The sequence below is a fragment of the Cydia strobilella genome, chromosome 3 (genome assembly GCF_947568885.1).
Source record: "Cydia strobilella chromosome 3, ilCydStro3.1, whole genome shotgun sequence".
Classification (NCBI taxonomy): Eukaryota; Metazoa; Arthropoda; class Insecta; order Lepidoptera; family Tortricidae; genus Cydia; species Cydia strobilella.
In genome coordinates this window covers 12965718-13037806 of record NC_086043.1, presented here as the reverse complement: position 1 = coordinate 13037806, position 72089 = coordinate 12965718, and the positions used below count along the sequence as shown (strand labels likewise).

At 36.6% G+C, this 72089-nt stretch overlaps 3 protein-coding genes and 1 non-coding gene across 4 annotated transcripts; 3 read left to right on the top strand and 1 right to left on the bottom strand.

Moving 5' to 3' along the window:
* The first annotated feature begins 35225 nt into the window (after positions 1-35225).
* On the top strand, positions 35226-35307 carry Trnas-gcu (transfer RNA serine (anticodon GCU)). The gene has a single exon. It is a non-coding gene; the product is annotated as a tRNA-Ser (tRNA).
* A 678-nt stretch (positions 35308-35985) lies between these two features.
* LOC134755898 (uncharacterized) lies at positions 35986-43835 on the top strand. Its single transcript, XM_063692556.1, has 13 exons — positions 35986-36111; positions 37536-37768; positions 38498-38675; positions 38887-39041; positions 39189-39487; positions 39644-39900; positions 40151-40349; positions 40787-41062; positions 41135-41329; positions 41649-41801; positions 42079-42307; positions 42639-42829; positions 43328-43835. The coding sequence occupies exons 2-13, from the start codon at positions 37542-37544 to the stop codon at positions 43468-43470; spliced, it is 2502 nt and encodes an 833-aa protein (XP_063548626.1). The 5' UTR covers positions 35986-36111; positions 37536-37541; the 3' UTR covers positions 43471-43835.
* Positions 43836-44706: 871 nt separating this feature from the next.
* On the top strand, positions 44707-53842 carry LOC134755882 (uncharacterized). The gene is made up of 12 exons (XM_063692519.1): positions 44707-45006; positions 45354-45522; positions 46297-46448; positions 46892-47121; positions 47648-47898; positions 48104-48308; positions 48382-48636; positions 48737-48931; positions 52139-52288; positions 52594-52813; positions 53104-53282; positions 53697-53842. Exons 1-12 carry the CDS (start codon positions 44765-44767, stop codon positions 53834-53836), a joined length of 2388 nt encoding a protein of 795 aa, XP_063548589.1. The 5' UTR covers positions 44707-44764; the 3' UTR covers positions 53837-53842.
* A 209-nt stretch (positions 53843-54051) lies between these two features.
* LOC134755907 (facilitated trehalose transporter Tret1-2 homolog) lies at positions 54052-70260 on the bottom strand. The gene is made up of 3 exons (XM_063692586.1): positions 69947-70260; positions 59344-59463; positions 54052-58657 (listed from the first exon to the last, which is right to left on the bottom strand). Exons 1-3 carry the CDS (start codon positions 70028-70030, stop codon positions 57389-57391), a joined length of 1473 nt encoding a protein of 490 aa, XP_063548656.1. The 5' UTR covers positions 70031-70260; the 3' UTR covers positions 54052-57388.
* Between the last annotated feature and the right edge of the window lie 1829 nt (positions 70261-72089).

Sequence of the window (72089 nt, the reverse complement as noted above, 5' to 3'; positions counted from 1 at the left end):
ATCGTTACCTTTAGGCCTCGACCACATCAAATATTGACATGAAATTGAACCCTATCCTTGGTGCATAAGCTCTAAAGTACTTAGGTGTTACGGTGTATTATTTATGCAATTATTGGAAATGTTATTAAATACATATTTATTTACATATAAGATAGGGATTGGCAGAAGCTAGTGTGTGCAGAAAGTTAAAGCAAAGATATATCTAACTCCGTATAAGTAAAGTCTAAGGAAAAAACGTGCCTCGGAATATCAAGGAAAAGTTATGCTCGAATAGATGGCGCCACACCTTTGTAGTCGGGTAGATGGCGTTGGCGACACCGTTTGATATTTAACAATTTTAACATATGAGTGAAAGAACATGGGTCAACGTCATATGGCATTCTAAAAATAATAATAATAAAAAAAACATGTATCTACATATGTACATGTATGTATGTATGTATATGTATATATATATATATATATATATATATATATATATATATATATATATATATATATATATATACATATACAGACTACATACATACACACATACATACTAGTTACATATATATCCGTTTATACTGACCAACCGCTTATATATATAAAAATATCATTTATTATATACAGATTTTGATATTTTTATACATTTGCATTTTTAGTCCTAATGTAGTGTCGATAGATGGCAGTAAATTTACTGTGACAATGACCCTCTATACCTACTATCTATTCTCTTTGGTTAAAGAGTATATACCTACACGATACCAATAAAATAAAAAAATACACAGTGAGCCCTTAATTATTATTATTTTATGAAACATGCTGCTAACACAAACTATTTAGAAGTATATTTTTTTATTAAAAATGCAATAAATAGTTGTGTCTGTATTTAACAGCCCCGTAGGTCAGCCATCTCAACTAACAACCACGCTTCGGGCACATTATTGGCACACGTAATAAAAACCACTGAACTCAATTTTATAAAACCTCCATACCATGCCAAAAATTAAATTCGATGAATTAAGCACTTTTTTTGTATCCAGTGAGATGAGAATAATCTGACACGGAACACTGACTCAGGCCAAACAGTGTTGAACCCTTTGTTCCCTTGCATCCGCTTTGTCTTCAGCGGGGTGTCAAACCCCAGCAAGTGCGAGTTATGGGCTCCAACAACGCTAACCAGTTTAAGTGCGGAATAAATACCATATACAAAAAGGAAAAAATTACAAAGGCCTCCAGTGCCCGGGGCTGGAAACACAAATTACTTACTTAATTAATTACTTGTAAAAACACAAATTAAAATATTTTTATAAGAAAGTAATTTAATTTGTTCTTAGAGTTTAAGTGCACTCTACGATTAGAGTTGCTGTTGGAGAATTCAGTTTTTTAGATCGAACCTTTTTTTACCGTTTTTAAATCTTTTAAAGGTTAGGGTAGGCTAGTCTATTCCGTAGAATACTTCTTCTCAAATGATCTATAAGTTCGGCTCAAAAATATTGCCATTTAAGCGCAGTCTTGCAAAATTGGCTCAAGTTTTTCTGATTAAGATTAATAAGAATCAAGTTACTACCGTCTCCAATTACCTACACAATAGTAGTAGGGCAGTTAATACTGGATGGCAGAAATATTCCATCTACCCGCGTTCGCGACACCTATGAGAACGCGTAGCCAGCTCGACCAAGAGGATTTTGTGGGCATTACGTACTAGGGCATGACTAGGGCACTAAATTCGTTTTAAAGCCTTTGTCGGTCTGTGTCTTTCAGGGCATTGTACTATCTATCTCTGAGAGCGACAAATTAAGTTCTAACATTTAAGAATTTGAAGACCGATATTACGATACAATATGTTTTATCGTATCGTACCTATATTATATATCGTTTTCTGTGTTACAACACAAGCCTTCTTGAGATTACTGTAAGGCTTAGTCAATTTGTGTATAAGAATGTCCAAACAACCCTCCATTTGCCCTCACTCTGTCGCATCGGCCGGTCGACTGTAATTCGGAATTAAAGAGCTACTGACGATGATAAGATATATTATAAGTTAGATCTCTTATAGGTATTGTAAGCCTTGTTTCCGTTCTTCGTATGGAATGTCCTAAATAAATTACCTAAAATTTATAAGGTATCTTAATAAAACAGTTACATGTATCTAACCAGATTTTCTAATCTAATCGAAACTCCTAAGAAAAATAATGTAATAAATCTAGACTAGATATTTGTAAAATTAACGTTGTAATGGGGCCGCAAAATAATAATATGAATTATGCTACAATTTAAAACGCCATCTGTTTAATGAATAAAAATTAGTCCGATTGCAAAATGGCGCATCCTCTGATGAGATTTATTTTCAATTAGACCCGCCGGGTCGATCACAGCGCCTCTAATGACATGATTTACATCCTGCCTTATTTACCCTCGCGCCGCGTAAATCTATTGGTTGGCGAGACGAGACGTCGGCCGAACTACTGTTACATGAGCCTGACGTTATTTATATATTTTTATTTATTTATAAGGTTCCTCAGCACTCACTCACTCATTATATATTTTACGATTTCCGGGGCCCACTAAGAATTACGAAGATCACTGGCATTTGAAGTTTTTAATGGAGAGTGCGCTTTCTTAGGATTAGATTGGTTTCCCCATGTCGTTTTCTTCCACAAACGAGAAATGTGTTTTTCTGTCCGTCTGCAATGTAAAGTAATAACGTTCGTTATAATGCTATTATAATTTATCTATTTAAACATTATTCTCTACCAGTCAACCATCAGCCCAATCAGAAATAGTCGTGGACGCAGGCATTAAACAAAACAACAACAGAAAAGATAATGAAAGCCTTATTATGCTGGGTTACCTAAGTATCGCCCTGTGATTATATTTGATTCTGTCCATATACTAGTCTATCCTGGTCTTCGAATCGCTCGCTACAGTCCGGGATTAGAATATCCCCCCCTGTCACTGGTAAACGCAGCGGAAATTGCTGTAAATAAAATATACGTATCAGTATAGTTTGGCAGCTTACGCACCGGTGCCATTTAATTACTATCGGAGGCGTTACAGGCTCGGCCTCCGTGCGGCACGTTTGTTTGGTAACTCACGTTCAGGCCGATTCCGTTTTAAAAAAAAATGGGTATAATCATATTTCGTTTCGATACGACCTTGACAGTGAGCACCTAACGCTGATTGATGCCGATGTAATGCAATCAGGAATCTTCTGATTGGGCATCTCGCTTGCACTTATTGGTGCGCGTGAGATGCCTGTTTGTCACTACTCAAGGTCGTATCAAAAGAGATGAAAACTATATCAAATTATTTAAACATAATTGGCCTCCGTTTGTGCCCTATCGGTGTTCGCTTTATTCAACCGCTTTGCTTGTTGGTCACTGTTTTCCTGTGCGCGTATTGGGTTTTGTAATCTGCTGTACTCAGACGCTTTGCAAAGTTTAGCAAGCTTCAACTGCTGGCGTGTAAAACAATTGCCTTAGCTGGTTAAACAGGAGGATGTTGGTTTATTATGGCTTGAGATCTCGCGACGTATGGTTTTGTGGATAATGTAATTGTTTAAATTTAATAACTACAGGACCATTCCGCGAGAACATCACTTACGAAATGCTTTTGCCTTGTAAGGCAGCTACCTCAATCAAATGCGTAAAGCTCGAGAATATACTACCAATTTGTTAGTAAGTAGTAGCCAAGTATAAAGCGTATAAAGGCTTGCGTATCACGCCGTTCATCGTAGCTTATAGTCTGTCTTAGTTAATAGATCATTTCGAATTTATTTCCATGCATAATAAGTTATAATGTCAATGAAAAATCGACGTTATTTACTTCAAGAGTATTTAGGCCGGTCGTTTCTTTGCACATGTGACAAGTTACCTCCATCGATTATTTTGCGTCAACCATCTAACTTGGTTATAAACATTATCGAATCGTTCGTCTATGATAAAGTGAAATAATCTGAAATTGAAATATGTATTAGATTATTCTGTGTGAAGGATCAACAACATGTTTCCGGCAATTTACAGGGCGCAGATATGTGGGCAATATTTCTGCGCTATCTGGCCCTGCATAACGAACGCATACCGAGTATAGGCTAGCATTTGTCAAAAGAAATCGTTAATAAGGCTTTAATTTGAATAATTAACTTTAACAGCCAGTTCATGTTCGTCACAAGACGAGAGAGAGACTGACGTTCGCGTATAAGATAAATTATCGAGAGCTCGGAATTGCATTTGTAGAGGTTGTTCAGGTTGTACCGTTCGCACGAAAAGGAAAATAATTTAAGTTTTAAATCTAACCTAACCTAATCTAAACAAGTGGAAGTATACCCTTTCAGTTAAAATCAATAACTACAAAACGAAAATTTAGTGTCTAAAACAACTAATTAGTTTTATATTCTATGACTGAGATTCGCAAAAAATATTATTATCTGATATCACACTTATGATGGTTTATAATAAGCGAATGTTTGCCTATGCTCTGTAAGTGATGCTAATAATAGCCCTACGGAGGGCTGAGATTGCATTATTATGGAGATTTTATTATGAGTAAACATTCCTAGGAGGAAGGCGCTCTCCTATCCATTTTATGCTCGTTTTAGTGCAGTCTGTTGTACCGAAAGCTAAATCAAGCAGTACTTAAATATAAACTTTTATTGCCATTTCTACGAAAAAAGGCGTTGACCTTTGAAATGTTAAATAAAATCACTCTCTGCTAAGTAACAACTCAGTAGAATGCTAACCAAGGATCATCAGCGTTCAGCTACTTTGGTCATATTGGTTGCGGAATTTTGACGACTTGTAGTGGATAACGTGAAGACAAAGTTTGTCATTTGAGTGACCAAGTAATTAAAATCAATGGACTTTTCGTTTCAACTTTCGTTTCGTTTCGTTTCGTTTGAACAAAGTCAAAGCAAAAATTACAAAATTGCATAAAAACATTTTAGAACATTACCTTAAGAAATAAAAGAACTGCCTCAACTGATGATTGTGGAAAAAAGTCTGGTCAAACATTTATTAAACAATTATGACGAAGTTCCTGGAACACAAGATATTTTCTCATTTCGTATGCATGCAGTTAAAATGAATGGAATGAATAAAACATGCATATTGCATTTTAATACTGTTTTCTCACTAGTTTTTGCATTTCAATGTTTCTGCAGCATTTCGGTAAGAATAAGAATGGTGAGGATTTTGCATTAAATTATATATGTATTCGATTATATTTCGTTTCTCCATTTTGGATTTCAACGGGCCTATAAATCCCGGTCTTAGGCCCGGATAGGCTTGCGTGCGGATATAGATCCAACACGTAATGTAATGTAGAATGTCATGTAGAACGCCTGCTAGAAGACTTTTTAGCGAAATATTCAAAATTATTCTTAACGAAAAGACAGAGTTCAAGTACATAAATACCCGTAAGAATGAGTATCCGTTTGTCCGTAAAGAATGTTAATCTCACGGAATTTATCGACATTATGCAGATCCAGGTATTATCGACTTACTCCAGATATTGCCGGCAGCACTTGAATTTTTCATGAGTTTTCAAAGGCCGGAGGCTACCTCTAGTCGCGCCGTAGATTGTCAAGCCTGCAGTGAAGAGCGGGGAAAAAATTGTACTTACAACTCTCGTATCATGCCTTCAATTTTATTTTTATTTTTATTATTAAGATAAAGTTCTCATTTAAATTTAATGTTTTTACGATACTCGGATTAGTAAAAGATTTCCACCGAATTGTCTCTGTTTTATGACTATTGTCACCGTTCTCACCCCTCGGGGGGTGCGTAGACGTTCTCGTACTAGGAAATGTTTACGCGCCTGCGAATGTTAACCATGATATTTATATCTGTGTACAATATACGAGGTCGATGAACGGGGAATGCCGGCTTTCACGTTACGAGTATATTATAATTTAATGATATTTAAACGTGTTCACGTCACTTCAAAAGTCTTATATTAATGAAGTTAGGCTAGGTTAGTGAATTTTTTGATGATCGCGCATTTATGAAGTGCCTAATTAAAGCGCATTTGAGCTCTTCTCTAAACGGGCCGAACCGAACGATATGTTGTGTTATGTGCATATGTACTCTGACGTAGTTATGTACATCATTTTTCTGCCTAATTACTTATCTGCTATATATCTGCCTATTCTTAGTATTGTTGACGAAATATAACTGCATTACTGCACTGATCTTTTGAATAAATTGTAATTGCGAACGTTGTCTTATGACAATTAAATAGTACCTATATAAGTAGGTAGTGGTGCTGCTACTGATATTGTAAGTTGTTTGATATGGATGATCTCAGAAAATTAAATCGACCTTTTACATAAAGGAAAGTAAACTAAATGGAATTCGGAAAGGATTTTTAGAAAACAATAAACTGAATTCAAAAGCATACCTATCTAATTATATCCATTTTTCAATATCGTCGAAACATGAAACGATTTAATCTATTGCTGTAGTAAACTTGATACTCACACATACGATATTCATGGAGCCCCATTCTGATTTAAATTTCTTGTTCTCAAACAGTGACATTTTATTTACTTTTTTTTCCTATCTGGCTTTTACTCCCTGCAATTTTTCACAGGGTGAATTTGCCAATGTCGGTTTTGACTTTCTCACGTGAGGAAACACTGACATTTCTGGTCCAGAAATGCCAATTTGGACAGCTGACAGGTCAAATTCGAAAATCTAAAAATTGTGTTATCTGCTTCTCTATCGCTCGAATATGCAAGAGTGATGTTAGGTGCAGTTTCAGAACAAGAAATTAAAATCAGAATCGTGCACAAGGGAACACAAAAGATATATTTTCCTAAATCCACGATATAATCTGGGTCGGTTAGCCACTGAAATAATCTAGGTCGGTTAGCCACTGATATAATCTGGGTCGGTTAGTCACTAATATTACTTCCGGTCGGTGCTGAAGTTTTATCCCATTATTGAGGTTGAAGTTTACTAGGAATTTATAGAGGAGGTTTGTAAAGTTATACTAAATAATAAAGTTTATTTTAAACCGAATGAAAATAGCCCTTTTTGCCCTCCTTGCAAAATTTGCCATTGCAGGTGTTTAACTAAAATAAACTATAGCGTCTGTGGATAATATTGTTACTTTTGGACACTTAGCATGCTTGCAATTAGTATTGTTTGACATTTACTCTTATTAACAAAACTATGTGTTGTCGTGAGACTTAAAAAAACCGGTGAAATGAGAGTTCGTTTAACTCGCGCACCGAGGGTTCCGTACAAACTTTCAGTTTTCAATGTAAATAAAATCACGAAAGACTTTTGACCAGAAGTATACTATGCGTAATTGTGTACAGCGCCGTCTATCGGCAAATTGGCTAACTAATTTGCTCGACCTGTATGTATGGTGGATTTTCAGGGATAATTCCCTATCATGTGAACCGATTTCAACAATTTTTGTTATATTTGAAAGAAGGTGTTTTTAGTGTAAGGTTATAGATAATTCAAGTATAACAAACACCTGGAAATGGGCTTAAATTGCCAATTAAATTAGAAAATGATTTATGATAATAAAAAAAAAGTTTTAGTCATTTATTTATTGCAACCATAGTGTAGTACAGGTCTTAATAACTAGGTACATTCAGAGTCATATGGGCCCTGGCAGGGCATTGCAATGTCATACATATTTTAATTTACAATAATCGCAATCATTTACTATTCTATTCTTATTTTTATTTATTCTTATTTTTTATTCTAAAAAAATATTATGCATGCATAATATTTTTTTAAATCCATATGTAATAGTCCTATTTTTATACATTATATCACATTTGTTATTTATATTTTTACAACCATTGCACTTACATTATTACAGTCACTTACGTCATCATATTTCATGTGAAGTTTTTCTGTATAAAATTTCAAGTATCAATTCCAAAAATAATACAAAAGGAAATAAATTCAATCAATTAATTGATTAAAACAATTATAAGAAAATAAATTAAAATAGAAAATTAAATTACCATGTCAAGTTATTATCATTTAAAAAGTCATCAATAGTGTAATACGCTTTTTCTGTAAGCAAGTTCTTTAATTTACGTTTAAATATGTGGTGTTTGTCCTCGGCTTTTATACTTTCAGGGATTTTATTATATAGTATTATAAACCTAACATATGGGCTGTTTCTGTGTATCATTAAATTTGATTTCGGCAGCCCTAGTCTGTTTTCATGACGAGTTGCTATTCTTCGACTTGGGGCATCTTTTATTTGGCGGAAAAAGTGCATGTGCTCCCTGACGAACATGCCATCCAAAATATAAATTGATGGAAGAGTGAGGAATTTATACTCTTTGAAATAACGTTTACATGGTTCTGCATGACGCATATATAAGAGAATACGCAAGCACTTCTTTTGCAATATAAACAGGTCGTCAGCATCCGTACTAGCTCCCCACAAAATTACTTCGTACCGAAACCAGGCATATGCGTGCGCATAATATGCTGAAAATGCCGTTTCATAACTAGTATTAGTTTTTAAAACACCGAGTGCATAGGTAAATCTTGTCAATTTTGTTTTTGTTTGTGTAATGTGCATTTTCCAATTTAGGTTTGTGTCTATTGTGATGCCTAATAGAGTAAAATGTTCTACTTCTTCTATTTGACCGTTACTTTATGTTAAGTTAAGATCTAGAGGACTTTTTTGGTATGGTCGAAATTGAATAATTTTAGTTTTTTTGAAATTAATTTCTAAATTGTGATCCACAAGCCAATTGTCTACTGTCAGGAGAGTGTTTGATGGAGGTGTGATTATATTTTTCCTGTAATATTTATGATAATGTTATTATTTTGTAAAATTTTCATAATTTTTCTATGGTAAACTTCGGAGATAAGGGGGGGGGGAGGGATGGTAATTTTTTTCACATTTTCCATCATGGCAACTTTTTTTACTATGAAAAACAAATAAAAAATTGTTTTGTCATGTTTAATTCTAGCTCTTTCGAATGATATCCTACTCGACCTAGTAACTAGACTTTGAAATTTTGCCCCCTCTTTATATTGGGCATTTTCAATAATTAATAAAAATAAAACAGAATAATTACACATGAAATAAAACTATGAAAACGGATTATATCGCATATATTGAATTTATAATACATCCCGACGTTTCGAACTCTTTACAGCGTTCGTAGTCAACGGGTGACTGAGGAAAAATTACAAAGTGCAAAAATACCCACATACTAAAAATAATGAACCATCATAGACTATAAACTTTAAGGCTGGTTGTACATGCAAAATCGGTTCATAAGGCTAGTTATACACTACACGTCGCGTATATATATCTTTACTTGAAATTTTTTTGTAGTGTATAACTAGCCTAATGAACCGATTTTGCATGTACAACCAGCCTTAAAGTTTATAGTCTATGATGGTTCATTATTTTTAATATTTGGGTATTTTTGTACTTTGTAATTTTTCCTCAGTCACCCGTTGACCACAAACGCTGTAAAGAGTTCGAAACGTCGGGATGTATTATAAATTCAATATACGCGATATAATCCGTTTTCATAGTTTTATTTCATGAGTAACTATCGCGGTAACCGAAGACAATAAAATAATTACACTTCCAATGTGTTTGCGGTACTTTGGGTTAGCGTTATTCATAACCATTCTAAATTTCAAATCGTTAGCTTCAGTAGTTCTCGAGATATTTAGCAATGTGACAGACAGACGGACAGAGTCCCACCATAAGGGTTCCTTTTGTACCTTTTTGGTACGGAACCCTAAAAACAGGGTTAAATCAACTTACGTTCTCCGGTGATGAAACTAGGTGATTTGGCAACACGTAACCTACCTACGCAACCTTGTGAGACACTAATTTGGTTGGTGGTGTGCAAATGTGGCGCGGTCGGTCCCCGGAGCAGCTAGGGCATTCGCAAAGCAATTACTTGACGAGCAATCTTCTCAATCGAAGTTACTAGTCAAATGATATTGGAGCCCGTGGATGGATTCGAACAGTTTAAATACTCAAAATCTTTTAACAGTTATTGGTGGCACCTTGCGTTAATTGAATTGTACGTCACACGAACCTAGCCGCCACCATGCCGCGGCCTGTTAAGTAGCCGCCGCCATACAATCGAAGTTAACACAACAAAACTGAAACATTCAAAACTGAAATATAATGAACTGAATAGTTGGATGAACATTCAAGTAACACTAGTACCAGACATAGATAAATGTTACGTATATATTCATGCCAAGTTCCGCGCAATTGAAATAAGCTTGTCGTTTATAATATAATCTTTGCTTCGGGGAAGCCTTCACGAGCACGTGCTTGGTAAGCGATTGCAATAACAACTAGGTCGGTCTCAGGTCGTCCGTCGCCGGTCGCCGGGTCGTCGCTCTGGACTCGGAGCAATGTCGGAACGAGGTGATAGAATTCTAGCAGGTCGCTTACCTTTCATCTTAATTATGTCTGGATTTGCCTATGTTTCAATATTTTCATAGAAATTTACAATCTGAGTACCTATTAGATAATATTAAGATATTGCGACATGACTAAGCATTTATTTGTTAACTAATGAGGCGGGTTGGCACGGGTAAACTTTAACAAATTATACACTTAAGCCTTCCTTAAGAATCACTCTATCTATTGATAAGTAAAAACCGCATGAAAATCCTTTCAGTAGTTTATGAGTTTATCGCGAACATACGGACAGACAGCCGCGGTGGGGGACGTTGTTTTATAAGATGTTAGTGAAGTGATATACTTACCTATATAATAATTTTCAACCCGATTTTGATGGTAAAAAGCTATCGTTCTCGGCTCCTGCCTCTATTAGTATTAAGTGGCAGCGTCAATTTTACGTGTTCTTCATTTTCAATGCTTGAAAACAACATTTTCGTCAATATTTAAACTAAAAACATGCAAAACTATTCCAATTTTGTAACTTTGAAATAGTTTTGCATGTTTGCGAGTTATTGCAAAAAAGTCTTCTCTTCTTAGTAAAAAGACGTACAAATCGCAGCGAAAGTATACTCCCTTTTGCTTGTGTGTACATGATACTTACTAATAGCCCCCGTTTAGCCTATTCTGACAGAATGGTAACTACGGAACCCTACACTGAGCATGGCCCGACATGCTCTTGGCCAATTTTTTCTATGAAGGGGAGACTTTTTGTGATAACTCAAATACGGTTAAACTGATCATGTTCGCTATAGTTTTCATTTAATGTCTTTCTTAATGTCTATTTCTACGATTGTTTTCATATTTTTTTGGTTCATCAAAAGTAAAAAAAAAAAATTAAAATGTTTATTTCATAAGAGGTTAGGTACAAACATTCGTCTTAACTCAGTTACAATCTCTGTATTTTGAGTTAAAGGGGTGTTTGTGCTTAGTCGAAACAAATCTTGACAAGAAGTCACAGTACTCAAGCGAGAAAGCTGCAGTGTTGCATATGCTTTATATATGAAAGAGTTCGAACTAACCTTGACCGTGTTTGAAAAGCCCGGAGCATTTCGTGTGAATGGTTGGCAGCGCCCCAGCGCAGCGCCTTCTGCGATGTCATTCCGATTGTTCGACAAGCGTGGGACAATTGATCGCTCGAATAAACCAGGAGGCACAAACTGACGTAATTGTTGTAGTATGTTGCTCTCTTGCTATAAGTTGTATACTTACCTTTTTACATAAACTTATAAATAAATACTTGTTATTGACAACTGCTTAATTTTACACGACGATTAAATTATAAATGAACGTCACACACTGGAAACGTTTTATTTTCATAAAAAATAGCGATTATGATTAAGGTGGTGCTTCCAAATTTTGTCGCTTGCCAAGTAGGTTCGGAGTTAGTTTATATGGTTTCTAGATACGTATACCTACCTACAATACGAGTTTCTTCTCTATTTCTTTCTTTAAGGCCGTTCGGCCCGTTCCATCGGTTTGCCGCTATCACTGTCACGTTTCGCAAGAAACGGGAAAGTCCATGCGCGATTTTTATTTATTTTAAAAACGTTGCCTTACAATATCGAAATTCGAAAGCTGTCATTAATATTTAGTTAAGATTGTTTTTTCTTCTTTTTGTTTTTTGTTTAGTATAACCGAGTAAAATTTGATTAAAAGTCCGAGTTAGAGGTTACTTTGGGAATTAATGGTATCGGAAGCTGTGTTATTAAAGATAATATAATCAAGAGCTACATATACTTTTTCTACGTCTACGAATATCAACGTTTCTTAGAAAAAAATGATCATATGAGGAAATTTTTCGCCTTCTGGCTCAGGGAACGGCCTTAAATATTATTAGAAAAAAGTTGGCAAACCGTAAAACCGTTGTTATATTCAATTAAGCTTATGTCATATCCAGAGTGACAAAAATGAATTTCTTGGATCATGAAGCGCTGTCCAACTCCACCTATTGTAACAGATTTCGATGTCCTATTTTACACTGGTCCATCCAAGATTTAGCCTCGCCCGTGCTCGTCCAACTAATGAGAATACACGGCCTGGTTTAAAGTGAAGAGAATAAAACATTTCAAAGAACTGGAGTAAAGAGTGTTTGGCTAAGCTTGCCTTATTGGACCGTGTAAGAGAGAAGTCGCCCTACTGCTTAATATTTATGCTTTGACAATGAAAGGGGAGTAGGTATGCCTGTATGCCACACAGATGGACAATCCATACTTTCATCCATAATATTATAAATGCGAAAGTCTGTCTGTGTGTTACCTCTTCACGCTTAAACCTTTGAACCGATTTAGTTGAAACACTATACGTGCGTATGTGAAAAAAGAGTCATATCATATGTAAAGCGTGACCAGGAATATATGATCCCGCGCCATGTTGCGGAATTTCACTGGAACTAATATTTTTATACAATACTGAACTGTCACCCTATACATGAAAATAACAGCGCCCTCTTGACAATGATCATATATTCCTGGTCAGGCTTTACTGTAAAACGTTGTAAGTACAATACACATGCGAAAAGGTAATTCGCAGCGAATTTCCTACTTTTCGCACTTTTATCGTAATATACTAATTTTTATCAAGGGTCTGATTTGTATGACTAACTACATTCATTCATTATGTTCAATAAAAATATATACATTATGAATATTATGATACAAGACAGTGTGCTACGTCGTACACATGAGGCGATATTGTGCGCGCGAGCTGTAAGCGAGCTCGCAATAAGAAAGCCGATGTGTGTAATGATAATGACCAATGCAGACGCGTTTCATACGACGTCTTTCAACACACTTGCGAGGAAAACAGCAAACTTATATATTAATCAAATTTTAATTGTTAAAACAGTAAAAGTACAATTTTCAAAATGGTGGCTTACAGTTTTAATTAACATCGAATAATTGCACCAAAGCTTGCTGAGCTTGTAGTACTTAGGCACTTATTCGCCAGTTCATTGAAGTAAGCCAAAAACACGTTTTCCAAGAAAGACTGGGTGTTTTTGTTGATTTTCCATTGTATAAAAGTTTCATATGCCGCAAATAATTTTCAACCCGATTTTGATGGTAAAAAGCTATCGTTCTCGGCTCCTGCCTCTATTAGTAGTGGCAGCGTCAATTTTGCGTGTTCTTCATTTTCAATGCTTGAAAACGACATTTTCGTCAATATTTAAACTAAAAACATGCAAAACTATTCCAATTTTGTAACTTTGGAATAGTTTTGCATGTTTGCGAGTTATTGCAAAAAAGTCTTCTCTTCTTAGTAAAAAGACGTACAAATCGCTGCGAAAGTATACTCCCTTTTGCTTGTGTGTACATGATACTTACTAATAGCCCCCGTTTAGCCTATTCTGACAGAATGGTAACTACGGAACCTTACACTGAGCATGGTCCGACATGCTCTTGGCCAATTTTTTCTATGAAGGGGAGACTTTTTGCGATAACTCAAATACGGTTAAACTGATCATGTTCGCTATAGTTTTCATTTAATGTCTTTCTTAATGTCTATTTCTACGATTGTTTTCATTTTTTTTGGACCCATGGTTCATCAAAAGTAAAAAAAAAAAAGAATTAAACTGTTTATTTCATAAGAGGTTAGGACATTCATCTTAACTCAGTTACAATCTCTATATTTTGAGTTAAAGGGGTGTTGTCTTGACAATGATCATATATTCCTGGTCAGGCTTTACTGTAAAACGTTGTAAGTACAATACACGTGCGAAAAGGTAATTCGCAGCGAATTTCCTACTTTTCGCACTTGTATCGTAATGTACTAATTTTTATCAAGGGTCTGATTTGCATAACTAACTACATTCATTCATTATGTTCAATAAAAATATATACGTTGTGCAGTGCTTAGTTGGCGAACAGCTTTCATAATAATTGTCTCAAAATGTTCGCATGTCATGCCGAATATTCGGTCGCCGAAAGGAAATTTAAGAGGAGTCATATTAATAATAACTAAAAAAGATTTTTTTTTAGATATACAACTGTATACAGGTAGTTTTTTCACAATTCGTTAGCCAAGCTCTATCGGTGCTGATATGAAAAGTGTAAAGTAAACACGTCCTTAGAAAACTTATAATGAATACTTTGTTTAAGTTACAAATGTTGGTACCTTTAAATCCAATGTAGACTGGATTTAATATTTCCAAGATGGCTGCGTGCCTCACGCGACATTAACTATGCGTGAGTTTCACACAATTGTAACACTGAAACTTTGTTTTACAAATAGGCTTTTTTCGTGTCAGTAGGCACAGTGCGATAACATAATCATACTTTAATAATAGCCATGTACCGAAAAACTTAAAGTAGGTAGTAGGTAAACTGTACCTTAGTAAGTAGGTACCTACTCTTGTTTTGTTTGACTTCCTGAGTCCTGACTCTCGTGTTTAGACTTCTGAATTTCCTTTTATACTTATGGATTATTCTCGTTTAATTTCTGAACAATTTACGGCGTATTATTAATCAGTAGGTACAATTCAAATTTTAATTTTGCGTGTCTAGAATTAAGTAGAATGTACCTATCAGTTTGTTTCTTCTGCTTTTATGAATTAACAGAGCTGTCTCGCACCAATAATAATATAGGTATAAGCGAAATGTACTGCCAGCAATGGCAAGTCAATATAATTTTTAATTTCGAATGCTTTTTCACTTTGTAAGTATCTATAGAAAGCCAGACAGGTATAAATGTGTAATGTAACGCACACACGTCTAGTAGGCAAGTACCATAATTCTAGCAAACAAAAAACTATGAATATGAATTCGTTGGATTGATGCGTAACACTAGTAGTAGTTGTATATTTATGATATAATATCGAGTTCTTCCATAAAACTATATTACCTGCGTATTTAAAGATCAATTTAAGTATTTTCCAGCTTACTATGTGGTTAGTTACCTATATTATTAGTTTATTTGTAGTTTATATTATTATTTATAGTTTACTGTTATGTGATTTGTAATCTCATCCTTAGAATAAATTTAAAAGTGGAAAAATTACTGCCTTGGGTGAGACTTGAACTCACGGCCTCTGGATCGGGCCAAGGCAGTAATTTTTCCACTTTTAAATTTATTCTAAGCTTAATAGCATCGATCGCAGACGTCTCTGCTTGTTAAAAATTAATCTCATCCTGTTTCAAATAAATCAGGAAATTAATCACAATATAATCCTATCCAGAATCGGAACTCATCCTTGAGTAATTAGCTTTAGCTCGACGCTAACATTTTATCCAACCCGGTATTTAAATTAGCTCTACACACGGTCTTGGTCGACATTAAGGAAGATTAATAAGAAACCAAAACGGCCACATTACCGGGAATTGGGGATAAATTGCAAGTAATGCAAGAAAGATAAGGAGAAAATCTTTTTCCTTGTATTAAAAGACATTTTATTTCTGAATTCTTCAGTTTAGGTAGCTAGTGGTTCTTAAATTTTAGCTGAACCGTAGGTACATAATATGTTTAAAGGAGTTTCTTAATTTTCAAAAACATTAGGCTGCTGTAAAACTTGTTCAATTTGCCTTGGAGCGTAAATTTTCCTATTGAATAATTTGGGATACTTGGCTGATATTATAGTTTAATTACTTTTTGCTTACTATTCTTATATCCCAATAGTCCTATTTGCATTTTTATAAATGTTTGATGGGACAATTATAGGTAGATACCCCCCAAGGCAAAGTTGGACGGTTTGGTGGTATGTAAAAAAGTTTTACTAGTTTTAGTGACGTGCTCGGCGTATCATTCTTGCCTATCTGAATTGCTCTTAGTTTGGGTAATTTTTTTGACAATTACAATTTCAATAACCTATCTACTTGTTTTGTATAATAAAGTGTTTATTACTTAAGTACTTAAAATACGAACAATTACGAATTTTTTACTAATTAATCGTGTAGGTTAATTAAAAAGAATATTTTTAAAATACCTATAGTTTAAAATGTTAAACTCTCAAACTATAAAATAGGTTTATAACATCAAAATATTCTTGGATATTTCGAAAACATGTATAGTTTGAGTTTGACTTCACTGTGCAGATAGCAGTTGGTTGATGTAGTTGTGTGTGTGTAGTTGGGTGCCATTGAACTGTTTCCGGCGGCAAATCGCCGCACGGAAATGTGCGGCGGACGCTTGCACCTTGCACAGCCGCCCCCGCCCGCTGACCAATACCGCTGAACCATAGACCTGCGATTCTGCCGTTACATCAATGGACTTTCGGGCATATTTCAATCCAAACGGCATACCTAACAAGTTATCGTCAAAAATATTTTTTGATACTTACACACTTTTATTGCCGGCTGTACTTTCATTCCTATACATGTGTATCGTGTATCAAGTACTTCTCGAGATCTTTGAAATGAGCCTAAGCTCAATACGTACCCATACGTTTTTCTGTCGAAGAGTTCCTTTGGCAACCTTCCGATTGCATCATTAGATCAGCTTCATGTTAGCATATTATTGCATTGTCATCGGAAATACGGAACTATGCCAAATTTCAGCTCAATCAGACAACGGGAAGTGGTTCAAATGATACCATCGGTAGATCGGTACCATCAAATGACATGGAGATCGTAAGAGTGATAAGTATAATAGGGAGCAAAAAAATATTCTCCTCTACGCAAGCAACGCTATTTTGTCAATATTCTTCTTCCTCGCGTTTTCCCGGCATTTTTGCCACGGCTCATAAATATTGTACGAATATTTCAAGTCTCAAATGTCTAACTGTATATAGGTACACACATACAAATATGTACCTACCTAAAGCGATCTTATTTATCAAAATGACTCAATATCAGGAACTTATATATTATGGGAACGATATACAGGAAAACTGGCGAGGAAAGCGCATTGACCTGTTATAATTTCATTAGACAACTACTTGTAAGGCATAAAGCTTAAGGCTCGAAGCCGATATGTGCTTGTTTCATTATAGAGTCTGTGCAGAAACAGAAGAGTCGTGGGTCGTGGAATGTATGGGGCCCAATACATTCCACAACTCTTCTTTTTCCGAACACAGACTACATAATAGTTATTTACGATACAAGTGCGGAAAAGAGGAAATTCGAAACGAGTGGCGATAAATTAAAACACTCCCATTAAAACACGACCGCAGGGAGTGTTTTAAATCGACACGAGTTGCGAATTACCTATTCGCACGTGTATCGTACAACGTTTTACAGTACATATGACCCTTTAAACTTTCGACACATGCACGAAAAGTGCTCTTTTACGCACTAGTGCGAGAATATATAATAGGCCTTTTCATCTGTGCCAGATGTTTTAAGCAGCATCCCGGTAACGACACTTGCGTTCGTGGCTGTGTAGCCCTATGCGGGAGAGGATCCCTCGTCCACACACGCGGCAGGTGTATGCTCCCCCAGGTGGGCGGGGGTTGGAGGCCTGCTCGTGGCGCCCCAAGCGTTTTTCTTTCAAATAGGTAAACCAGGCATCGTCGTGCTTGGATTGGCCATCATGGACAACACGACGCCACATGGGTCGGTCTTCGGCCAGTTTCTGCCATTGGTTGCATGGGATATTAAAGGCAACCATATCACGCTTGACACAATCTTTGAAGCGCAGCATTGGCCGCCCGACCGGTCTTTTTGCGTCTGCAATCTCTCCTAGCAGGATTTGACGTGGTAAACGAGTGCGAGAATATGTACTGTAAATATACTTATCATAAATTTGTTTTATATTAGCAATGGAAATCATGTTTTGAATTCAATAATTAATTGTTTTTAAGTTTAGTATTTCTTTTGCCTTGGATTTCAATCTGCTATACTTAATATAAACAAGTAATTACAACAATTAACACATTCGCTGCGTTAGGTACGGGAAGCATTTGGCCGTATTTGACTTTCGGCCGGTGTGGCAGCTATCTGCGCTAATCGGGGTCCCTTTGTTTGACATAATTATTGAAAGTCATAATGCAATGATTGTCATGTTATCATTAGTCATAATTCTGAAACCGTTAACTTCTCAGGATTTTCCCCAGGTTATCCTATAGATATAGGTTAGGTTAGGTTTGTTTAATGGCAATCCTGAAAATTAACGCGTTTCTGAGAAAAACCAAATTATGACTAACGAAAATGAAAATTAAAAATGAAAATGAAAATATTTTATTACATTAATAAAATGTTACATTACAAGGTAGTAGGTTGGGACTTCCTATTAAGTATATTATACCTGTACAAACCTGCGGGCTTAGCACGGTAGCATTTTTATCGTTTGTCACCATGCCTGTCACGTTCTAACAAGTATGTAAGTGCGAAAGTGACAGGCATAGTGACAGGTGATAAAAATGCAACCACGCTGACACCGCTGAATTGTACCTGAAAATGTGGACAAACAATACCTTATGACTTAAAACTATATGGGAAACAATAGAGACCCGCGCTAATCTTATGACGGTGGTTTTTCTATGTGCCCATGTGAGTAAGAAAAATATGACTCTACTCCCAATATTCTTACTTCAAGTATATCATATATATATTTGTCTTTGGCGTAGCACGCGTTATATGAAGATGAATAATATTTGTTTTGATTACGTAAAGACACGATGACGATAATAAATATGTTGTTTTGTATAAAAGTCGTTATCGATTCTTTAGTATCCCATCACTAGTGTTATATACAGCCTGTGTGGCAAGGGAAGTATATTCCCGTAAAATTAAGGGTTTTGAAAAATGCCTATATTTTTTGGAATTTTATACAGATCTGCTGGCGACGACAGCTGTCTATATACACAAGGATATAGACTATTGATCAGAATGATTTTTATTTCCAAGCGATTACATTCCAGGTCTGTACTCTGTAGGGACCTTTAAAGTTAGGACGTGGTACGGGAAAATGTAGTTCGTGCCGTAAATCTGGTTTTCTCAATACGGGAAGTATATGACTCGTAAAGCACTGGCAGTAAGTTTGGGTTCTGCGCTGCCGCACCGAATGTGTTAACTAACAGATAAATAAATGTTGTTTAAGGACGTATTTACTCATAGCTTGGTACAAAGCACATGGTTATAGCTTTAATATGTAGGTGTAGTATTTTCCCTCACATCCGACTACTACAGAATTATAAAGATATGGTTACAGTTTTAGCCCCACTGTGTGATAAGGTAAACTATAGGTACATATAAGCTTAAACGAGCAAAAAAAGTCCAATTAATGCAATTCTACAGGATGTATCAAAAATAGTGGGGATCTGTTTAAGGGCATATTTGGTATCATATTCTGATTAGGAAAAAGTAGAAGAAACGGCATGTCCCATAGAAAAAAAAATATTTTCGCGTCAAAAATGATACAGAATTATTCCCTTTGTTTTTGTTACACCTCGTATAAGACTATGTGAACAGTTAAAGTAATGTAGCACAATGAACAGTCCAAGTAATGTAATTTAAGTGTTTTTGTATGCAAGGTTTACGAGTGCAATAGTTCTCATCCAGTTTCGTAGACGTACCTTAATTAATTGCAGTTCCGTCTGAACTCAATTACTGCTCACGGGCGCGGGCGGCCGCTAGTGTTGCTGTTGAGTAACATAACATTAACTACTCGTAATATACGAGCCACTTTCTTTGCCACGTATTTGTTGCTAGGTACCTTACAATTTTATTGTGCTGATTCATTTGCGGTGCGCTGATAAACTTCAAAATCAAAATTTAGTGGACAGTATTAGTGATAAAACTAAATTTTATATATATAATAGCTTTCAAATAAAACCTTTAAGAAAAAAACCGTACTTTATGTATGCCATAATTTTCGGGTCTTAATCAGCAGTTTCCCTTGTCGCTTATATAGTAGCAAATATGCACGAGCCTTTATATATATTTCAAGGTCCCATCATTATATTCCAACTTGTGATAATATGGAAGTAACTGTGAGAGAGTTGGTAATTATCTCAAGCCGTCCAGACGACACGTCTTCGACACATTGGGGAACATACTTAACATAAAGAAAAACAAAGATCACGACGAATTTAGAACTTCTTCTTTTTGAAGTTTAAAACATCGATACAAGTAATAAATGACATTCTGACGTTGCATCATATACATTTAGCGAATTCATATGCTTATTGCTTAACCATAACCAAGAAATACTATCACAAGAAAAAAACGTGTGGTGAACTGCAACGAATGGCGTCGCCTCGGCCTCTGAACTGAGTTGTCTGTTACATATTTTTTTACGATACAATTAAAAAAAAAAAACAAAAAAAGGAGATTAGCGAGTGGTATAAATCGACACGAGTTGCGAATTACCTGTTCGCACGTGTGTGTATTGTACATATAACGTTTTACAGTACATATGGCCCTTTAAATTTTAGACATACATAATTATGCACGGAAAGTACCATATGTACTGTGAAAAGTATACTTGTGACGTGACGAACGAATTTGTAATTTGTAATTTATTTGCGAACTCTTTTTTGTATGGAGAACGTTCTCGCTCGAGAATATTCCCCATAGTAAACTCTACGTACAACCTGACTAGACTCTATAACCACCGAGGCCACTGCCCTTATTATGGCTTTAAATCAATTACTCAAACTTAGTAGACAAACCCGTCACTAGCGACGGAAAGTCGCGGATTTATTTCCGCATGAACTGCCGAGATCCACCACTCCTCCGCCAATTACTCACTTTGTGCCCGTCTTGCTGCCTTCTTTCACTTTGCCGTTGCTTAGTGTTAACTTGAGATAAAAGTGGAGGAACTTCTTTGTAAACTTGATGTCTGACGGCTGCTAAATGCTGCCTCATGCTGCTCGGAATATTTTACTAATTAAGGTTAAGTTGAACAATGTTGTTTATACATTACCTACTTTGGTACTAACATCTTTGGTCCTAAGTAAAACTAATTGCAGGACCATAATTAAATATCTCGGAATTAAACCTCTAATCTCAGGGAGTTAAAAAGCATACAAGTTTAATTTTAAGCTAGGAACTTGTAACTTCGTAAAAACATTTTGAAAATTCATCCCCAAATGTGGCGAAAAAGTTGTCGAAAGTTTGTATCTTGAACGAATTTTTTTAGTGAGGGATTTGAAAAGTTGAAACCAAGTAGAAAGACACAATGCTAGAAAACAAAAAAGTGATTTCAGCGTTTTTTTTAATATTTATCTTCAAAGATGGTGAAAGAAGAATTGAAAATGAATCACGAAAAAAGTTTTTTTTTATTCTTCGTAGAAAAACACAATACTTATTAGAAAAACATAAATGTTATAGCGATTTTCAAAATTTATCCTCTAGATAAGGGGGTTAAAGGGGCGTTGAAATTTTTGTAACTGGTACAAACATGTTTTTGAGTAAGGGTCTTGAAACTTCGTTAAAAACCAATGTTACGTGTTATTACTTAAAGTCGGATCACGCTAAGTTCTCAATGCCAAGAGCTACGTCAAGTATGGAGCTTATGCTTTCTTACTGCCAGGTTCGTGCAAAATTAGCGCGCTCAGTCTAAACCAACTGCTATTATTTGCTGCACAATGTTCATGAAACTACCAATATGAAATATTATATATTGGATTATTAGACAAACAAACTATTTACTTCTCCGTCCAGTGAACAGACGATACAGCCCGCAGGCTGCACTAACTACACGCTTTATACGTTTTAAGCACCAACATTTGGAGCAAGTTTCTTCGTACTTAACCCATCCATTCGCAATATCCTTTAGACGTTCGCTACAACAAGAGGTGTTTAATCCTCTCGAAGATGTAATTTATATCTAGTATCTTGCGAAAGACAACTACCGATGCTTTTATAATATTACTTATACATACAAAAGCAAGTTTTAATGCAAGCGTATAAATATTTAAGACTAGCTTTTGCCCGCGATTTCGTCTGCGTGCACTTAGTAACCGCAGCTAGAGTAAGAATAGCGCCTGGATAAAGTGTAATAGCAATCATGCAATTTGAGCATATGCTTAATTGCTGTATTGACATAATTTGTACACATACACAAATTACCTTAATTAATTATTAATTAAGTGGTGATTTGTGTACATATATATATAAATTATCAGGCACTTCATTTAATTATTTAAATTCCACCCCGCTTTTGACCCTCTTAAGGGATGATTTTCGGGACAAAAACTATCCTATGTCCTTCTCCAGGACTCAAACTATCTCTATGCCAAATTTCAAATAAATCGGCTCAACGGTTTAATCGTGAAGAGGTATCACACAGACAGGCAGACAGACTTTCGCATTTATAACATTAGTATGGATTGAGACCGTGCTTCCCGCTGTGCTTTGTAGATTGAAAGCTAAAAGATTGTAGCTTTTACAGGTTCCATCGTACAATATTGTAGCTGGAACGTTCACCGGGGCATTCGCATTGTGTGGCACGGGAACATCGCACAAAGCTTTTCACGATATTTTGATACCACCATTTGCAAAATGTCAGCGGCCAGATGCCGGGCTCCTGTAATATTCCGCCTGGTTTCTACAAATAAATTACCTTTTGTTCTGTTTCAAAGTACATCTGGTAAACGAATTCGACGCAAAAATAAAATGCAAGTTTTCAGACTTTATTTGAGGAGTGTACTCAAAAGGGCTTATTTTTGTATGGTGTTCATAGAGAAATAAGCCCTTTTGAAAAGACCTCCTCATTTATGCTTTAATTAATTTGGTGACCGTGGAATGTTATTATACATTTTTTCAGTTATGCAGGTTTGAATCGGAATATAAAGTGGCATGAAAAATATATTTCGCAAAATCTCCGTTAAAGAGGTGAGGAGGAAAATTCATCTCGTGAAAGAGGATAATCCGGCGAGCAGACTTCGCTGCGAGCCCGTTGCGGGTTACCCGCGTTTGATCAACTCGCTGCAAAATGCAATATTTTCTTTCATGATCAAAATAAAGTTATAAGCCTTACAAATGTTTATATTTTTCCCTATGTGTTGCTGTCCAATTATGCTGATAAGGAGTTTTCACCTTTCTAATAGATTTCTTCGGTAGGTAAAAGAGAACTTATTACAAAGGAGATAGGTGTAAAAGTGTATAACTACATATCATTGACGTCTACTGTACATACTTAACCAAGCTTTACTTCAATGTAATTTCTAGACGCCTGGGTAAGTGTTTAGATATTGCAATTTATAATAATTATTTCTATATAAGGAAAGGTAATAAATCCTATCATGTGCTTATAAAATCGATTGAAATGGGAGAGCTAAAATCCTGTAAAATCACCGACTTGAACTGAAGACCGGCCAATACCGTCTTTGCCTGCAAATCCGGGCATTCGCTAGTTAAGTCCCGGCATTTATATGACTTCCTTTAAACACCGATATTACCAATACTCTTTGTAATGCGCGGCGCGGGTTTAGCTACTTACTCGTGCTTGCCTAACAAAGAAGAGTAAGTATTAGGTACTCGTAATGCACCTATTTCGAGTGTTGTTTTGTACGTATAAATACGTGTAAGTACGGTACGTACAGTAAGTAGTGAGAACTAGACTCCCGAGACTTTCCCGTGTAGAGCTCCTTTTTTACCTATTAGGTTATTATTCATAATATGTTACTATTATTGTATCTCCATTTTATTGGATTTCACGGGCCTATAAATCCCGGTCTTTGACGTAGTTTGGACTGCTAAAAATGGTAAATTTGTATTACACATATTCTGAACTTGACCTTTATCGGATTACATTTTTGTTATATGACTAAGAGTTCGAGGAAATGAAAGTTAAACGAATTCAATTTTCTCCAGAAATTACTTCAAAACAAGTGACAATTTCTCTAAAAATCGACTTAATTTCAACGTAATTTTGATATACTTAAACAATCTACAACATTTGCTGAAACTATTCTTATACATCAATTTGTATAATTTACCACCATAATTTTTTGATAATTTTTTAAAAACTGCCCCTTCTCTTCATATATTACCGGTGACGCACGCTCGCGACCTCATTATTAAAAGGCAAGATGAGAAGACGTGCTAATAGAAACCAATACTTGTTATTTAGATATTACGTAACAAAACGTGTATAATTTCAACGACTAAATCTATCAATTTTATATTTTTGCTCCAAAATCGACTACGGCCTCTTAAAGGAAGTCATTCGGCGGAATAAAAATATATATCCAATAACATTTCCTGCTACTATTAATACATTAATACAAAAGAACCTAGTGCTGACAAGGTTTATACATAAATAATGATATGTTTCCCCCTATCGATAACCGCTTAAAACCATAAGGGCATAAGTACTAGTGGGTGCCATTGTCGTTTACGAACCAGTGACGAAGCCGAACCAATATAAGAAAGATCTCTGATTTTTATACTGTGATGGTGACAAATAAGCCTAAATTCCGCCTGATGGTAAGCTTACACCGTAGTCTATGGACGGTTATCGGGCCGTAATACGTGAGAAGTGATCCGTAGGTAGGTACTTACTTACCTAATAACACTAAAATGTCTAAGAACGTAATCCGAGAGAGCATTAAATATTCTGAGGCCCTATTGCGAAAAACCAAAAAACTAAATTTCTGTATCTGCTTCTCTGTCGCTCGAATATGCAAGAGCGGTAGAGCGGCCGATAACCAAATTTCGAATTTTATTGTTCGCGGTAGGCCCTCCAGATACTCGATTGACTCGGCCACTGAAGTTATGCCCTTTGGGCCCTATTCCACACTGCAGTGCGGAGTGCTGTAGACGTCGCACAAATCAATGTAATGCCCTGAACCGAACCGATCTAAATGAGAGCTCCGTCTAGACGGCATTGATGCTGAGCCGGTTTTCTGGCTCCTAGGTTGATTTAATTAATCCTATTAAAGAGGAGGTAAAAAAAATCAAAGCCTTGGCTATAAGAATTGAAACAACTACACATATAAATAATCAGTGTAAACCACTAATATAGCCTAATTAAGCCTAATTATAGCCTAGTTAGTTAGATTAGACCATACCATGACCCAAACGATACGGAAATAAATGTATTACTTCTTTTCTAAACATAGATGCTTGCGCTTAGACTACGATAAAAAATATATGCATAAAATGCTTTCTGGCATGTTTACGGTAGTTACACATATAGTTCAAAGAAGCAGTATCGTAGGAGTCGTAATTGTTTTTAACCAGCTTTTAAAAAGAGGTTAGGTATGCTGTAATTATACCTAAATACTTTTTTAAATAGTTAGCTCAGACAGTATAGATTTTAATTAGTAACGTGTTATGAAATTTATTCGCTATAAAATTTTACTTAGTACTTATTGTGAAGAGTTTTGTCTGGGTTTACACTGTTAAAAATAATCAGAAAAACAAAAGAATCATAATTATGACTGATCAGTAAATAAAACAATGTTTCTATCAACACTACTATCTACTTTGTAACAGTACCTAATCGATCAACAACTTATTTGAAAGAATCGATCTACAAACGTGCTTGGGAGTTCCAAAACTTTTAATAATCTTGTTAGTAAGTAATATTGCATAAATTGCATTGGTTGCTAATGTAATCTTGCTAAGTTTGGTAGAGACGCAGACGCAAAGTTACCATATAATAATAGAGGCATATTTATAATATACTATATCACTTTTATATGCGCTAGCAACTCATATGTCTGGAGTCGGTGCCATGGAACATCTTAAAACCGTCAACACACTGGCGAACCGAATACCAACCCTGGTGTGGTTCGATAAGAAATAAAGCAAGCTGGACATTAGTTGCTTGGGGGTATTATATTGACCAATATTCTAATTATTTGGCTTGGCGCCGACTTCAAACATAGCAATTGCTAAAAGGAATAAGTAATATTTTATATTCCGTTTTGATCAGCAGTTACACTTTACCAAAACAAAATGGCACATTTTTGAGTTGAAATGCTTGATTTGGTGATAAAAATAGAAAAATGGCTATATGTATGCCTATAAGATTTGAAGAGTTCCCTCAATTCCTTATGGATCCCACCAGGAACTGGATTTGACTAAAAATGGAACCAACTTGGAACTACATACACATGACGGAGTTCTGAGACACCAAACAGAAAAAAAACCGGTCAAAGTTATAAACTCCTTTTTTTTTAATTGGTAAAAAATTAGTAGCGGTCTTGTGTCACCCTGTCTCGTCGAGTTCTCTCATCAGTTAGAACAAGAGGTTATGAACAAAACATAACACCTTACCTACGCCTCCTCATCTTTACTTCCAAGAGAAGTCGACATGAAATTATTCAAATTATTAACGCGCTTCTGAAAAGCAAACTCTACCTACATAAGTGAAAAGGTAAAACTTGAAAAATGGAGTTGAAGAAGTTTTGCTTTTGTTTGCTCGTCATTTGTCTGTACCTACACACATATATCAGAACTAGCTGCTACCCGCGGCTTCGTCTGCGTGGAATAATGAATGATGAATGATGCTGATGGTTGATAAAAACTATCCTGTATCTAACTAGGTATTTATGGGAAGGCCCAGACTTCCCTTCATACCTAATCTAAATAAATAAAAAATGTAGTTAAGGACCTGTAATTAGTCTTAAGTTAATTGATTCCATGCATAGTTTCTATTATCGTTACATGCATTAAAATGTGGTAGCGTATGCTACAAACACGAATTAATAAACTAGTGGATGTGAAATGACTCCTATTTAGTATGAAAACCAGTGTCGCTAAACTCACACATTCATAGCCTCGTTAAAATACGTCACACACTTACAAAATTGCTCTGATTCGTAGCAACTTTCCATACCAAAAAGTTATTACCGGTGGACATTTTTCGAACGAATATCAACTGTAGGCTACATGAGTGACGGTTTAAATTATAATGTCAAAGCTATATGACATACGACTCTTTCATTATCTCATTCATCTCACAAAAGCTCGCTCAACGTTCACCTAATACAACTACTCAACACCAGATGGCGTTATTTTATATAATTTTAAAATCACTTACTTAACAGGCGAGAAAAGGGCTAAAAAACCAGTATAAGTAAGGTCTAATTACGCATGGTTTGTTACGGATCTCACGGTCACGTTACACTGGTGTTTTCGAGACCTCTACACGCCTGCGAGTAGCTAACCGTTGGAACTTCTTTCCATTCGACGATATAGGGAGGGGACAGTGTAATCGGAGTGTTTTATCGATATTTGTGTGTTCAGTTAGGTATTGATATTTCATTACCGTATGTTTTAACACATTTAGATGATACTTTATTTATGATTATAATATAGGTAGTGATAATCGTGATTGTATGAAAAATAATATGTAGTACAGTACAACAAATATCTAACTAGAAATTTGTTTCTTATTAATTGACCAACTAGGTTGTTAATGTGAACATTAAATATATCTTAAAGTCAAACAGATAAAATCATAGTTCTTTAAAGGTCTATTAACTCGGTATTGCTGTTATTTTGTGATCACAAATCTGCAATTACTTACATAGGTAAGTATTCGTCTTTAACAATATTTACTTGTAGCAGCATTTAAGGCCAATCTAGACGGGACAACCTGATTAAATTGTCAAATTAATTGTATGGTGTGAAAGCATACATGAAACTGGCTCATCGATCCCACTTGATTTGATTGTAAGATTGTGACCTATCAAATCAGGAAGGGGGGCGGCAAAATTCCAATATTTCCCGCTAGTTTGCGTGGTACGGAACACTTTTTATTAATTAAGTGAGCCCGAATGTCACTAATAATTACTAAATTAGTAACTAAGTTTTAGGCGTGTGGACGCTAGATGAGATGTATGGCAATTTTATCCCCAGAAATCTTTCTCTAAGAAATGCTCCTAGCAAATGGTGCTATATTTTTGCGGAAACTAATTTTCTTGCCCAGTAGCATTGACCCATTTATTTTTAATATCGGCATCTTGTGGTAACCTACAATAATTAATAATAAAGAAATAGAAAATATAAAACGTTTATTCATGGCACATTGCATGCATTGTACGCATAAGTGCATTAAGTACCTAGTCTAATTATATTAACGATGAAAATATGATGGGTGTAAAAAACAAAAACGTATGTAAAGGAATACGAAGGTTTGAAAGGTTGCCATGAAATGACCCCGACTTAACTTAGTGCTTGATGACCAGAGCTGCCATATTTACTAAGACATTGATTATCCCAAATAATAATTAGAAACGTGTCTAAAATAATAATTTATTACCGAACTACCAAACATCAAACTTGAAATATCGTAACTTTAACTTTATCGATATAAATATCGACATTGCGCAGCATCTGAGTAGCGAAGTTATTTGACATTTAGGATAGCGAATATTCCAGATAAACGTAAAGAATAGTGACAAAGGATTGTGAACTCTAAGTTCTAACTGATAAAATATAGATTTACTTAACGAACATTCGTAAATAATGCAATAGAAACAGATTTTTCGTATTTATCGGATTATATTTAAATAAATAACCACCGGTGATAGGAAATACCTCCACGTGAAAGATTTTTTAAACCGCTGTGATTTCTGCAGCTTAATACTGCACAATACGGCATTTTAAATTTAATTATCAATTTTTGTTAGACGAGCGTACGTACGACGTGAATGTCATTCGAGCATGAAGTTTACACAACAACTGAGCATAGTCTGTGCATAAAGTGAGTCGGTCGCTACTAACTGTCGGATAGACGGGAACGCCCACTTGCCATCTCCATCCTACTCCGTGGCTACAAAATTGTGTATGAATTAAGTACCTACAATTAATACAATACCTACAATTTTCATGGTTATCACAAATTAAGACAGGTCCTTAACTACGTACATATGTTTGTATATATATTATCCTCTAGCGACACACCTATACAGGTAGGTGGCACAATTTCACGACCTTGGTGACAATATTTAGATATTTCGAGTAAAGACGGAGTGTCTCCTAATGGCCGTTCAAAGTCAGCCCCTGTTCTTGTTATGTAAATTCCTAAAAACTGTCTCTGCTCTGAGCGCCTCCTTGTAGCGCCACCTGTCACCTTTTGATTAAATTTTTGAACGAAACTTTGAGACTGCTTGAAATCATTTAGATAAGATTATTAAAATTAAGTCGGTATTATAGGTATAATTATTTTTGTATTTTTTTGGCAGACAATGCTTTTTTTTTATTTATTATTAACGGATCGGCTTTCGGCTCTATTAGAAGCAAGCGAGGCTTGAACTCTCGATTTATTTTTTATTCGCCAAGAAAAGGATTAAGGTAGGTATAATTGACTTACTTGATTAAAAATTGCTAGAGTATAGACTACATAACGCTTAATGCCGTAAGTGCCATAACTATGGATGGTATAGAAAGGATGCCAATCTCTTATGACAGAATTGTTGCAAAAGTGACCGCTTTCAGCTTTAAATAATAGTTCCTAATCTCTCCGGTGGCGCTAGTTATGCTCTGGGACATGAGTATAACATGAACCATATAAGGCAACAAATAACCCGACCCGACCCAATTACGTAGGTTGTTTTTTGCTCAGAATAATGACTAAAGCATAGAAGTCGGGCAAAAATGCTTCGCAAATATGTATACCCGTACTTTACTTCCTTACGAATTAGATAATGTGCCGAAAAGAGATGCATATATGCTTGTTATTTCTCATTTACGTACGGTGTCATAAGTTTGATAATTTGCTAGGGATGTGACTGTGTCGACTTTTTCTATCGATAAATTATGCATAAGTTTATGTGCCGTGTAAAAGAATAATCACGAAATTGGGAAATTGATCTGGCTAATGAAAGTTGAACCTGAAAAAACGCGGCAATTTCAAGAAATCTGTAGCAGGCGGCTCGTTGAAATGAAATGAAATGCGTGGAATACAAGGATTGCATAACTTTTATACTTTTTATAATTTTCATATTCTAAAAATCATTAAAAAGTATAAAAATTATGCAATCCTTGGAATCAAAGAGCCGCCTGATATGAGGATTAATGCATGTACCTAATATAGCTTTTATCTCATTTGCAGTCTACCACTCAGAACCGTCTAACTATACCTCTCGTTTTTTTATCATTAGAAAGAAGGCGAGCGATCTTAACGTGTCGTTTTATCGAAAAACACTTTGAAAATAAGTCACAACAAATATAATATACGATCATTTACATACTTTTGCTTTCATAAGTAAAATATTGCTATATTTATAAAAAAAACTTGTCAATAAAAAGACACGTGGAAACGGTTTACCGTTTTTTCTAATGCTAAAAGACTAAGTATAGTTTCTAGTCATGTACAGTCAGCTGCAGAGAAAAGGCACCCCCCCTGCATACAAAGTTCTGTAAATTAGTATGGACGTGGGGTACCTTTTCTGTGCAGCTGACTGTACCAAATAGGAAATGAAAAAAAAAAACGTTCGTGTAATATATTTTTTTTATTTAATAATAGGGAATATTACGCGAAATTCGGCGTAGGTGGCGCCACTATCACAATCTGAGGGTCTATCGCGAAACAAGAAAATCGAACTTTCGTTATCTAACATCTCTGTCACTCTTGCGTATTCGAGCGATAAAGAGGCAGCTAGATAACGAAATTTCGGATTCGAGTTTTCCGGTAGGTCCCCTGAAAACTTGTCAAAAACCTGTTAAAGGTACAGTATGAATAAGTTACGATACGGTGCACTAAAAAAGCTAGTGCTGCACTCTGGTGGCAGAACATTGCAGTAATATCCCCTATTCCTCGTCCTTTGGAAATCTGAAATAAAAAGTTGAGTTTTGTGACCAACAATATTAATAAAAGGAACATTCATCAATGATCATTAATGTTTTTTTTATTAGGGTTCCGTACCCAAAGGGTAAAGACGGGACCCTATTACTAATACTTCGCTGTCCGTTTGTCTGTCACCATGAACCGTGATAGCTAGACAGTTGAAATTTTCACAGATGATGTATTTCTGTTGCCGCTATAACAACAAATACTAAAAAGTACGGTCCCCTTGGTGCGCGCGTCCGACCCGCACTTGACCGGTTTTTAGTATTAAACTATAGTCTGGCAAACACAATCTGTCAGTAAGTAAGAACAAAGAAAACTATAGGTACAGTCGAAGGCAAAAATATCGATCCAGACAAATGGCTTAAAAATATGTGAACACGATTTTATTGTCTGAGCGTACACATATTTTTGAGACTGGGAATGTATATATATTTATGCCCTTGACTGTACTCATCAATTAAAATGAGACAGTCCTGGGTCAAACTATAAGAAAGCTGTAAATGTCGATAGGTTATTGATCTGAGGTCGATACATCACTATGCCAAAAATATAACCTTTCATACTTAGCAGATAAGTTCGAAAATTTATGCAAAAATCTATATAGACTTGAATGCAAGTAATAATTACATAAACAATATATCGATTTCTATGTTTAGGGTCAGGTCCTATAAATTAATTTCTTCAAAATTGAACAAAACTCACCGATTAAAGGTTATCGGTTCGTGCGTATTTTCTTTTCTTCCTGTATGCGATTTACAGCCCTCGATCACACAAGACATTATCACAAAGGGAACTTCAAACCATTACAAATAAAAACTCAACACGTTTTCCAACAATCTTTCAGGAATAGCAAGAATATAATTAAAATAAACCAAGATGACCGCTGAAACATTCCGAAATATTTCAACTAAAATAATACGACTATGTCAAGTTGTTACAGTTGACACCTACCTGTGAAATAACGAACTTATATTTTATTTGGCTGGATTATATTATAGAACCACATAGGACCATTTGACATTTCCCTCAGTTCATCTTATGACAATACTGAAAAAAACGAAAGAACTTGCGGATTGTTGTCTCACTCACTCATAGACAAAAAGTAATAACGTGTTGTGAATACGATATCTTTTACCAAGCTTTTATTTTTGCCCGGCTTCTTTGCTTTAGTCATTATTCTGAGGTTTTTTGTAGTATTTCGGTGTATGGTGGCGCCGCCTAATTACTGGTTTTTGATGGACACTTTTCATACATAGAGATTTGGCTCCTTTATAGTCTCCATGGCCATAACAATAGTATCTGTCACACAAATTTATCAAATAAATGACAATTAAATAACGTCGAATAAGGTAGATAATATTACCCGGTAGCCATGACTTGGTATTTACATACTGTACCTAAACATTAAAAACTACCTAATGTTGTAGACGGAAAGAACTAGGTTTGAAGATAAAACTAAGCAATCTCATTGCGATTTTTGAACATTGAACAATTGTTGCTTAACATATAGTGATACCTACCCGAGCAAGCGAAAGATTCTAAAATTGAAAATGGAATCTGAGCGTTGCGAGGGTTTCAAGACACGAGGGACAAAGCACTTTGCCACCGAGTGAAACATAAAATTTGTCACCACACCAACGCGAGGAAAATACTATCTGGTAAACATTACAAAACAAATACAAATGAACGCTATTAAATATTTATGATTCGAAATCATCACTTAAAAGTTGGTTGTGTAGACCGCGCTCGGTCTAGCCTCATTCTTGCGCGTTGGTCTGGTCGCGTTCACACTCGTTGGTCTGTCCAAACATACTACACTCACAGTGTCACTACGCGTGTTTGATTCGGATATCACTGGTTTCAGTCACCCGTGAACAAGATGCGTGTAACTGCGTCGAAACATCGGGAGCTCATAAACAATACAAAAGGTAATCATGGTCTATATCCCGGTCAATATAAGTCTAGTGAAACTAACCGTGAATCATTCAAAACTCTTATCACTTAAAAGTAAATTCTACCAGCCATAATGAGGGAACAACTCATAAGTTTCAATTAATTTGCCACTCTTGTGGATAAAATGTAACTTTCTCAGCAGTTTTTAGGGTTCCGTACCTAAAGGGTAAAAACGGGACCCTATTACTAAGACTCCTCTGTCCGTCTGTCTGTCTGTCACCAGGCTGTATCTCATGAACCGTGATAGTTCGAAACGTCAGGCCATAAATAAACATAAGTTTGTACGCGATTAAGTCCCGTGTTAGTTTTAAAATTATGAGTTGAAATTTTCACAGATGATGCCGCTATAACAACAAATACTAAAAAAAACCGGCAAAGTGCGAGTCGTACTCGCGCACCGAGGGTTCCGTGCTTTTTTAGTATTTGTTGTTATAGCGGCAACAGAAATACATCATCTGTGAAAATTTCAACTGTCTAGCTATCACGATTCATGAGATTACAGCCTGGTGACAGACAGACGGACAGACAGACAGACGGCCAGACGGACAGACGGACAGCGGAGTCTTAGTAATACCTATTACTAAAATAGGGTCCCGTTTTTACCCTTTGGGTACGGAACCCTAAAAGTACGTAACGGAGTCCGACTCGTACTTGTCCGGTTTTGAAGTATCAAAAGCCTTTACAAGCTGCTGGTGGTGTGGTGAAAAATACTTTACTTAGCGACAACGACGACGTCTTTTTGCAAGGTTATTGTGTTAATAACAATACTTACATCCTTCAATCGGTCCCCAGACGCACCGAAAGTCGTTACAAATTAGCCTGACAACCATCTAAGAACAATGTCATATTGAGTTGTTTGCGCTGTAATTTGGGGCCATTTATGAATGGAGCCGAGACGGATCGACGAACGCGTCGCTAGGCAACGCGTCCCCAGTCGGGGAACACGTATCTATCTCCAAAAGGCCGTAAGTCCAGTTCGGTTTGTACGCAACCACTCCTTATTCTTCCGAGTGGTGTCTGTCGCGTCGCCTGACGCCCGGAGGTCGAACGAACGTGAAACATGTTTTTTGTGTTTAACATTGGTATGGATACATGGTTCGGCCTATGATAGTTTAATAGTTTTTTCAACGTACTTTTCTATGTAAATTTACCTACTATAGGGAATATTGCATAGGACTAATAGGACCGTAAGTAAATTATGAATAATAATAAATTATTTCCGATACAACTCAGGGTGGTATTCCACCGGTCCATTTTTTAGGGTTCCGTACCCAAAGGGTAAAAACGGGAACCTATTACTAAGACTCCGTTGTCTGCCCGTCTGTCTGTCTGTCAGTCCGTCTGTCACCAGGCTGTATCTCATGAACCGTAATAGCTAGACAGTTAAAAATTTCCCAGATGATGTATTTTCTGTTGCCGCTATAACAAGAAATACTAAAAACAGAATAAAATAAAAATATTTAAGTGGGGCTCCCATACAACAAACGGCTTTTTTTGCCGTTTTTTGCGTTATGGTACGGAACCCTTCGTGCGCGAGTCCGACTCGCACTTGGCCGGTTTTTTTTCCAATGTGTATTTGCGTCTCGCATTTTGCTTATTAAGAGAGTGAGACGCAATGCACATTGGACCAATAATTTGGACCGGTGGAATACCAAACCTAACACACAATTTGAAAATACATACACACGAAACCAACTTTGTTCTGTATTAAAAAAGTAATGAAACAACATATTTGTATTTTGTATTGATATCAGCGCCACCTATGGGCGAAGTTAATGTTCATCATACATTTGTATACGTATGGCGCACGTGTACTCAAAGCGTCTCAAAGCAAACTGCCTAGATGGCGTAATGCAACGTTTAAGCAAATTCTTTAATTTAATGTTTCTTTTTAATATAGGATCGTAAAACGTTCACAATAAATTGCTTTTATATGATAAATAAATGTTATGTATAAAACAGTAATAATATGATATAATATAAAACATCAAAAATATTCTCCTCACGTACAGTAACGTTCTAATGTCATCACTTCTCGCTAGATGTCACTAGAAGTTAAAAGCACTATTACATGTTTGTCTGAATGTATGGTAAAATAACGTTCTATGTGGTTCTATTTTCTAAATTTCTAATATTTATAACATCATTAAGTGTCCTTTTAGCTAGTATAAATAATAATATGTTATTAAACAATTAAATGGTAGTGATCCCAAAATTTGCCGGCTTGATCATATGACGAGGTGGCCGAGTGGTTAAGGCGTTGGACTGCTAATCCAATGTGCTCTGCACGCGTGGGTTCGAATCCCATCCTCGTCGATATTTTTTGTATTTTCATATTTGGGTTTATTTATCTGTTTAGGTTTTGATATCCTCTCGTGCCTTGAAGGATTCGTGCGGCAAGATGCCTCGAAATGGACGCTCTAAAAATAATGTTTGCTATTGTTATTCCACGTTTAGTTACATTTTGGTTACATGTAAGATGTAATGAATAGAATATATCTGTGACATAGGTAAAAAATAAAGATATAGACGCACGGACAGACTAGGAACCCTTAAAATGCTGTACGGCTTTTCGTGTTTTATTCATATCATGAATAATAGTCGTGAGAAATTTTAAGGGTTTTTGCTGTGAAAATTACAATTAAAGATGATTCTAGCTTCAGTAGTTTTAGCACTGCGTTTGACTAATGATTGCTCAGTTCTTCAGTCAGGAACTCAGGACTAATTAACTGTTTTATGTTTAGATAGATTCCATATTATTCCATGTACCTAAAGAATTTTCTTCCCTGATGGATTAACCTAAACTTCATACTCCCACAACAAATGTGCGACAAATTTATCTAGACCTGATTTCCATTATCTTATCTTAAACTTGATACCCTTTATTTTTACAGTCGACCATACGGTGTTGGTCGCACCTTGCGCTGATAAAGTCATTCTGCCATTGCTTTTAACGTTGATCACATATTGTATTGTTTGTTAATTGATTTTTACTTAATCGTTTTGCACATGGTGATATGACGTGATCTCGAAGAGTTATAGATAATTATTGTGTGAAGTGATAAATCGAGCTTTGGATTACTATAACAAAGAAACAGAGACTTATTAATATAATTCTGGGTTTGTAATATTTACAGTTGTTGTACATAGCTTTGCAGAATATCGTAACAAGACTCATGAGTTTGTTATTTTAGTTGGCCAGGTAGACGAAACAATATCAATCACTTTGTTTAACAAACTTTATTTAATTCAATCAATGGATTCAAATGTAAATAGGACGCGATGAGTATAACGGTTTTGTAGCCTACAAAATTGTTATCATAACTGGAGCAAGCAAATATCATGACTTGGGCAATCGTTTGTAATCTCTATTCGAATATAGATACGCCTTTTTGTTTAGATATTATTATGTACCTACTTATGCCAAAATTGTGTACTGCTTTTGTATAACGAGTAAATAAATAGGTATATTATATCAAAGTATAAAACAATAGGAACACTGACAAATGTGTACCTCAACCACCGAAGGTAGAAATCTAATTTTGTTCCTTAAAACTATAGGTAGGAAATAGCAACTTATTTATTATTACTTAGAATGATTCCCGAGAAGAGAATAAATTATTAGTTTAACTACTTATTGTGATCGTAAAAATATGTAAATCAATCTTACTTATAGCATAATATAAACTCGAATGTCAAAATATAACACTAACGTTAAAACAATTCAATTGTATAAAATTATACAATGTAACATCCGCGACCGCTCCCCGTTACTGATAACACCTGTAATCGCAGATGCCGAATAGAGTTCGTCATCGATTTTATTTATCGAAAACCTTCATGACTACATTTTCATTTCCGCGAATTCCTAACAAAAGAAACTTGTAGTCGTAAATGCATTTGCGGTTATTAAAACGGATTTTGAACAAACGATTCCACTTTGTTTTTCGACAGCTTCAGCTATGCAATTGCTGTATCATGACCGACAAGTTGCGAAATTAGTTATATAAGTATTCGTATTAACTTTCTATACTTAGGAAAAAGGGTAGGTTATTCTTGACAATTCGTTGGTGATTGTAGCGCGATTCATAAAATTGGTAAAATGAGTCAAGGTCAAGAATTGCCCTAAAAGCAAGTCGAAATTACCTCCAATTCAGTTAACGAAGTATTCAAGGTATCAATGTCAACCCACTTTTTTACTGAGGCCTCATTTCTTCTTCTTCTTCCTTGTCGTATCCTCATGGCTGAGGGACGTGACGAATGTGGACACTTCACCAGTGCTCTCCAAGCCGCTCTGTCTTGGGCCCAGTGCATGCTAGCCTGCAATGTGGCGTTTGTCTCTGACGTTATTCTGTCCTCCCAACGCGTGGCTATACGTCTATCCCTACGCTTGCTTGCCATGCGGCCAGTAATTATGAGCTTTTCCAGGCTATCTTACCCTGTCCTGCTCAGATGGCCGAAGAAACCAAGTACACGTTGGGAGCAAATTTCATGTTCCTCTTTAGTCGAAATTTTGTAAAACTTACACCTGTTGATATTTACAGATCAAAATGTGGTGGCTTTTGCTGGCGGCCGTCATCGGCAGCGCCCATGGGCAGCTCACGGCGCAGACTAGCGTGGCTCCAGAACTGAGGGAGTGCTACACCGACCCCACCCTCAACCGGAACAACCTGCCCCCTGCCACGATCAGCGTGCTCGTTGATATCATACAGAAGATAGAAGATCACCCTAATGTTAACATGGACCTCAGGCAGATTGCGACTACATTACTACATACGTGAGTTTTTCATTTCTTTTTTCATTTCATCCACCCGAAGCAAAAAGGAAAATATGTATTTACATATTTGCATAATGCATTTGCAAGCATCAAAAGTAACTACGAGTACTACTATACTTATTACTAGACTAGCCTTAAAAAAAGATTATACATACCTATTTATAGGCAAAACCATTTAAGTTTGGCAGATACATACTTCTGAACGAGAACTACGAATATAGAGACATGCTAGGTATTTATTACATACCTATATTGGTAAGACTACCTATTAGGAGAGGTCATATGTTTTTGGAATTTTGGCGTGTTATTCACACACAAAATCACGGTATTGACAGGTGTAATGTCGATATAATTGGTGACGTCCAGATGACGAACGGCAGCTGCATTACTGATGTTGCGACGCCGTCGTTGTTGTCGCCGCTGTATGAGAGTAATGCAGCTGCAGTTGACAATGTTGACACCCAAACGTCGCCTTTAATTGCAATATTTGCAATCAACCGGTTAAAAATAACAACACTTTTAAATGAAATTGCCCGTAGCTATTAAGTACCTATTATGTTACTGAATGTATTGTATATAGATTAGTAATAATAGTTTTAGTTATACTAGAATAAGTACTAATATTTGCATGTCTTAAATTGACAAAGCATGTGAAACTCTCTTCTGTTGTAAATACCTTTGTAACCATGTTTTAAGCAAATAAATTCCTGATTTCTGATTAATTTACAGGTACAGGCAAGACGGTACAGAATATCACGCGCCGGAATCTAACTTGCTTAATTCCGCCAACATTTTGCCGTGGGCGGCTACATTCCATTCCTTTTATCGTCATAAGTTACTTTTGACGAGGTTAATTCCTAACAATCTCCAAGTATTTGAAAATACTACCCTATCGTCACCACTAAAGGTAATTGATAAATACGATATGTATTGTATATGATTTTTTTGTGATACTTATGACTTGCTTTCTATTCATAACGTTTCACTAAATTAAACGTTTATAACTATTTGTACGTAACATGATCTGTTGACCTCCATCCCTCTACATTAACTTTTCCATTATGTATTTAATTAATGAATTTTCACGATTCGATTGTAAAATGCAATTTTAATTTCAGTGCGCCATTCATTCCATGCTCTCCACAACTGTGGATGCAAGACTTCATGGAAATGGAAATTGCAATGAGTTCTCTCAGTACCGTGCCCTCAGGACAGCACGACAGGTTTCCGAAGACATCGACGCAGACGTCGAAATTATAGACCCTTACTTACTGTACGTGGAGATATTAAACTATTGATGAGTATATTTGCACATTTCATAAGCTAATTAAAAGTGTGTCGCCAAAAGCGACTAAAAATGTGAGTGAAACCGTACTGATCTAAATATTTTAATTATGATACGTTTTTGTTGTTTTTCTAGAAATACTAAGAATAAGATCGGCCAAATGAGACAATACAATCCAAAGAACGATGTTGAGTACAACGATTTTAGCGGCAGCAAATCCGAACGTCAAGTACTCGGAGAAAGCCTGTGTCCCATACTGAGTGGTGTAGTTAAGACTACCTGGGGAGAAGTTTCTGCTGGAAACCTGATAGCAGGAATTGCCGCTGGTTCGGAGTCACAACGTGTTCCGACTCAAGAGTTATCAAAGGGCTCAGTCCTTAACTACCCGAGTGCCCAGCAAACTGTTTCATCGATATACGCGACAACATTATCAGGTATGTACCTAAATGAGCACATCCCAGTTTGCCGCTTATACAGACACAGTTTTTAATTAATTGGACCCAAACCAACCGTCTGTTAAGCCAGTTAGTGGTAGAAATATCATTCTTGTTTCGACCATGGATTAACAAGCGTTAAATGTATGTTAACAGGCGACTTAGCTGAAGCAGTCTTGATCCAAGGAACCGAGAGAGGAAGTGCCTCAATTTCCATTGGAGCAACTGGTTACTGGAACAGTACGCAGGCGCCCAAATACTACATGTTGCGCTCTCGTCAAAACATCGAAATGACGGACCCTGAAATCCGTGGCGACATAGACGGTTTCATCTTGGGCCTTAATTTGAATACGCCCCTCGGAACATTTAGTTCTTTGAAACTGTCACAATTAATCGACATGTACTACTCAAGTGTAAGAATGTGTATAACTGTCTACTCGTACCTAGCATTAAATATGCCTAGTATTACTTGTGTTACTGTTAAGTTTACCCAATATTACGTAATCTTTATGGTGGCGTAAGAGAAACATAGTTTTGCAGAGGTTAAAAAAACGATCGTGCTATCTCTTTATAATGCCTGCCGATTCCACTCATTGAACCTGATTTATGTTTTTTTTTTCATCTAAAACCTATATATTAAAATTTAATATTATCTGTTTACAGAACGGAGTCTTCAACCATGGCTTTAGAGCATGCAACCGTCGATCATTAATGCAGGAGTATATCACAGCAGCAAACTTAGTACCGGAAACATACACGTTCGCAGCGGCTTTAGATACACAAATGCCTTTGAGAGGAACTATTACTGGAGGTTTCGACGATTTGGTCAACAGCGCCGTCACCAACTTCCAGAGTTATGCCTGTTAGTCTCGGAAATCAATAATTGATATCACATAATTTACCATTTAATTAGATTGTTTCTGCATAACGCTCGTTTAGTCATATTTTCACATTATTTAATTTCTGCTGTTTAATAAACTTTACTCTTAAACAAGAGGTTCTCAAAATGTGGTACGTTAACCCCCATGGGATCGCCAGCGCTCATAAAGGGGTCCGCGACAAGTACCAATAACTAGAGTTTCTTAAATACAAATTGGTGCTTTTTTGTCATGTGGGGTCGCAGATATCTGGGTAACTGAGTATAGGGGACGCGGGGTAAAAAGCTTAAGGGGCTACCCGGCCAAAATCGCTGTTTTTACGTGGTTCCTTAACATTGATTCCACTCTACGTTTATTTATACTCGTAGTAGTTATTTTTAAGTGGGATGAAGAGAGTAATAATGCTTATGTAACTTTACAGCTTCTACCATGAATGACCTTAACTGTGCCAGCACCGATACCGTTGCATCAAGCCATAATTATCGTCTAAAGACAAACCTTTACCTGGTACTCGACGCCGCTTGGCAGTATGAGGTCATCTACCCGGCAGTGTCTTACCTCTTGGATTCCATAGAGGTCGGCAAATTTGGCTCCAGTGTGACACTACTGAATGCCTTTGATGGTCAAGTTGTGATCAACACGACTTGGTCTTTGGCAGACTTCCATTCTGAGTACACTCTTGCCAAACACCAATCAAGTCTGTATAACTAATTATTTTGTAACATAGGTAATTGCCAGACGTGATTGTAATTTTGCCATCTTTCTACAGTGTTCACTGGGGTAAACTTGCAGAATACATTTACATATATCCGTACTTTTATGCAAGACAAAATGGAAAATGAAACTCTGCACAATTACGTTGGAGGCAACTCGTCGGTGCTTTTGTTCTTGTTGAACAGCGGAAATCTGCAGAACAATGACTTAGTTTGGGAGCAAGCACGTATTTTGAACGAAACTGTGCCTGGTAAGATTATTAGAAAACCAAACTGTGTTAAGTAACTAGTAAGTAAATATAATAGTATAAAATAATAATAATACTGTGGCCCTATAGTGAAAAGGGGTAGGCACATTTGTATTTGTATTTTGTACCCCTTTTCACTAGAGCCAGTTATACTCATTATCACTTTTAAGTATGTTGTTATCGTGCGGCTAGATTTTCTTCTTCCGCTTAGGTTACACTTGTAAGAAGATCTAGCTAATAATTATAATAATATATACATACCTTTAATAATTATTGGAGGAATTCTTATGATCTTTTATGTTCTTGTAATTTTAATTTTCAGACTTAAGGATTCTATTTGCAACTTCCACGAATCAATTCGATAACCTGTGGAACTTGGTCCGCGATATGCACCAGGATATCCATACAATTTCCCTAACATCCACTGTTAACCACATTGAAGCTTTTGCTCCTACGCTAAATCGTATTCAACAAGGTAAATGTTTTTGCTTGTACTATCGTTTATGGTATTTATAGTGTGGTAATATTATTCAATGTTATTTTTAATTAAATTTAAATGTTAAATATAACCCTGTTCAGTTATAAAAATATATAACTATGTATGTGTATGTATTTGAACACGGGTCCTTTAATCAGTCACCGTGGTAGCCGTTTGGACTGGATTGGACTTAATTGATGTAAAAGATTAATTTTGTTTTAGCATACACTAAGTAGAAGGTAATTAATGATTTTGGTTACCTATAATGTTTCAGTCGGAAGAAGAATAATCAATCCCCTCTGCGGAGCAAGATTCAATAACGACGTGAACTCCGGAAGCAGAAGTTTCGACGATTATGTGGAGCCCGGCTACATCAACTACTACTCCGTCCATCCCAACTATTTCTACACCGACGACGAGAACAGGAGGATTCGCATTGCGAGAACAGGAGCCGGCGTGGGCAGCCTTGTTATTTGCCACTCGCGGTCTGTTACTCAACCAAGGCAAGTGATTCTTTTTTTGTTCGATTGAATTTCCGCGATGGCATTTAATTTTCAAAAGGTAGTATTGTTTGTGACTTTATTGATAAACAAATAACGTTCTAATTATATATAGGAGTATAAAGATTACCTTTTTAACTTTGCTTGATATAATCCTAGCAGGGGAAAGTAAATGTACCCACACTGGCGACATAAGTAATGCATTTGATAATGTTGTTTACATTAAATATTAGCTTTAAACCTTCGTTGTTTTGTATCTTTTTACATGAATTATGCGTAATATACTACCCGGTATTTATATAGGTTTAATCCATAATGTCGCATATTATTTCAGACAAAATGCCACAGCATTAGGTCTAGATGAGAACGCAATCACGTGCCAAACTATCGCCAACACCGGCAACGTGGAGATCAGCATGCGCAATCTTTGCGACGGCTACTTCACCATCAACTCCTGCCCGTTCCTCTACGTCTCCGTGCAGTCCACCACAACCAGCGTTTCTACCTTCACTGCCACTTGCACAGGTAACTTGTAAAATTGGAACAGCATTAGGTCTAGATGAAAACGCAATCACGTGCCAAACCATCGCCAACACCGGCAACGTTGATATCAGCATGCTCAACCTTAGCGACAGCTGGCTAATTCACCGTCAACTCGTGCCCGTTCCTCTGCATCTCCGTGCAGTCCACCACCACCCGCCTGTCTACCCTCAGTGCCACTTGCACTGGTAACTTGGCGGAATTTCAGTTTGATGCATTTAAATATTTCATTACAATTGTAAAACGCCAATTTTTTTTACGAAATAATTATGTATATGAAAAATAGGTATTCTCTTGGATGTTCTAAGTGGAGATATCAATTTCTCATTTGGTAGAGAGGACCTTAATATCGTGTCTTCATTCGTTCAATTTGAATTACAAATTATTTTTTAACTTTTCGTCCGTCCCCCTCCCTCAATCCCTGAGGAAAAGTGTATTGAAATACCTACTACTAGCTATTAACAAATGTTTTTCGGTTCACAGAAGCAGCGTGTAGATTCCCGTACAACGTGAGGTATTCCGTGCAGATCGAAAGCTTTGGCTGTTACAGTAGCTCAACCAGCATCGCCGCAAGCCTCTTAATGGTCATCTCTGCCCTCGCTATCAATTTGTTCCGATCGTCTTAAATTGAACTAACATTATGTATGCGTTATTAGTTCTATTTCATATATTTTGAACTACCGTGTTGTTTAGATACTATAGGTAGATTTAGTGAATTTAAATTATATTGCTGCCATATTCGTTTGCTTTGAGCAACAAGGAATCGCAATTTTCGAACTAGTCATTTGACTACTAATTCCGATCCCACCTAAGAGTTGTATTTATAACAATATTGATAATGTATATTGTGACAATGCCTTTAGTTTTATATTTAACTGCCTTATATAATACGTACGAATTGTAATAAATAATATAATAAGTTGTTTGTTAGAAAAATATATTATTAAGGATCATTTATTTCATCAGGGTAGCAAATCGTGTGAGTAAAATACATACATATGTCAAATACTAAATAACTGATGTAAAATAGGTATTAATTATGTCATTTAAACCTATGTTTTTATACAAAATAAACTATTTTTAGTAAATTTACAGTTTTTATTCTTTGTGGTATTCAAATCGCCTCAATAATTCTGTAAGTGCCTAAATATAGTTGGTCAAACCAAATTGTCAGTAAATAAGAACAAAAAAACTATACCTACTCAGCCTTTTCTTTTGGGTGCTAGTACTAGTGTAAGACAAAGATAGTATGATGCTCTCTGTCTATGTTTGAAATGAGACAATACTTTGATAAACCCATATTGTCCTTTTTTTAATTAATTTATTATATGGGAGGCAAACTAGCAGGCGAATCGCCTGGTGGTAAGCGATTACCGTCGCCCATAAACACACGCAATATCAGAGGGCTTGGCAGTACGCTCTTTCTTTGAAGCTTTGAAGCTCGTATCGGCCCGGAAATACCGCAGGCTACAGTTCATTTCACAGTTTAGCTGTGCGAGGCAGGAAGTTTCTGGAAAAACGCACAGTTGAGGACTGCCAACCATCTACAGTTTGATAAATCGTTTTATTTTGTGTACTCGGTGAAAATCTTTTTGCATAATCTGTGCAACTAATTAGTAGGATCGATTTCAAATATGTGCCTGCAGTAGCCAAATCGCTACAAGTGCATCTGTTCTTCACGCTTTACGTTAATTCATTACAATGTAACATGTGATCTGTGATGGTGGACCTAATCTGTATTATCAACCTCAAGTACTCACCTATAAGATAGATAAGATTGTTTCACTGGAAACCATACAGTGATAACAGTGTCCCTTAGTCACACACAGACAATAAACCCTACCTAATGAATCAGACCTACGAAATGAAATAACTACATCGTTGCTTAAGTTTAGTGTTTTAGTATATAAATTAGACAAAATGAATAAAACAGTGTTAATAACAATACTTTTGTTTGGTTGTGTGGTGAAATCACTCGCTCAGAGTTCAGGCAAAACGCTGTCGCCCTTTTTGAGGGATTGTTATAGTGAACCTAATTTATTGGATAGAAATAACTTACCGCCAATGACATTACCAGTGTTGCTAGACATAATAAGGAAAGTCGAAGATCATCCTAATGCCGTTGGAGATATACGGCAAATATCCACTGCCATTGTGCATATGTTAGTGTTTCTACTTAAAACTGTGTTGTGTTTGGTCTATACCAGAGATTTATTATGCACATAAAATAAAATATTCTTCGTTTAAATTTAGCATGTAATTATTTTCGTCGATCGTCGTAAGTATGTATTTACATGTGATCGACAAGAAGGGTGGCTCAATGTTTTGTGAATAAAGTGATCAGTATTTACTTATGATGCATTGAGCAAGTACAATACTTAACTCCGTTTCACTCCAGTCGCCTTTTGTTTACAAGATTGAAACTATTAAAAGTATTTATATAATTATGAAAATAGCGGCTAGTATTTTTTTTATTAAATCGTATTTATTTATTTATTCATTCTTTCAGGTTTAGACAAGATGGAATAATATATGATCCAACAGCGATATTGCAGCAGTTCGTAGTACCGTACAGTGCTACTGGATTTCCAATATATAAAAACATGCTACTGTTAAATAAGCTTTTGCCAGGGAACCAATTTAATTTGCCTACAGACATTCTAACACCTGAAGAAAAGGTAACATTAATAAAAAGGTATTTGTTTGACAAAATGCAGATGCAAAATGCAGAAAATTCTGGTAGCAGTTTCTGGCAAGGCTTGGCAAATTAATTTCAATTGTAATTCTTAATTAGTATAGGTATTAATAAAAACGTTTACCTAACTAACGTTTACAGACTTCTTTAAATCAACATGTATATGCTCCAATGGGCTTGGCCGGTCGAAGTGCTTAGCAGATGGCGCCAGCATAGCTTGTCCTGTCAATCCCTAGAATGAGGGCTAACGCGTATGAATTCGCCGCTAGGGGCGCTAGTGTAGATGGTGGTCTTCGCAAAGTTCGAAATGTCACTTGTCACTTCAATGACTGACAGCTGTTCTTTAGTCTTTTGGAGCACCATCAACAGAGGCGCCAACTGGTAAGCAAAAAAACGATAGCCCTCATTGTGCCAAATTTTTGTTTTTTTAATGCCCCCGATGCCAGCCCTTTAAGCCAAATCTCATAGAATAAGGGGCAAGCTATGATGGCGCCATCTCTGTAAACCTTTAACAGTTGCCAACCCCATTACTACCATTTTATAATGAGTACCTATTTCTAATGATCACTACATCTTTTATATCACTAAGCCGGAATTCCGTTACTAAATTAGTGACATGGCACTTAATATTTGATTGAAAAGCTTAAGTGCCATCTAAAGGTTAAATAGTACCTAAGTTTGTTGTTAGTATTTACTTACGTATTTATTTTATAATTCAAATTAGAAAAGTGTCATAATTTTTTTACTGTATTTACAGTGTGCACTTCATTTCATGGTGTCATCAAGCATATTACTGAACGCCAGAGGCGACGAAGAATGGACATGCAAGAGCATATCGCTGCCCGGAAACCGCAGCGAGCGCCTGGCGGCCTACCGAGAAGCTGACGATATCGAGATGATTGATGTGAAGTGAGTGAGTATAACTCTATCGGATCACTGAACTCCAAACACAAGTGATAGGTACCTACATGGATGTCGCGAGGCTGTTTTGAGGATAGTTACAGAACTTCTTAAATAAAACTGAATTTCTGAAATAGGCCTGTAAGCGGTGCTATAAAATCTAATAAATCGTACCTTCCAAATACCGCTTCTAGATTCAAGTATATTTCTTAGGATGTATTTGACTCCAGAGGAATGACGCTATAAACAGAAACGTTACTTGTCAATCATTACAATTTTTTTTTTCATAGTGACAAGTACATATGCATTTATGCGTACAGTGCAATCTTATAAGGAGTATTTTCTTATCAAATACCTAATACTAAATTGTTCTGTGGATAACATTTTTAATAGGCTTATACATAAACGGTATCACAATATAACTGCTTGTCAATACTTAAAAACCTTTTCAGCGGCATCAAGGATCACTTCGGCCGTCAAATTTTAGGAACAACCAATTGTCCAATAGAGACTGGCGTAGTGTCTACCTCGTGGGGCGATGTAGCCATGGGCCCGGTAATAGCAGGCATTTCTGCAGGGCTGGAGGAACAAAACGTGCTGGTGTCCGACCTGGTTACCCTGAAGTCGGGGTTCACTGACAGCTCGATTGTCGTTAACAATAGATATGCGGCTACAGTCGCAGGTAAGTTTTGAAGTAATTGAGTAGAGTTTAACTAACTTGATATTATACATATACCATCAAGTCAGTTCAGCTCTACTTTTATTACTCAAGAGAAACTCAGAAACTCCAATAGTGTTCTATTAACTCAAAGAGATGCCATATACGTAAGGATAAAGTGCCAAGGCTTGAATTGCCAGAGACCATCACAAAATACAATAACGAAATACCTATTATTATTATTTATTTATTTTCAAAAACATGTCCGGCTTACAGCGGAGGCCAAACGCCAGGACATGGAAAGAACATTTCATACTCAAAACAAGTAAAACACAACAAAACAAACAATTCATCATGGGAATAATACAATAATTTGATTAAGTTAAACTACTAGAAAAAAAAACTTAATATGCTGGCAAAGGCGGAGACGGATGCGGATTGTCATTTCCTTACTTTCTTATGATAAACATTAATTGTTCAGACATTTTATAGAGTTCAAATAATTCGGACAATTAAAAATAAGCTGAATAAAAATATTATTTTTCTAAAGGAGATATTGCTGAGACTGCAATCAGACAAGGAATGACGCGGAATTCTATAACAGTTGGAGGTACTGGCGGATGGAACAGTTCTTACGCCAACCGGCATTACTTCCATACCCGCACGACAGACCTGGAACTTACTGACGCTGAGATCCGAGGTGGTTTGGATGGACTCATCCTCAGCGAACTGGGACTATCTAATGTGAACGCGTTTCCGGAGTTGAGGCTCTCTCAGCTAATAGACATGTATTATACTTCGGTAACGTATATATTGGCTGAGCTACTTCTTACATTCTCTAGTCCTTCCTTTACAGTTATACCAACTGAACACTCGACCGAATGCCTTCACTCGTCACTCTTAGTTATGACAATATTATCAAGGCTTAGTGAATTTTGAAAATACTTAACCTATCTCCTTTTCTACCTACCTACATAAGTAATCTGTAAAATTCGTATATTTTTAGAATGGAATTATGCACGAGCCTCGGTTCCGGGCATGCAATCGCATAGTGCTCATACCAGACATCGCTCCTTCCACGACCTTGATTGAGCGGAGCCTAGGTCCAGCAATAGCTTTATACCACGCGTCCTCACTCTCGGGGACCACTAACATAAGGGGCATAAGGCAGTTCGTCAACAATACTGTGACTGCTTTCCATTCGTACATACGTAAGCATGCTCATATTTAAGCCATCGTTCTAATTTAAAAGCAAATTTTACAATCTATTTACGTATTTTCCAGCTCTCAACATGAACAGTGATCCTCTCTGCCCAATATCTGTCAGTCAAATGATAAGACCAAAAGTAAATTTAATTTTAATAACTTCAGAAATAAACCGCAATTTGATATCTTATATAGTTGACAACATTGAAGTTGGCAAACACGGATCTAGTATTTCTCTTCTTCACCCAGAAACTGGTGAAGTGATTATTGATAAAACGTTTTCGGCAGCAAAATTCTACACTGATTTTGCTCTAAGATACAGAGCGCAGATAGGTAAGTGAAATGCACTTTGGGATTTATATACTTCTACCTGAAATAACGTTTGCTTGTTCACGAGAGCATCCACAATTTAATCAATATGTTAATGTATCAGGTACCCTCGATGTAGTAAAATCGTTAAACTCGATACGAGAATTGATGACAACACAAGCAGCAACAGAAATGTCTCTGCAATACTCTGGAGGAAACTCGACAGTAGCTCTCTTTCTCTCTGATACCATACCACTCACGGGTAACGACTGGAATCAAGCCATGAACCATGTTATTTGGCTAAGGCGCTTTGCTCCAGGTAAGTAATAATAATCTGGAAACCCCAATTTGTTAATATAAATCCATTTGAACGAGATATTTACTTGCTGCGCTAAAACATTTAAACATCTCGTCATCGGTCGCGGAGTGGTTCTCTTCCTAACTCCAGGATCGCCGGCAGGCGGTTCGGGCTGGTCAGTTATTTTCTGACTGCTAGAGCTCACTTCAGGCGTTCCACAGGGTGGTATACTTTCTCCTCTTCTCTTCTCTATATTTATAAATCTGATTACTAATACCCTTAGCTGCTTTCACCATTTGTACGCCGATGACTTGCAACTTTATACGCAAGCAAATACCAAAGACATTGAGTGTGCAGTCGCTAAAATTAACGACGATCTTAACCGCATCGCTGTTTGGTCAACTCATTCACCTGCCAAGCAGTTCGGCTGTGGAATGCTCTCCCTCTGTCTATCAGACAAGCTCAGAGCAAGCTTACATTCAAAAGCAAGTTGCGTAAGCATTTATTTTAGAACATTCGCGATTAAATGTCTACGTGATGTCTCACACTAGGTACATTATTATTAAATATATGTATGTTTATATATATATATATATATATATATATATATATATACATATATATATATTAAATTTGTATACCTATGTAGGCATATTATTATTTTCTTTATGGATATTTGTGTAAATATATTATCATAGTAGTCTGACTTGGATCTTTTTCATATTTACTCTTTACAATCCTGCACCAAACTAACTGTCTCTGTTTAGCCCAATGGTTGACTGGTAAGAGAATGCCTCAAGGCGTCAAGTCCGCCATTTGTACTCTTTTTGTGTAATTTGTGCAATAAAGTTTAAATAAAATAAATAAATAAAAGCAAGTATTAAAATTTGAAATCAAAAGATTAGGTGATCAATTATATTATACCTACAATAGTTATTTTTAATACAGTTGCTCAAAAAGTGCTACTTTTCGTGGCTGTTTAGCGTGCGGAAAGTTGGTTTTCGCGAACTAGTGCTTTTTACTTTTCCAATTTTTTTAAATTTTTACTTGTTCCAATTCATGACTACTTATTGATGAGTGTTAATATTAGTTTCCTTTAAACGTCGTAATCAACATAAAAACCTACTGTTAATGTAAGAATACGAAAAATATGCATATTTCATATTTTATTACTTACCTCTTCATCATTATAAGTATTATAACACGTTTATTTTTTAATGTTGAAAAACCGTTCTTAATAAGTTGTCTGAATGGAACGGAACGCCTGTCAAAGAAGAAGCGTATTTTCTTACTGCAAGAATGCTTTAAGTTTCCAAAGGCAACATTCGATATTGGTTTTATAAATATACGATACACAAATAATCGTAAATAATGATATTTAGGTAATAATAGTACAATGTTTTAATATTTACAATTGTTTCTGTCTTATAGAACATGCATTTGAAAAAAAAACTTTCATTGAAGTGGGTTCAATAAAAAAATATTCTAGTCGAATAAAAGCTAGAAAAACACCTCTTCATAATGTCAATGATGTCAGTGTCACAGAATTAATAATATAAAAGTTTCGAATTCCATTCCTTACTTGTAGCTTTTCTTATTTTTTCGCAACTGTATTAAAAAACGTCGTTCGATGTCATTCTTCACTCGTACCCGTGAAGTAATGACATACTTTCCGCACTAGCATCGAAATGTACTATTGTACTATCGAAAAGTTTTGTGTTACACACGGGTGCAAATGTATTTTACTTCTCGTACTATTAGCTACGCTCAGGATTCTATTTTAGAACCACTCGCTTCGCTCGTGGTTACACAACTATAGAATCCTTTCGCTTGCTCGTGTTTCAATTCCACACTCGCGGGTAAAATACAACTTTGCACCCTTGTATAATACAAAACTTTTCACCTCACTATAGCGAGAAAAGTGCAACATCCACAGGCGTTAGATCATCTTCATCACTGAAATCACTAATTTTTTTACGATATTATAACAAAAAACTGGAAATTCTGTATTTTTACGTGAGAAGTTTTTAAGTAAAAATTTTGTTGACAATGTTGACATTTCTGACGTATGAAATGTCAATGATGCGTTTTGAAATTGCAACGACTCAACTTGTGCGTTCAGAATTATATTTAACATTATTAAAAAACAAACGTTTCTTATGGAACTTTAAGGTTTATGACATAAAATCATTAAATAAAGCTAAATTTGGTATTTTTATTAAATTCTCAAACCATTTGTTTAATGATAATTAATATCAAATGAATCATTATTATGAGCGTTTTACGTTTTGTTATCTGTCAAGCTACTTAAACATGCTCCATCCAAGGTCAAATTACTTTCCCCACTAGTGGATAAAATGCGTTTTTCCCCGCTTGTTTTAAAGGATAAAAGACAACTTTCCGAGCTAGTGAGGGGAAAATAAAATTCTTTTGCTGTACTTAAAGCGGATGAAAGCGGAGGACCCGCGCGAAATCACCTTTTCATACAAACGTAGTTCTCATATTCCTCCCTGGATTTTAACATTACATATTGAAAATATTTTGACACAATTTGTTGTACATCAACCACAGCTATGCCCCTACGTTTGTCTTTTAGGGTTCCGTACCCAAAGGGTAAAAACGGGACCCTATTACTAACACTCCGCTGTCCGTCTGTCCGTATGTCGGTCACCAGGCTGTATCTCATGAACCGTGATAGCTAGGCAGTTAAAATTTTCACAAATGATGTATTTCTGTTGGCGCTATAACAACAAATACTAAAAAGTACGGAACCCTCGGTGGGCGAGACTAGGACTTGGCCGGTTTTTTTTTTCGAATTTTTAATTACTATAAGAGTTAGGAGCATTTTAAAATTTGTATGAAATCTGTTTTTCGCACCTAATTTTTACAATAATCAAGAAATCGAAAAATGACAAACGTAGGGGCATATATAGCTATGGTTAATATACATCAAATTATGTAAACATGTTTTCCATAATGTCAATATTCAGAGAGGAAAACGGGGACTACGTTTGAATGGAGAAGCGGCCGTCCCCTTTCCTCTTTTAAGAGTAAACTAGTGTGGTGTGCGTGTTGATTATAATTGTACTATATCCTGTGGCGACAGCGGCAGGATATTAGTAATCAGGCTTACTTGTACTTTGTAATAATACAACATCTCTAATGTGTTTTATAAATAGTTAATTGACAATTAGGTATTAGCTCACCGTTTTAGTTTGTTACTTGCAGACTTACGTTTGGTCTTCGCATCATCTGCATCAGGAAGTGAGACCGTTGCTTCATTACTTCATTCAAGAAGTGATTTTATACCGGTGACATTGCCCTCGGCCAGAGAATCACCAGAAATTTTATCTAGTTTGCTTGAAAACATTAGAACGAGTATGTATTTTTTTGGAGCGGCTTTTAATGCTGCTTTATATTTTTATGAAATTACCTCAGTATTCTATTATGTTACCTATTTGGTTATTGACCGACTTAAACAATTTTTGATTTTAAATCTTGAAACCCAATGACATATTATCGCATATGCGCTCACAAGAGACGGAGACGGACACTGTTATTATCACGCTGTCACGGAAACAAATACGACCATCAATCCGTACAGATAGTCGTAGCATTATAAATCACAATCTGTTGTCGGTTAAATAAGCAGCAGTGTCTCTAACAAAAAAATTAACACTTAGGTCAAAGGAGAATTGTGAACCCTCTATGCAGTAATGACTGGAATGACCGTAACTCTGGAACCATCGGCTTTGAAGACTACGTGGACGCCAACGGCATTAATTTGTACAGAATAATACCAAATTACTTTTTTGTAAACAACCCTTTGAGATTGTTGAGGATTCAAACCCAAGATTCAACTAGCCTATCGGTATGTTACTCTAGAACGGACTCTTTTCCAAGGTACGTGTGTAGAAGACACTTACAAGATACTATATACCTTAGGATGTGCCAATTCCGGAATTGTTTTCTCTATATTTCTCCGTTTGTGTAGTAAAAACATTCACGACTTCACGAGTAAGAACATTCAAAGGAACGGTTTCTAAAGTTCCCAAATTATATATAAGTTACGTCTTCCCTTGATTACGAAGACAGATTTTTTTTTACCAGCGTATCTTTACTGCCTACTTACTGACTATAAAAGTACCTACTGAGATAACGATTGTATTTATTATAATTATTTTTTTATATAGGCGTAACCAGACCACTGGTTCCGTGCCTGGGGATGTGACATGTCAATCGGCCACTAGTGCCAGCGCAGTGGAAATAAGCCTAGCAGAAGCATGCTACCAAGCGACCTCAGTGGAAAGTTGTCCACCGTTCTATTTAACAGTTGCGTCTGCGACAGTACCTCTGACACCTCAGTGTAAAGGTAAATGATGTTCTGTCCATCTGTACATTCTGTACATGAAGCCTGAGATACATGCCAGTCTGCCACCTTCGCTAGCGCATAGCCTAGCGTCGTGGTAGTTGAAAGCTGTCCATAGGTACTTAATAGTGCTTACCTTCTTACATAAATTTCATCATTTACCTGTCTTCATCTCTGATTTGACAGTATTTGGCACTTTTCCCCTTTGTTCCTGGCCAATTGTTCACTGAACGTTCTTTTTAATGATTGCTGTAAACATTTGCTTTGCACCATTTCGCCACGTCACCTTTTAATTGTCCCTCTGACCTAAATTTTTTGGTTTCCGGTCTTGAATTATTTTTTAGGACCGCCAAGCTTAGCCTGTGAATTTCTTCTGCTTAATTTTGTAAAAAGTATACATATTTTAATTTGTTTTAGGTTCAGGATGTCGCTACCCAAATGACATCAAGTATTTGGTCGCTGCCCATGAACTTGGATGCTACAGTAGTGCTTTCGCAAATAAAATTAATTTAGGTATATTTGCATTAATCTACGTGCTAGTACATACACTAATATAAAAAAAATACTATATATTATCTCACAGTAGGTAGGTATATATAGGCACCAGGAGCGATACCAGACAACCAAAATTCAATACAGAGAAGTCGTGAAATGTATTAGGCCCCATACATTCCAAGACTCTTCTCTTTCCGATACTTATTGCTGAATTCACCGAGTCTAGAATAACTAGATGAACTAGGCAGAATATAAAATAAAAACAAATAAGTATACCTATTTAAAGAATGGGTTTTAATTCATGTTTAACAAAATATCCGATCTTACCAGATCTATCATCACTTTTAACTTATAACAGTTTAATTCTTATACACATGATTAGAAATATTATGATAATGATGTTGATGATGACATTATTCATTCAGATTACTACTGCAAACAGCTAAATATTTTTTTACCACACCAGCTCGTAAAGGCTATCTTGATTGTTCAAAAACTAACGAGAAAGTTTCATTTTATCCACAAGAGTAGCATAATAATTTGATATAATTTTTGAGTTATTGCCTTATTACGTTGGCTGGTAGAATTGACTTTTAAATGATGAGTTTGACTGATAAATATTAAATAACGTTCATTAGAATTTGATTTTGTTTGATGATTTTCAGTTAGCATTTTCCTCGCGTTGGTGTGGTTAAAAATGGCAAAATTTGTTTAACCCTCGTGCCTTGAAACCCTCATGATTCCATTTTTCGAACTACTAGCTGCGCTCGAGGTTTAATTTTGTAATCTTTCGCTTGCTCGGGTGCTTATATTGATATTGATTATCAATATAAGCACAAGCAGTTAAACAAAAACTTTGCACCCTTGTAAAACAAATGACTGTATTAAGCTTACCGGTAACACTGGCCGAATGACGGCGACGACTTACAGCAACTTAATTCAAATACTATAGTTTGTCAAAGGACTGTCTCATTTCAAACATAGGCAGAGAGAATCATACTATCTTTGACTTACACTAGTACTAGCACCCAAAAGAAAAGGATGAGTATAGTTTTTTTGTTCTTATTTACTGACAATTTGGTTTGACCAACTATAAAAAGTGACTTTATAATTTAATCGCATTTCAAATGATACTAATCATTATTACATAATAATATGAACATGACATTCGCAAACAATCACATATCACTCAGAATTTGAGACCACTAATTGTTATCAATCATACATTGAGATGAGAGGCTCAATCAATCTCTACAAATATACTAAAGTTTACACTACTCAGTATTGAACAGCAGGGCACAATATATGTACGTGTAATAACTTCTTCGGACAAGAGAAAACTTTCTGTTTGCACTCGATATCAAGAAACAATGACTAAAATAGGAAATTCGCAAGAAGGCCTTAAGTTGAAGTAAGTTCTGATATCGAAACAGAGGAACATCTTAGCAGCCCGAAGATGACATCCGGATGATGACTACAGCAGCATGACTGTTACAGTGTCTGTTAACGCGGGCGATCGAGGATTTTTTTCAAGGCAAAGAAATTTTTTCTCATGACAATAAAATTGGCATGATAACAAATTTTGAAATCCCTTTTAATATTGTCGGTTCACTTTATGGTGAAATATCGTATTATTTAGCATTTTATTTATATAATAACAAATAAATATTTGAACAAGTTTAGGAACAAATCAAATTATTTTTTTAATCAATATTTTGATAAAAACGCCTAGTCTTACAAAGATGGCATATAGTCGAAAAATTGGGACTGGTACCGCCGTGGCGAGGTGACCTAGGGGTTCATGGCGTTAGCCGCGATAGCTAAAGACGCCGGTTCGAATCCGGCCTTCACCACTGGAGGGCTTCGTCACTTTTTCTTTAATATATGAAAACTATTACAGTTACGGATGGCTGCACGCTCGTGCCCTGGAGCCTGGAGCCTGGGTCGCCCTTTGACGTGGGACGCCACCTGTGTGGACACGCTGGCTCCGTCCCACGTGGAAGGGTCGGCTCGGAAGCCTGGGACTGCCGCGGACCAGGCCCAAACTCTCAAGCGCCGCAAATACGCGTTCTTGTCGAATGAGTATGAATTTGCGGCGCTTGCAATGGAGACATTGGGTCCGTGGTCGACCGACACCAAGAATTTTGTAAAGGAAGTGTCGGTCCGGTTGATAGGCGTGTCAGGCGATCATAGGGCGGGCGCTTTCTTTGCCCAGAGGTTAAGTCTGGCGGTGCAGAGGGGTAACGCCGCTAGCGTCCTTGCGTTGCGACCATGCCGGAAGGGGGTGATTTGGGGAAAGTCTTTTATATTTAAGGTTTAGGTTTAGGTTTTGTTTTTTAGCATAAGTTTAAATTGTACATTGTTTTTATTATGAATGGGTTAAATGTAATGACTGTGTTTTAATAATTAACTAATATATTAATACATTTAAAATTACAAAGAACGGTTTATACAAATTACACTTCTTACTAGTTCTTACCTTAACCTCTTAGGTTACAGTTTTTTTTTACAGTTTTTATATAAATATTTACTTTATATTGTGTAATAATATTTTTTGTACGTAATACATGTTTAATGGTGAAATATTTTTTTTTCAACATTTAAACTCTTTAGTAAAGATGTATGGATTACGGTCAATGAGGTTGTCTATGCTATGTCATGGAATGATGACGTCACGTTTTGGCTCGCTTCTGATTGATGTTTTAGTCAAAATGGCCGATTGGAGAATTCTGCACTTATGTTTTATTGAAAATAATAATAATCCTAATGTATATACTGACATTGGGCCATTTTTAGGGTTCCGTACCCAAAGGGTAAAAATGGGACCCTATTACTAAGGCTCCGCTGTCTGTCTGTCTGTCTGTCACCAAGCTGTATCTCATGAACCGTGATAGCTAGACAGTTGAAATTTTCACAGATGATGTATTTCTGTTGTCGCTATAACTACAAATACTAAAAACAGAATAAAATAAATATTTAAGCCCCACTTAAATATTAACAAATGTTATTTATTTTGCCGTTTTCTGCGTAATGGTACGGAACCCTTAGTGCGCGAGTCCGACTCGCGCTAGGCCGGTTTTTTTTAGTATCATATTAACATATGTATATGTTTCTTTGAAACCATTATTTCCATGATTCTTTGTTGATGTGTCATCAATGTCATCATGCCAATTAGGTCGCGTCATGAAAAATATTTAAAAATTATGATTTGAACTAAAGAAGAACAAAGTACGCGTAAATTGTTACGCCGTAAAGCAAGTTTTTGCTAAACTGTTTGTGTGTTTATAAAATATATCTATGGTAACACCACTTTTCTATTTGCTAATTATTCTAACAAAACAGGACTAGGTAAATATAGCACAAAATATATTTATTAGGTGACTACAAATAATAAAATTTAGTACCTATTTATCTTAGTTATATGCATCTACTAATAAAATTCTTGCATAAATAAGCAGAACACATCATAATAATATGTTATTGCTGCACGTCTCATACGTAGCATGTCTCATTCACTTTTTCTTTTAAAAACTAATTAACATTACCGATCTTGTCATTCGATATTATTTTATTTACTTTTATAAGTCATTAGCTACTACATCCTCCTATAACTACTAACAACCACTTGGCAAAGGTTTAATATTAGCTATCGAACTAAGTCTGCGTGTTCTACCCTTGGGTCTACCTGTGAGCTTATTCTCAATCTGCTCAAGGCTCTTCCCCCTGGTTTCAGGCACACACACTACCACAAAGAATAAGCCCACGAAACATATACAACCAAATAGCCAGAATGCACCATTAGGACCAATGGCATCTATGAGATTATGGAAAGATTTGGTGACACCGAATGTACATAACCAATTAAATGCCGTACAGATTGACGCAGCTGGACCTCTAATTTTAGCTGGCAAAATCTCCCCCATCATTAGCCAAGGTATTGGACCGAATCCCATTGAAAAACCTAACAAGTACACCATGAGAGAAGTCAGGGGCAACCATCCTAAAGTCGCGACATCCAGGCCCATATTATCTCGAACATGAAAGAAAGTGCCTAGGATGGCCAAAGTAAGTATCATAGTTACGGATGATATATATAAAAGTATTTTTCTCCCACAGCGGTCAATTAAGCCAGTCGCTATAAATACGGATACAAAGTTAACAATTCCTACTATAATTGTTGACAAATTTTCATCGACTGAACTCCCGGACATTTTGAATATTTTTACAGTGTAAAATATAACTGCGTTAATGCCGGACAATTGCTGGAACGCCATTAAGCCTAAGGAAATAAAAATGGACCTCATGGATTTTTTGCTGAATAGCTCTCGAATAGTGGACTCGGAATCTTGCGTCTCGGCTTCCGTTAGTTGTATGTCTCGGATTTCGTTGTCGATTACAGCATGTTTCCCTCGAAGCCACTGTAAAGCTTTTTTAGCGTCTTCCAAACGATTATTATTTACATACCAGCGCGGAGTCTCCGGGATCAATAGCATGAGAATGAAGAATGGGACAGGCAGGGCTGATCCCAAATATGCTAGTTGCGACCAATTTAAATACTTTCCAGCAGTGTAGCATAAAAGTATACCGATATTTCCTATAGCGGTAGGGAATAGTCCTAATACGCCGCGGACTTCGGGCTGGATAGTTTCTCCCAAATACACGGGAAACGCCAATGAGCCGATGCCGACACATAGACCGCAGATGGCACGTCCTGTTAGAACTAATTGGACACTTGTAGCCGTTGCAATGAGGATCCAGGCTACGAAGAATGGCGGGGCGGTGAAGAGTATGGTTTTGCGGCGGCCGATGTAGTCGACAAGGGGTCCGCCGATTACCCCGCCCGCTAAGGCGGCTAGTGGCATCAAACCTCCGACCCAGCTTGCCTGTCAACAATAAAAGGTAAATTAGGTTTAAAACCAAGGTGATGCAAAACAAGCATACCTACGCACTATAACACTAACACTCTAGTACCTAAATAGGCCCGGCATAGAACTCCCATCATGTGTACTTATTTATGTAATAAATACAACGCATTATATCAACCTACTTAACGCTTAGGTACCTACTACATATTTACTTTACGTGCAATCAAGTAATTAATACAGCACAGCATAGAAAGGCCGCAAGCATCATGTGCACCTTTGCACCAGGAACAGCAAGGAGTGAGTTGTTTGTGTATTAGTATTTATTTTAGTTTTGGTAAGAATGGATGACTCACGTTAGACCGGGTCGGGTCCGGGCCGGAGCTTCCGGCGCTTACTTTTCTATGACAGTTGACTAGTGATCACGTGACGCATTCTATAGAAAACGAAGCATCGGAAGCCCCGGCCAGGACCCAGCCCGGTCTAACGTAAGTCATATATATAGTCAGTTAATAATCGAATACAATTTTTTTTGAGGAAACGTGTTCTTGAGTTGAGTAGAGATCACGTTTGAGTCAGAGACGTCGTCGGAGAGCTGTTGAGTGATCTGATAAACAATAAAAGCTCAGTGTCATCATGACGCAACAGTCTACTTTTACCTGATACTACATAGATACTAGGGCAGAGAATTGCTTCGTAAAGCATACCTCTTCTTCCGAAACGTTTAATGCTGTGTCATTTTGCATGGTGACGAGAGCTGGTGAAGTGTAAGCTGACGAAAACCCAACAACCATTGATCCTAGTGACACGGCTATGGCTGCTAGTACCTGTAAAAATAATATTTATTTTAAAAAATGCGATTATTAAATTAATTACCAAGCCATTCAAACAGACCAATTATCTTAAGCGTGAAATTCGAATTTAAGTACCATTATTGTAAAAATTTCTCAAACGTATATACTAATAAATTAACACTGTCAATTCAGTGAACTTTTTAAAACTTATTATATATAAAATAAGCTACCCGCCCGTTTGGACCCCACCAAACGCGTCTTCATTATTTAAGGAATTGGCTAAAAGAATAATAGACGTCACCGGTGATCGTAGAGCTGGCAGCTTCCTCGCACAAAGAGGAAGCATTGCGCATTGCGATACAGCGAGGAAATGCTGCCAGCATCTATGGCACAATGCCGCAGGGGAATAGTTTTGAGTTATTTATTTTAAGATTAGTTTTATTTATTTTTAATTTTAGTTCTTAAGTTTTATATGTTAGTTATTTCAGACCTAGATATACCTCATGTCATTTAAGTATTTTTATTAAGTTTAATAAATATTATTTATTAATAAATAAGCTTTCATTTGATGGAATAAACGATTAAATAACAAAAATAAATAAAAAAACCGGCCAAGTGCGAGTCGGACTCGCGTTCTAAGGGATCCGTACATTACACAATTAAAACAATGTATTTTTTATGTAAAATGTCTTTAAAAAACCAGTAGGGGTCGGATCAAAAACTAAGTAATTAAGTCCGACTCACGCTTGACTGCACATTTCTAATAGGTTTTTCGGTGATCTATAGGTAAAAATCTATTTTGTGTATTTTTTTCAAAATTTTTGATCCAGTAGTTTCGGAGATAAAGGGAGGGGAATGGTCATTTTTTGCCTATTTTCTTGAATAACTTCTAAACTATTTATAATAATAGGGCAGCTTGTGGCGAGCTGTTGGGGAGTGACGACCCCACGGACCCGAGTGCTCCAGAGAGTCGGTCAGGGTCTCCGTCTCTGGCGTGTCTTCGTCGGTCGGAGTGGACCCTAAGGGGACCCGCAGGACTCTCAGCTCTGGGTTGCCTTCATTGGCCGTCCAGAGGGGAGTCGTAAGAGCTATATGCTCCAGGGGTGGAAGTGTTAAAGGGCATAACGCCGCGAGTAACTTCGGAGAAAGCGCAGCACACCTCTCGACACCCCTGAGCCGCTCACGCCGGTGTTGCGCCTGGCCGTCTTTACGATGGCGCATCAGGTGCCCATCTTGCGAGTGGCGAGTCACCGCCTGCCTCGATAGCACTGTACAGCACAATGTTATGGCAGGTGTCCGGAACTCTTAGCAATAGCCCAGTATTATATTCCACCTAAATTTAAGCCATAGACCAGGACTCTTTCCACTTTTCTATAATAGCTCCCAATGCCTGCTGAAACCGGTTTACGGGTATCTATTTATGTACCCGTGAATGGGTTCCAGCAGGCGTTCTACATGACATCAAAACTCTCCAAACGGCCTCTACGTGTTGGATCTATATCCCCACGCACGCCTTATAAATGACCGGGCCTGAAAACCCGAGAGTTTGTAACGGAGATACAATAATAATAATAATAAAATACTTTATTGTGCACTACAAAGGAAAATACATGTTACAAACAATGACAGGACATAAGTGAGTAGGTAACAACAGGCGGACTTATCGCTAAAAAGCGATCTCTTCCAGACAACCTTCAGATAGCGATTCACTGGCTAGAAATAAGTTAATGGGCAGTGCAAAATAACAAAGGTGTAAAGTTTACAAATCAAATACCTAAGTATAAATAACAAACAATGAAAAATAAACTACATAAACTACATATATTATTTAAGCAACAATAATACACTACATAAACCTACACAAAATACATAAATACATAATGAGAATTCAAGCAAGAGAAGAATAACGACCAGGTAGCGTGAACAAAAAAAATATATATGTGTAAGTGAAAGGACCAAGACTAAGAAAGAGATTTTAAATAGTGTTCTTTTAGAAGTTTTTTAAAAATGGGTGGGGGTAGGGTTATCTTAAAATTATAAAAAAATATATATTTGAGATTCTCACAATGATTTGATATGTAACACGATATAGTTTGATAACCTTTATTTTTTAATTTTCTCATTTACCCCCTAAAAGTGGCCCCCGTCTTTAAAATTAATTTGTTTACGTTACATGTCCATCTTTGGGTCACAAACTTACATATGTATACCAAATTTCAACTTAATTGGTCCAGTAGTTTCGGAGAAAATAGGCTGTGGCAGACGGACAGACAGACAGACAGACGCACGAGTGATCCTATAAGGGTTCCATTTTTTCCTTTTGAGGTACGGAACCCTAAAAACGACTATCCGTACGCAATTTTACTAGGCAACCTATTTGCAATGTGTCAATGTGAATATTATCTATCTTAATCCTAAAAGTGTCAAAGATTAACAAGAAAAGTAACGCCAGTAGTTGTGGACTGACCTAACATGAACGTGTCATCGTCGCGGCCCGAGCAACAGCGAGAGGTGTGGCCTGTCTGTCTGCTCGGTATTAATTTAGGGTCTAACAAACTCTGATTGTATACCCACTAGCGAGAGTTACGAGTACAGTCCACTAGAGAGTATTTTCATAAGTACGTAGTTTTTTTATCATGGATCATGGACAATCAAAACCAAACTTGCATATTGCTGATCCACTATTCTAAATGTCTAGTACTACCAGTCATCTGTTGTTTGTTTAGCAGAATCAGTAATCAATCATCTATTCCTTTCATAGGTAAATAAGATGATATAATAACATTATAATTAAAAATAATGATTAGCTACAAACAGCGTCAAACACTGCAAAGGGCACCTACTAGCTGTCTGTCCCAGAAAACCTTTGCTATATATTTCTTTGCTGCTGAGTGACGTTGATCAGTCTGGCAAGTAGACTTTTATGGTCGACGAGCGTAGTGAAGAACAATTTGAACATAGGTTTTACTCGCTTAGCTACTTCTGCTGCTGATTGTACTAATAATGTCTTTAAATTATGTTTTCCCCTTACTAGCTCGGAAAGCTGTCTTTTGTCCTTTGAAACAAGCGGGTAAAAACGCGTTTTATCCACTAGTGGGGAAAGTAATTTGACCTTGGAGCGTGTTTAAGTAGCTTTTGAAAGATAACAAAACGTAAAACGCTCATAATAATGGTTCGTTCGATATTAATTATCATTAAATAAATGGTTTGAGAATTTAATAAAAAATACAAAATAATATTTTATACAATCGTGATATAATCCTGAATCGTAATCTCGTACCTTAGACGGTACTCGACTGAAAAGCTTGATTATATCACTATTGTATACAATACTTTTTCTACGAGACAAAAAAATAATACTTTTAACTAGTAGAATCATACCACCAAACCAAACCGAAACCAAAAGTATACAGCTAAGATGCGCGAGCTGCCGCAGCCCGCGATACCTTCATACTCGTACGCGCGCCGGCCGTCGGGCCTGGCGCCCCTGGCGGGTTGGTCAACGACACCTCCTCGTAACTCATGACGCCCTGATACCGGCTCCGCGCTAAATTCAATTTTAAGACAGTTTTTTTTCTCGATTTTGGCCACCGTAGCCTATGGAGTAGTCTGGAGACTAACAAGCAAAGCTAAGCGCGGTTTTCTAAGGTATGGATGTTGCTATATGAAGGGTGTCACATGCGCGTTTCTGACTTATGAAGCAATTATTTCTACTACAACATAAAATTAAATGTTTTTGTTGGCCAACCAATCACAAAACAGATGCGACGCAGCAGCGTGTTTAAGTAGGCTAATTTGCATTGAATCGAGTCTCCTTAAACAAGAAACATTTTATCGAAATGTATGAAGTTCTATTTTCAAAATTTTTATAATTGACTAAACCGTATCGATAAACACAAATCCATGGAGACTGTATAAAGGAGCCAAATCTCTATGTATGAAAAGTGTCCATCAAAAAACAGTTATTAGGCGGCGCCACCATACACCGAAATACTACCAAAAACAACCTACGTAATTTGGTCGGGTCATTTGTTGCCTTATATGGTTCATGTTATACTCAGGTCCCAGAGCCGAACTAGCGCCACCGGAGAGATTAGGAACTATTATTTAAAGCTTAACGCGGTCACTTTTACAACAATTCTGCCATAAGAGATTGCGATCCTTTCTCTACCATCCATACACAAATCTCTGTTTTGACATTTTGCTGGGACGTCAGTTAGCCGCGACCACGACCAGTGAAACCTGTGTCGAAACGTCGGTAAATAAAGGTAACAAAATAAATTCGCGATAGACCCGTTTCTAAATTTGATTTAATACGTATCGATAAAATTCTTATGCTTGAGTCGGAAGTGCCATAAACTAACGTTGAAAAGAGTAAGGTTGTAGTGTTGCATGTTAAGTTGTAATACACAGTTTATATACGACTCGACGAGTAGAAAAATTATCTTTTTCTACTCGTCGAGTATAATTTTGAAAATAGAACTTCATACATTTCGATAAAATGTTTCTTGTTTTTGTTGGAGGAGTTGTTCGAGGAGACTCGATTCAATGCAAATTAGCCTACTTAAACACGCTGCTGCGTCGCGTCTGTACAGATTATACGACTCGACGAGTAGAAAAATTAGCTTTTTCTACTCGTCGAGTATAATCTGTGTATTACAACTTCACATGCAACACTACAACCTTACTCTTTTCAACGTTGGTTAGTTATGGCACTTCCGACTCAAGCATAAGAATTTTTTCCCCTCACTAGCTTGGAAAGCCGTCTTTTATCCTTTAAAACAAGCGGGGAAAAACGCATTTTATTCACTAGTGGGGAAAGTAATTTGACCTTGGATGGAGCGTGTTTAAGTAGCTTTAGACAGATAACAAAACGTAAAACGCTCATAATAACGGTTCGTTCGATATTAATAATCATTAAATAAATGGTTTGAGCATTTAATAAAAAATACCAAATTTAGCTTTATTTAATGATTTTAAGTCATAAGCCTGCTCCAGACTACGCGCCGCGAAGCCGCGAACGCGAGTGTGGAGTCGATTTTGCTGTGTAGCGAACTAGACTCCACACTCGCGTTTGCGGCTTCGCGCCTTGATTCGCGCATGAGTGTGAAGGGCCCTTTAAACCTTAAATTCCGTAAGAAACATTTGTTTTTTTTTTATGATGTTGAATGTAATTCTGAACGCACAAGTTGAGTCAATGCAATTTCAAAACGCATCGTCAGAAATGTCAACATCTCAGAATAATGGAGGTCAACATTGTCAACAAATTTTTTCTCACCGACTCCGACACTTAGAAATACACTTCCAGAGTTTTCTGTTATATTATCGTAAAAAAATGAGTGATTCCAGTGATGAAGATGATCTAACGCCTGTGGATGTTGCACTTTCCTCGCTATAGTGAGGGGAAAAGTTTTGTGTTAGACACGGGTGCAAGTGTATTTTAATTCTCGTGTTTCAATTCCACACTCGCGGGTAAAATACAACTTTGCATCCTTGTATAACAAATAACTATATCGATACGGTTTAGTAAATTATAAAAATTTTGAAAATAGAACTTCATACATTTCGAGGAGACTCGATTCAATGCATCTGCTTTGTGACTGGTTGGCCAACAATAGTTATTTACGATACAAGTGCGGAAAAGAGGAAATTCGTAACGAGTGGCGATAAATTAAAACACGACCGCAGGGAGTGTTTTAATCCGACACGAGTTGCGAATTACCTATTCGCACGTGTATCGTACAACGTTTTACATTACATATGGCCCTTTAAACTTTCGACATATGCACGAAAAGTGCTCTTTTACGCACTAGTGCGAGAAAGTAGCACCATATGTACTGTAAAAACATTTTATTTTATGTTGTAGTAGTAACAATTGCTTCATAAGTCAGAAACGCGCATGTGATTCATATAGCAACATCCATACCCTACGGAAACCGCTTAGCGTTGCTTGTTAGTCTCCATAGGCTACGGTGGCCAAAATCGAGAAAAAAACTGTCTTAAAATTGAATTTAGCAAGGAGCAGGTACCAGGGCCTCATAAGTTACGAGGAGGTGTCGTTGACCAACCCGCCGGGGGCGCCGGGCCCGCGGCGGCCGCAGCCGGGGCGCGTACGAGTATGGAGGTATCGCGGGCTGCGGCAGCTCGCGTATCCTGTATACTTTTGGTTTCACTAGACTTATATTGACCGGGATATAGACCGTGATTACCTTTTGTATTATTTGTGAGCTCCCGATATTTCGACGCAGTTACATGCATCATGTTCACGGGTGACTGAAGATAGCGGGTGGGTGTCAAAGTTGTGTAGACAGCGCTCTGTCTACCCTCATTCTTGCGCGTCGGCTGCGTTCACTTTCAACGTTACCAACGGTCGCATTCACACTTGTTGGTCCGGTCGCGTTCACACTCGTTGGTCTGTCCAAACACACTACACTCACGGTGTCACTACGCGTGTTTGATTCGGATATCACTGGTTTTTTACACAAACAAATCACAGGATTCCACACATTTGACAGTTTAAACCCATCTTCACGATTAAAATTTTTGTATTTGTGAATTTCAACGGCTTCTCTTACCAATCTTGGTATATAGTGGCGTTCTGTCGAAATGACCTTGGGACTATGCAACTCGATCCAGTGATTTGTACCCGACTCAAGGAGATGCTGAGCAATAGCTGACTTGCGAACGTCATTGTTCTTGACCGCAGCAATGTGTTCTTTAATTCTGCAGGCAATAGTGCGTTTGGTCTGCCCAATGTACGAACTACCGCAGCTGCACTCAACTTTGTATACACCAGGTTTTTCCAGGGGAAAATTGTCTTTGGGCGACCGCAGAAATTGTGCAATTTTCCTGTGCGGGGTGAAGATAGTTTTTACAGAGTAGTTATTTAGTATTTTTGATATCTTGTCTGTCACACCCTTGACGTACGGCATAAACGCTGGCTGTCTCTCAACGCGATGAGTAAGGCGCTTGGTTTTTGTGTCCCGCTTGTCCATGTTAACTCTGTAGCCATTCATCCTCAGGACACTCTGAACATGGTTCAGCTCCTGGTTTAGATGTAGCGAGTCACACAGAGCGTGTGCTCGATTAGTCAGTGATGCCACAACCGAGTTTAACTGTCTGGGATGATGGTGCGAGCTCGCGTGTAAATAGCGGTCCGTGTGAGTCGGTTTCCTATAGACTGAGTGTCCCAGCATGCCACAACCTGTAACATTCAGTCTCACATCCAGAAACGCAATACTCCTTTCTTGTTCCATTTCCAATGTAAAGACCAACGAGTGTGAACGCGACCGGACCAACAAGTGTGAATGCGACCGTTGGTAACGTTGAAAGTGAACGCAGCCGACGCGCAAGAATGAGGGTAGACAGAGCGCTGTCTACACAACTTTGACACCCACCCGCTATCTTCAGTCACCCGTGAACATGATGCATGTAACTTCGTCGAAATATCGGGAGCTCACAAATAATACAAAAGGTAATCACGGTCTATATCCCGGTCAATATAAGTCTAGTGAAACTAACCGTGAATCATTCAAAACTCTACTTTTGGTTTGTTTACCTGTATGATTCTACTAGTTGAAAGTATTATTTTTTTGTCTCGTAGAAAAAGTATTGTATACAATAGTGATATAATCAAGCTTTTCAATCTCGTACCTTAACTTAAGCAACTCAGCAAGCTTCGTTGCTTAAACACGGTACTCGACTGAAAAGCTCGCTATTATATCACGGTTGTATAAAATACTATTGTTTAATGATTTTTAAACCATAAACCTTAAAATTCCATAAGAAACATTTGTTTTTTTATAATGATGTTAAATATAATTCTAAACTCACAAGTTGAGTCGATGCAATTTCAAAACGCATCGTCAGAAAATATGTCAACATTGTCAATTTTTTTTTGTTACATAATGTTATACTATATTGATGATGATTATAATTAACTTGATGATGATTATAATGTGTACAAATAAAGACTAATTTTTTGAGCAGTTTTTTGCATGTTGCACTCTCCTCGCTATAGTGAGGTGAAAAGTTTTGTGTTACACACTACTTATGTGTTGAATGGGTAAAATACAACTTTGGACCCTTGTATAGCAAATAACTATTATTACAGTGCTGCACAGCGTTAGTTCATTATTTAATTATTATTAAATTTAATAAATTTGCAAACCTACAGTCTTCGAATTTTAAGCAATTTCAACTACTGAAAGAGTGTGTCTATTAGTAGTTATGGAACATGCGAGGGTTAGATAAAGATACCTAATACTAATTAAAAAACCGGCCAAGTGCGAGTCGGACTCGCGCACGAAGGTATGGAAACCCTTACGCAAAAACGGCATAAAAATCACGTTTGTTGTATGGGAGCCCCACTTAAATATTTATTTTATTCTGTTTTTAGTATTTGTTGTTATATCGGCAACAGAAATACATCATCTGTGAAAATTTCAACTGTCTAGCTGTCACGGTACATGAGATACAGCCTGGTAACAGACGGACAGGCGGACAGACGGACAGACAGACAGACAGACAGATAGACAGACGGACGGACAGCGGAGTCTTAGTAATAGGGTCCCGTTTTTACCCTTTGGGTACGGAACCCTAAAAAACCGGCTAAGTGCGAGTCGGACTCGCGTTCCAAGGGTTCCGTACATTACACAATTTAAACAATGTATTTTTTATGTGAAACGTGCGTGAAATGTCTTTAATAAACCCGTAGGGGTTGGATCAAAAACTAAATAATTAAGTCAGACTCAGGCTTGACTGCACATTTCTAATAGGTTTTCCTGTGATCTATAGGTAAAGATCTATTTTATGTATTTTTTTCAAAATTTAAGACCCAGTAGTTTCGGAGATAAAAGGGGGGAATGCTCATTTTTTGCATATTTTCTTGAATAACTTTTAAACTGTTTATCCTAAAATTATAAAAAATATATACTTGAGATGCTCACAATGAGTTCTTTCATTTGATATGTAACACGATATAGTTTGAAAAACTTTATTTTTTAATTTTCTCATTTACCCCCCAAAAGTGGCCCCCATGTTTAAAATTAATTTGTTTTCGTTACATGTCCGTCTTTGGGTCACAAACTTACATATGTATACCAAATTTCAACTTAATTGGTTCAGTAGTTTGGGGGAAAATAGGCTGTGACAGACGGACAGACAGACAGACAGACGCACGAGTGATCCTATAAGGGTTCCGTTTTTTCCTTTTGAGGTACGGAACCCTAAAAAGAAGAATAGACGCTGTCGCTGTGTCAACGACAAGACCGACAAATTAGGTACTTAAGTTACACAAAGTACAAAGTCATGACAGATTTTTGTTATCATTTAATTTAAAAACTATAAGGGAAAAGAAAAATAAAGAAAATAAGTAATTATGTTCGCTGTAATATAATTGGTTTTATAGGTAGGTGTAAATCAATTGCCAAGGGCAACTCGAATCACCGTGTTAAATGGTACATTCGCCATACTTTGCTACATGTAATACAACGCATTAATATTCAGACATTCTTACAGTTTTTTTAGCTAGCAGTAACTACTGTTAAAAAGTTAACTTCTGACTTGGTATCACATTACATCTTAAAACTTTTTTGTAGTTGAAGAACTGCGTTGCGAGACTAGCATCTTTTTACGACATGTAATGTTTTTGAAGGGATTAAATATTGTCAGGAACAAAGTACCAAAAAATAACCCAATCGATAACGCAAAATTGCATTTCAAGGGCAAATGACATGAAAAAATTCACACAAACTAGACTACATATATTTGCGAGGACAGACACTAAGCAAAACCTTAATGTGTATTTTTGAAACTTTGTCCGTATCGATATGGAATATACCTACATTATCATACCTTGACTGTGAGTACACGAAAAACTTGGGTTTATGGACATGTGGATTTTTGTTAGCCCTACCTGAAGAAACTGCAATAAAACGAAGGAATTTTTTTATTCACAAATTCGTCCCGTGAAGGGATGAGAAGGGATAACATTACTCGGGAGATTTATCTATCACGGTTCATGAGATACAGCCTGGTGACATACAGACAGACGGACAGACGGACAGCGGAGTCTTAGTAATAGGGTCCCGTTTTTACCATTTGGATACGGAACCCTAAAAAGTAGGACTGAAATGAGCTTGTTTTAGAAACCAACGAAATATTTTGACAGTACCTACGTAATTATTATAATATTACAGACAGACGGACAGCGGAGTCTTAGTAATAGAGTCCCTTTTTTACCATTTGGATACGGAACCCTAAAAAGTAGGATATTTACCTACTCTTGTATTTGTCCGTCTGTCTGTCTGTCACCAGGCTGTATCTCATGAACCGTAATAGCTAGACAGTTGAAATTTTCACAGATGATGTATTTCTGTTGCCGCTATAACAACAAATACAACAGATAACTTCTGAACTTGAAATCCAAAGCTCTAAACTTTCGGGAATGGAACTTGATTTTCAATGTCTTTAGGACCAGAGCAATATATTCAGAGACAATCATGTCCGCACTTACCTGTGAAAATGTATACTTTGGTTCCTCATAATCACTCCGAACTGCTATGCTGTAATGTGTGTCCGCTCTCATTAATATCTTCATTTTCGTTTAATTATTATCTCACACTGACAAAAACACTTCACTGGTCAAAGTCAAACCGTTTAATTTCCACGCACAATTAATATGTATACGTCTCAAGCGTAGGCGACCGAAGAAATGACATCTTTAGTACACACGACGCGATTTATATAGGCACAAATTGATTGACAAAACTGATTGGAGCTCGAGGTTGTATGACATACAAAACAATGTTTCGCGTTTCAGCCTGGACACCGGGGAAGGAAACAAATGAATTATTATTTTGATTAACGAATGCCAGAAACATACTTAAGTACTAGGTACCACCTACTACAAATATTAATTAAATCAGACGTAATATCTACTAGGAAAATATTGACTTGCTAATCCGCTAAATAATACCGTCTGGAGATTTTGATGTCTCGGCAGCCGCTAGAGAAGCCAGCATCTCTAGAGGATGCCTCGTGGAAGTCGTGGAGAACCACGGGACGTTGACGAGAGGTGATACACGCACGACATAAAAAGGACAGATAGATATAAAATAATTTATCGTAAGGTAATATTGTCTTCGGTTACCGCGATAGTAACTCATGAAAGAAATGAAAATTTATATCTGAGGTACTTAAAAGGCCGAAGCTATAAGAAAGAACTTCCTTGAAAGCGCTGAGATGGAGTTTATGTATGTAACAAAAATATTTAGGTACCTAAGGTCAATTTGTGTAACTATAAGGTATAGAGTAGAAGTTATTTCTACTTAGACGAGAGGTTCTTTTTATGTTTGTGAGGAATATTTGTTATTTAAACTGTACCTTTGACACTGGCAATCGATGTTTTGGATACCAACTTCCGGCCACTTCAGGTTTACACAATGAAAACTAGGTACTGAAATGCTTATCAAGCATGTCGTTACTCTACCTATACTTACCGTTTCTTTATAATTGAAATTTAATTTTAGCATTTTAGGTTATTTTAGCATATACAATTTGTTATTGAATTTTCGCTACCGTATTTCACGAAGATATTTAAGTACAGTCACCTGCAATAATATGTTACTCTTCGAAGGCCCCAAAAATATGTGACACGCTCTTATGGCTCTACAAATAAGATCGTGTCAGATATTTTTGCGGCCTTCTTTGTGTAACATAGGTATTATTGCAGGTGACTGCACAATGCCATTGCCATGTACAGTACCGGCCAATAATATATCACCTCCATGTTTTTACGGTATAACATTTATTTATTTATTTGTGAGTAATTTCCACTTCACTGCTTTAGGTAGTATTAGTATTAGTATTCCTTTGTACGAGCGGTGACAAAAATTGGTCTCATGTAATGGTTTTTTCATAGTTCTTTTTTTATGTATTGTCAATTTTTTTTGTAGATAATTTTTAGTAATAGTTTGCAGTATTCATCATATATTTGTATAAAATGACTAGTAAAATATGCAATGTTTAATCTATACAAGCTCATACAAAAACACTCAAAGGTGATATATTATTGGCCGGTACTGTATCTAATAACAGTTCAATAGTTTGTCATTACATTGGGCCCATATTTGACTAAGTACTTAGGGCCAATTTTGAAGACTATTGCAATTCGATATATATATGTCGCCTGGCATATCACTAAACTTTGTCTAGCGTTTGAATTTAAACATAGTCGTAGACATATAAATTGTTTATTTAACATCATATACAGTAGGAAAATGTAAACCTAAAAATTATGAAATGACTGTCATGGATTATGCACGTTAAAATATTAATTAATTAGGTATTTTAAAAACTCGATTCGGCGTAAGGCGGCGGCGTACAGCGTATATATAGGTAGTTAGTGAAACGAAGTTTGTAATACAATTAGCCTGCTGTGTTAATGCATTTTCTAGAATTAAGTTATAAACCTAATAACTAGTAATTCTGTATAACTACCTATTTTGTTTTGCTTGCCGGGTGGCTCCATCCCGTGTCACAAAAATTAGAATTTTATGAAATATATATGAAATATTTTATGAAATATATATGTTTGTGATACCCTATTCCAGGCACCAAAGTTGACGCTGTGGTGCGGCCGCATCCTCGGCCGAAAG

Coding starts and splice junctions, on each gene's coding strand:
- LOC134755898 (XM_063692556.1), top strand. CDS start 37,542: ATGTGGTGGCTTTTGCTGGCGGCCGTCATCGGCAGCGCCCATGGGCAG. Junction 39,488..39,643: donor ATACGCGACAACATTATCAG/GTATGTACCTAA, acceptor GTATGTTAACAG/GCGACTTAGCTGAAGCAGTC. Junction 41,802..42,078: donor GCTAAATCGTATTCAACAAG/GTAAATGTTTTT, acceptor ATAATGTTTCAG/TCGGAAGAAGAATAATCAAT.
- LOC134755882 (XM_063692519.1), top strand. CDS start 44,765: ATGAATAAAACAGTGTTAATAACAATACTTTTGTTTGGTTGTGTGGTG. Junction 45,523..46,296: donor TTCTAACACCTGAAGAAAAG/GTAACATTAATA, acceptor CTGTATTTACAG/TGTGCACTTCATTTCATGGT. Junction 48,932..52,138: donor GCTAAGGCGCTTTGCTCCAG/GTAAGTAATAAT, acceptor TGTTACTTGCAG/ACTTACGTTTGGTCTTCGCA.
- LOC134755907 (XM_063692586.1), bottom strand. CDS start 70,030: ATGAAGATATTAATGAGAGCGGACACACATTACAGCATAGCAGTTCGG. Junction 59,464..69,946: donor CAAAGTATACATTTTCACAG/GTAAGTGCGGAC, acceptor TTATTTTTACAG/GTACTAGCAGCCATAGCCGT. Junction 58,658..59,343: donor TAAACGTTTCGGAAGAAGAG/GTATGCTTTACG, acceptor TATTGTTGACAG/GCAAGCTGGGTCGGAGGTTT.